This window comes from Pocillopora verrucosa, chromosome 10, assembly GCF_036669915.1.
Source record: "Pocillopora verrucosa isolate sample1 chromosome 10, ASM3666991v2, whole genome shotgun sequence".
NCBI lineage: Eukaryota > Metazoa > Cnidaria > Anthozoa > Scleractinia > Pocilloporidae > Pocillopora > Pocillopora verrucosa.
This window is the reverse complement of record NC_089321.1, coordinates 12,865,320-12,937,408: the sequence shown is the minus strand read 5'-3', so window position 1 is coordinate 12,937,408 and position 72,089 is coordinate 12,865,320. Positions and strand designations below refer to the sequence as shown.

General features: G+C 37.6%; 3 protein-coding genes and 1 long non-coding RNA gene across 10 annotated transcripts in view; 3 read left to right on the top strand and 1 right to left on the bottom strand.

Moving 5' to 3' along the window:
* Positions 1 to 42,891: 42,891 nt before the first annotated feature.
* On the top strand, positions 42,892 to 53,774 carry LOC131788996 (uncharacterized). Its single transcript, XM_066173826.1, has 7 exons — positions 42,892 to 42,908; positions 45,985 to 46,008; positions 46,643 to 48,843; positions 50,443 to 50,512; positions 50,816 to 51,070; positions 51,330 to 51,407; positions 51,811 to 53,774. Exons 2-7 carry the CDS (start codon positions 45,990 to 45,992, stop codon positions 52,002 to 52,004), a joined length of 2,817 nt encoding a protein of 938 aa, XP_066029923.1. The 5' UTR covers positions 42,892 to 42,908; positions 45,985 to 45,989; the 3' UTR covers positions 52,005 to 53,774.
* Positions 53,775 to 60,265: 6,491 nt separating this feature from the next.
* On the top strand, positions 60,266 to 61,102 carry LOC131776245 (spondin-1-like). The gene has a single exon (XM_066172859.1). It carries the CDS (start codon positions 60,266 to 60,268, stop codon positions 61,100 to 61,102), a length of 837 nt encoding a protein of 278 aa, XP_066028956.1.
* Positions 61,103 to 66,469: 5,367 nt separating this feature from the next.
* Positions 66,470 to 69,903, bottom strand: LOC131792918 (uncharacterized). Of its 2 annotated transcripts, none has more exons than XR_010718976.1 (3): positions 69,803 to 69,903; positions 69,362 to 69,442; positions 66,470 to 67,910 (listed from the first exon to the last, which is right to left on the bottom strand). It is a non-coding gene; the product is annotated as an uncharacterized lncRNA (long non-coding RNA). The 2 variants fall into 2 exon arrangements; XR_010718977.1 differs by lacking the exon at positions 66,470 to 67,910 and adding an exon at positions 68,169 to 69,198.
* A 1,482-nt stretch (positions 69,904 to 71,385) lies between these two features.
* Positions 71,386 to 72,089, top strand: part of LOC131769281 (uncharacterized) — a 126,423-nt gene continuing 125,719 nt past the window's right edge. For all 6 annotated transcript variants that reach the window (XR_010718938.1, XR_010718937.1, XM_066173195.1 and 3 more), the window contains exons 1-2: positions 71,386 to 71,816; positions 72,078 to 72,089. The exon at positions 72,078 to 72,089 is cut by the window's right edge. Coding sequence is in view for 4 of the 6 variants with exons in the window: in XM_066173195.1 (XP_066029292.1) it covers positions 71,706 to 71,816; positions 72,078 to 72,089 (123 nt within the window). In the remaining 2 variants the exon portion in view is untranslated. The remainder of the gene's footprint in view (positions 71,817 to 72,077) is intronic.

Genomic DNA, 72,089 nt, shown 5'->3' with positions numbered 1-72,089 from the left:
TGTCTTCATATCTTCTCCCTGCCGTGAGGGGAGTAAATGAATAGATAAATAAATAAATGAAAAAAGAAAGCTCATCATTTTCCACTTATAGTCACATGGTACATGAACTGATTACCGAGGTGGAGTGAAGCCACAGAGGGATAGAAATGCAATATCCCAGGTTCAAAACTGAATATATCAAGAAAGCCATTCTTAAAAATGGACTCAAATATTTCATTAAAACCAATTGACATTAAATAACTTAAATTTGCAAAATTTCAGTAACATTACTAATAATAATAGTTTTCTTTTGGATTAACAAGTGACAGCTAGCGAAATCATTCAAACTGTTTTAAAATGGTGCATCACTACTAACGACTATAACACGAACGATAACATCAACAGTGGCATGCCAGTTTATCATCAGTTGTTGTCGAATTTTTTTCAAAAAAATCCGAATGATTATGTACCAGTCGAGTCCATCCACTCGAACTCTCAGCCAAGCATTAGCCCACTTTAGACTGGAGATGATTATCCTCAACTCGATCAATAAGCCGCATAAAGGACCATACTTTTTTCAAAGGCTTCGAGCGCTGATTAAATAACACTTCAACCCTCCAGAAAGATGAAGCCCTGGCAGAAATCGTTTCAGACGTTGCACCAGCGCCTTGAATCGTGTATCAACTTTACGTGATGTTTGGTATGTTCCACGCATTGCTAGCAAATAGGAAGGCCGATGATGCTTACATTATTTCTAAGAGTTTTTCTAAAACTTCATTGAAAAGATTTCCAATGTGACATTCGTCATCTCCTCTCGTCGCAAATAAGTCGATTTCTACATCTGAGACAAACTGAACTTCCATCAACTTATTACCATCATTTGCTATGCTATTGTTGACTTCATTTTCTAATTCAGACTCCGTCTCTTTTGTTCGGCTACCACGAGTAAGTCCCTTAGCTATATCTACAGCAATGTCCGTGCGCTTAAAACAAGATATTCCAACGAGGCCGCTGTTCGCGTCAGTGTCACTCATTTCAAAATTAACGACTTCCTGCTCTATATGCATTTTATTTGCACAATCCGCGGAAATTTCTCCTTCTCCTGGGTCATTTACATCAAATTATTTTTCACTACCGTCGCTGTGATCGGCAACTTGTTCCAAGCTTACATATCATTCGCCTTGGTTTTCAGCAAAATGTCCAAGGTACACGGTAGCTGCTGAAACACTTGCGGACGGATTGAACGCATGCTGCACACCAATTCTTAGAGAGGAAACTATTTGGATGTCGATGTTATACAAGTTTGCTGTTGCATACAGCGTAATCTGATCCCATCGCGCGCCATACGAGTTATATAGTCAGCGAGCGACCTCATCATTTGCCAAATGCTCCAAAAGAGGGAAGCCATCGCTATCGAACGGATTACTTTTTAAGTACTCTACTATTTTATATTAAAGTTCACACGGCAACCAGGTGGACAATCAGACATAGTTTGATGCTACTCTGGTTTGCAGATTTAATGAATGTAACCGAAGAAGTTCCAATTCATTGACCCCATTACATTCATTAAATCTGCAAACCAGAGTAGCATCAAACTATGTCCGACTCTACTATTTCTTTCCTCATGGTTTCGGGAGATCTTAAGATGCCCATTCTCTTTGCCTGGTGCAATAGTGGCAATTGCCACCTCCAGGAGAATTGTAAAGCAATTTAAAACCCTGCTCTTCAATGGCCTTTGCATGATCATCTCTTCTTATAGGCATGTAATACTTTTTTAAGTGGTCAATTTTTTTCTTTTTAGACAGCTTGGCGCAGTTTTGTTTCTGTTTTTCTCGCTCTAGTGTAAGGCTTGTGATATCGTTCACAGAGACCCATTTCCTCTCTTCCTTTCCTGAAAGCGGTTAGGCGTATGACACCTTATAGGTGTGCAACTTGATCTTTCGTTTCTCGATACGACCCTCCGTCACATGCCGTTGGTTTCCCTCTCTAACGTATATACATTTTTCTCCGCTGCTGTAAACCGAGGGAGGATTTAAGCGAAGTTGTGTTCGCTGCATCCGCTTGTCACATCTGCTCGTAGCTTTTTTAGCTCAGTTTCGTAATTTCAAAGCTTGCCGCGAACGCCGGTAACGGTCATTCTTGGTTGGAGGAGCCCTCCCAGCACTAGGTAGGATTTCGTCTTGTGATCTGTTCTCTCTGAAGGCGTTACAACTTCGTGCAAAGTATATTTGGAATGATGTTTTGTAAGCTATCACCTCCTTGGGGTCATTATTTAGAATTCTTTGATAAAGAGGGAGCTGTTTCGCCCTCTTTACACCGTCTTAACCTATCTTTTGAAGGTCATATTCCATCTTTGATCTTAGTGCCCTATAATAACGTTCTACCTTGCCTTGTGATTGGTTATGGTGCGGGCGACTGTAAATCAATTTTATATTCATGTGATCGCAAAGTAATTTCAAGGCTTTCTTGAACTCCCCTCCTTGGTCGCACTGGATTATTTCAGGCGATCCATACTCCATATAAATACATACCAGTTCATTTGCAATTACCTGGCTTGATTTGCTTTCCAAAGGACGAAGCCAAAGGAAACGGCTGAAAACATCAATCACTAATAGAACGTATCTACACAAATATCCATTCATCTTCACGGATCCTTTTCTGCACATATCCATCAAATCTATTTGGTGCCTGACATGAACGTCTCTGGCTCTGATAGGTGTCAGTTTCGCCTTATTAAGAAACTTAGCGTTTCGGCGATGATTACTTTTGTCGATGTTTAGAATAGTTCGTATTGTAGCTCGACTTACTCCTAAAAGTTTGCTGGGCAAATCTTTGTGTTACTGCCACCTTTTTTGAAACTGGAAAGTTATGTTCTTTACGCGCATGTCATTCTCATAGTGCCGATTCAGTAGAAGAAAAGTCCGTTTCAGAGTCAGTTGATGCTACTTTATCTAATTTCTGATCGTTAAGGAGATCAGTGCATCGAGCAATCCCTGTTTCCTTAATTTTATTTTTTTCAAATTCTTTGACTGATCAATTAGCATATCCGTTGAAAAACGGCTCTTAGTTGTACTCACATCTCAGAGAGAGCAAGGGCACAAATTTTTGCATGAGGTTTTGGGGACCGGGGCATCATTTACAGCCTTCAACATATACAGCCATTTTTAATGTTCATCATATCTCATCGTGTGACCTATTGCTTATTTCGAATTACAGTACGACCTCATCAGTAGGAGCTTTTTCAGAAACAAGTGCCTTTTAATCTGAAGCCCAAAAAATTTGCGTCGGTGAGCTCGTCATCACATGCTCCAGATTTTTGTCAAATGTCTGTCATCATTATAACGGTTTACAGCCGATGATTTGTGATGACATGCTGATCAGCAGCTTCTTTGCATTTACACCTGAGTATATAATTTGATGCAGAAACACGGAATACCTTATCCGTTTGTCGGATTTGTTACATGCATTTCAAGATCAAGAGAACGTAATTGTCCCAGTTATGTTCTCTTGGGGAGAAAAATTATTTTGTCCATATCCATATACTCATGAAGATATTCGAGAATTTGTGTGTAATAATTCTTTAGAGGCCCGAATTGGGAAAGAAAATGTGCATGGTAACAAGGTCTATTCAGGCATGGAAAGAAAAAAAAATGTATATCCGAGCCTGCAAATTGTCCTACCTACAAGTCAACAGACTCCCTTATCCAAGTTTGTAATTTGGTTTATGACTTGTTAACTCCATCACTAATCACGCAAGAATAACGTTATCACTTTTTTCCAAAATCTATTGTACTTAAGAGTCTCAGTTAGTGATATATGGAGAGGTTTTTGTCAGCGTACTTGTTGTTTTGCCAGCTGTCATTGATTCCATTTGTTCATCATTATAACGGTTAACAGCCAATGCCTCTCGACTAATAGCAAATAAAAGGACGCTGATTGATATTAGCGAGCCCGTAATGTGACATGCATATTGGTGTGCGGATTTTTTGGTGCAACAGCTGTCACTTCAACATCTCAATGCGGATGTCCGCTATAACAACAACGCACTGAAGGAGTATAACGATTGCATTGGAGGCTTATTACATTTAGGACTAAATGTTTTTACATTAACGACTTTATTGCATTTAGGACTATAGGTTATTACATTTAGGACTTTATTACATTTGGTACGAAATATTATTACATTTAGGACCGTTATTACATTTAGGCCTTCAACAATGTGCACATCAAGTCCATTCTGTTCGCCTATCGAGCCAATAACAATGACTCCACCAAATTCACACCGCTCGAGTTGAGGTTTGGAATCACAAAACATTTTAAAGAAGCAATTTCCGATCATTGGTGGCTGGAAAGATACGCTGCTCTGCCAAACATTGTTTTCTACTGTTTCTGAAGAATCTGTCCAAATTCACCACACTAGGAAAAATCATTGGGTTTGTTCAACGTCGATCAACTAACATTTGCGGGTTTACGACAGTCGTCCAGCGAGGAATGGTCGGACTTGAGCCGCGAGGTACTTGAGACTGCCCCGGAGGGCGATTGGCTTTGCGCTGTCTGCTGACCGCTTATTTACTTAGGGTTATTTCGGATCCCTCAACACTTAATAATCGTTAAAATTTGAAAATAAAACTGAGTTCGATGTAGTAGTCTCCACTACTGTTAAGACATAACGTCACGCGTAACATCCTAACGTGACACATAGGCTTTACGAACGACTTGTAGTAAGAGCAGCTACTTCGTTCTTGTTCAGCAATTGTTTAATGTTACTTAATTAGAAAATCAGACTGAGTTATTCTTGTGACTGGACGCAATAGTCTCCACTATTGTTATAACGTTTTGTACCAACGTTGATTCGCATTAGAAGAAGCAAGGATTTATTATAGCAATTTCAATAGTTCGAATATTGTAGTTTGTTCGTATTTAATTCCTGCGTATACGGTACGACCCGCTATAATAAATGCGACAGAAATGGAACGAAATGGCTGTTTTCCTTTATCTTTTTTGAAGAATGTTGTGTTGTCACTGAAAAGAACATCGACAAAAAGCTTGCAAATAGAATTAGTTACCAAATATGATATAAACGATGCTTAAAAGGAAAGTTTGGTAAGGGGTCCAAATCTGCAAAGGGGAGTCCACATCCGCTAGCGGATTTTGACCGAGGGGTGTCCATATTCGGAATGTTGAAGTCGTGCCGGAAAGTTGAAGTCGTGCCAGAAAGTTAAAGTCGTGTTAAAGTTATGAACTCTTTTTAACTAATTTTTTTATTGTTTTTAACTGACCTAAGTATCTTAGTATAGATGTACAATTGGCCTTCAGCTATTGTATTTCTTTCGCAGATCTATGGCATCGTTCAGGAACGTAAATAATTTTCTATTTTCTTTCCATTTCCCAACGATACCGTAGATCGGCGAAAACTTGGAATGAGGTAGAAATACAGTTGCACAAGGCCTTTATTGAATCGTTACCTTGCCAGGTTTCTAAGGCCTGACAATATATTCATAAATCACTGTTTCGCGGTGTGACCATGTGAGCTAGGATTGGTCCCGGGTTTTTGCGAATAAATAATCTTTGTGTTTTTTTTTTTTTCCGTTGAATTTTATTTACGTGTAGAATACACGGTATTGGTATTAGGAGAATACTCTCGTTTTCTTGGTAAATAAGTGTTTCATTATAACAACACCTTGCGGGGGTCAATGTTTGGAAAACATAATGCACCCTTCAGCCACCAGATCTGTAAGTTCTCTACATTGTTTCATTATGGGACTGAGATGATTTTGCAAACTTATATACATTTTGTTTTCATTCTAGAACGGTTGAAAGAGATTGAAGGTAATTTATTAGTTACCAATGGTAATGAATCTTAGTAACTTTTAAAAAGACAGTATCTCAATATTCACTCTTTGGAGTACACATTGATTTTTTATGTATGTTTGTTTCATTTTCTTTATCTTATCATCGCACATTCTATTGACTAAAACTGATTTAAGAATCGTATTATAGATTTACAACCATGACAATAAACAAAACACGTTGGAATAGCGCAGCTCAATGCCTAGAATTAAAGCTGGATCGTTCCCTGGCTGCAGGGTGTGTATCTCTGTGAAGGAAAGTGGAAATATCACCCAGTTTACTTCGTGCTCTTTGAATACAATCAAAGAGCACGAAGCTGAGTGCAAATTTTAAAAAATCAGCTAAAGGTGTTTATTTACAGTATATTTATCGTGTTTATGGATAATGACTAAATTGGAGTAAATCCAAAACAACAATAGAAATTATTTTATAAATCACTTGTTGAAATAATTACGAATCGCCCTTTGAGCGAGAACGGTTTCAAAAGAGCAGCACTGCAACTTGGTATACCGAATTCTAAGCAAGAAGCTGTAAATTGAACCCCTGTGACTGAGAGAGAAATCTCGCCGCATTACTCATGCCAGAATGCAGTCTCGGAATTTTATACTTTACTAAAAAATACATATGGTCATGGCCCGTATTTTTCGGGAATACCGGAATACGGTAGTTGAATATAAGCAATTTCCTTCGCATCTCAGGAAAAAAAATGATTTTCCGTGTGACCGCAATGTTTTAGTTTTCTCGGAAAACAAAAAAAAAAGCTTTGCAGTTTACATTTTTATCCGGCAGCGAGTATGTACATTATTCTAACTTTTTTCACTCATAGGCTTTGAGAACATAGACTTATTTCAATTGTCTCCCAAATTTTAATTGCTCGAGTCTTTCATCCCCTGTGTGTAGCAGCTCAAGAAATAACATGATGCAGCTACCTGTTTTCTTTTTTTTTTTTTACCTCGTACCTTTTTAACTCAATAAAGTGAAATTCAAGTGAGCCACTCCCCATCTCCTCACTATATGTGCATTTTTCCTCTGTGTGATATGCCTTCAGAACTTTATGAAAGTAGATCTTCATTGCCTGTGTCTTCATGCATGTTCTGCATCTCGCAAATAGATATCTAGCGATAGATATATATTCAGCTTGGTTTTTTGTGCGCGAGTGGTCTCCGTAAAATCAATAGACATAAAAACATAGACATAAACACTTATTTATGCTTTTTTTTTTTATTTTTTTATCAGCAAGTTTCATATATTGGCGATGTAACATAATTTACAGCGACGTTGAAAATGGCGATTTATACGACAACGGCGAACGGCAAATGAATAAGTAAATGCTGCTCAAAACTAGCGATAAGGATTGTGTTTGAGATCATATAAATATTATATATATCCAAAAATACGTGTTAGGATGTACAAACACGTGTGTTTGGAAATCAATTAGCAAAGGAATGCGACACTTGAACAAATGCTCCTTCGATTGTTCGGACGAACTTTGTAAGGCAGAGGTTTAGGGAGAGGCTATGCTGGTCCTCCAACCTTTTTTCAAGACTTTGCACACTTTGAACACACTCCCCTGCCAGAGTAAAAGGATATGATTTTTTTCGCGTGCGGCTTGCCAATTTAGGAAAACATCAACAGCCCACTTAAGAAAGAAAAACTAAATACACGCATGATCTTTGTTTTGCTTTTGTGTTTATTGTTAATAAATTAGACCCTTTGGAGAAGCCATTCTATAAACTCGGGCTTCGTGTTTCATCAGGGTTTCTAAACACTCCAATACAATAAAAGCACTCGGCCACTGCCTCGTTCCTTCATCAGTTTCCTTGTGTTTAGAAACCCTGATGAAACAGTCGCCTTCGTGTATGAAGCGTAAGTTTTGCCTTATAAAGGATGTTGATGAAAGCAATCAGTCATCATATCAGTCCTTTTTTCTCCACTAAATCAGACTGTGCATAGCCATTAAAATTTACATCGATCTGGTTTGCTTAGTTTCTCCCAAATGTGATCGAAATTCATCTGAACTTTTCATCGCTAAGTCGACAACCAATTTAATTGCAACGGTACCTCAAACTTATTGACGGTTATTTCTATAGGATTTTGAAGCGAAATAAGAAAGGTTTGCGAGGCAAGTGTCGACAAGTTTTTGCGCGGAAGTTACCCTTAATTCTTACTTGAGATTTTTAGATTTTTCCGAGTGAAAGCTTTTGATTGAAAAATCTCCTATTGGAGGTTTTGTTGTACTGTATCGGTGAGCATTCTTAGTTGTTTGTTTGATTCTCGTCGCCGGTGTGACAAAATATAGGGCTTCTTTGAATATTCAGCAACACTTCACTTCAAGACATGACATGATTTATTGAGAGTAAACCTTCATTTCTTTGAGAGACACGACCAGAGCCAAAAGCTGTTTCCACAATCTCTCCTCTTTTAAACGTAAGTAATCAGTGAGGTTTTCTCATCCACGGGTATATTTTCATCAAAATCAAAAGGGAACTGAGATTATTCATGTCTTACTTCGTAGTACTTCTCAGTTTGCTTGCCCTCCTCCGTCGAAACAAAGTAAATGTAGTTGGCTGTGTTACTAAATCTCTGTAGTTCTCAAGTTAATTCCACATAGTCTTACAAGTTGCACACTGTGAAGTATAAAAGGGAGAAAACAAACAAGAATACATAAAGAAACAAGTAACAGATACTAGCCTGTTAACAGCAATTGTTTTGCTTTGTCTTGTTTTGTTATTCGAGGCTCGCATTTCCTTGCACTTTAGACTATAATTTGAGAAGATAAAGAAAATTCGTGAGCGAGTGACTTCATAAAGAACAGCAACAGGGGTAACAGCGCTGCTTAATTAAGCATTTCTGCGATAAATAATCCTTGTATTTGTTTCTGTTAACTTTTATTTATGTATTGAATGTATGTAAATGCGTTTTTCAAACTGAATACCAAAAATTCAATTTTTTTTGTAAGATAATATCTAGAATGAAAGTGAGAAGGGTAAATCGTGGCTTGTAAGAGGCGTAAAATCGACCATGAAAACTAACATTCCCTTAGCCATTTGTTTGATTGATTATTCTTTTGAGTGTATGCGCAATTTTTACCTAATTTAATATGCAAATATTCATGTTTCTTTTGAGGGTTTACCGGAAACGTGTGAGGAGGGGCTGAAGCTTGAGTTATCAGCCTTTGAAACTCGTTACGGTGACCAATTCGAAATATCAACTTATTTGATTAAAAGGAAAATGTATATATATATATATGTATCTTTATATCTTCCACCGACGAAGCACCACATTAGTTTTTGGAAACTTGCCCCTCTTTATTTTAACACTTAGTTCAGTTAATAAATATTGCCTCTAAGTATTACACTGCTTTCAATGAGATATGGAGTACGGGGCTACCTTGGTAAAGCACCCGTCGGAGGATAATATGAAAAACGATTTCTTTCTGGTTGGCCCATTGGTCCCAATGAGAATAAACTGGCTTTCAAGAAAGTTTTCGGTGTTAAACTTCGGCAAACAATCAGTCAAATTAATAATAGTCTTCTTTGTGTTACAATTGTATATCTGTTCGTTTTATTTCTGATCAAAATCTTTCATTCGCTGGCATGGAAACCTGCTGCCTGATTTTCACATAAAGGTCCTCTGAAAGGACATAGAGTTACTGGTTACCGAAATTTAAGTCAGTATGTTCTCGGAAACTCAAAATCTTTTTCGCTTTTTGCCGGAAATGAGTAAAATTAGCCCAAAAGCACTCTTTAAGATCGCGAGTTGTTTTAGGTTTTATTATGTAGGTTTGTTTGAAAGCTTCCAAAAAGTCACAGAAAGATCCAGAATGATGGTAACCATCCAAACCCGTATACAGTAATACCAAACACTTTCGGCACGCAGGGTATAAAAATAATACAGGGTAATATCACGTGTGTATCAAATTTCCTCATGTACATGTTCGGAAACGTTTTCAAATTTTGATGCTACGATCCAAACCTTCATTCTTCTGGCCAAGGCGGATTCTATTGTTTTCCCTTCGTACATCACTTTTTGACTCACAGTTGCTCAATGTTTACAGAGTTTTCTTCTGCTTGCAATTGGAAACAAGCCTCTCAGTCTCCGGTCCTGCCTCGAAGCGCAGAACACATTTTTTGTGATCCAAGTTTTTCTTTTCTTTCACTTAACTTAACTTTAGGACTAATCTGTCACTTGTCTAGAGAAGTTTGTATTATTACTAATGCAGTCCACTAATAATGTTTACATAAGGTAATTTGATAAATCAGTCAGCCAACGAATTCTAACTGTTCCCACGATTCGTGTTTCTTATCAGATCGTAAACATTCGTCGAGCCGTCGATTTCTTCTAAGTCATCTGCTAATGTTCTGGTTTTCTCAGCAATTGCAATTTCATTTATTTTCAATAAACAGTTAGATGCGTAAGTGTTCAATGGCTATATGTTTGTTTCTTTCTTTGTAGTCCTCGGTTAAGCGTTTCCATGTTCACGTAAGGATTTTGATTTACGTCAGTCTGTTTATTGACAAGCACCCTATTTTAACAATCTCGATTTTTTGGGCGCTAAACGAGAAACAAAAGAAGGGATCGTTTTATATAGAAACATGACGTAGTTAATGATGCTCTGTTTGTACAACGACCTCCCCATTTGTGTAATTTTGTCTCCGGCTTGTGGCTTTATATCATCATCATCATCATCATCTTTTATTTGCCATATTTACACAATACAAAAAATTTATTCACAGTGGTTATAGCTAGAAGGCGAGGAGACCCAGGAAGCCACCGGGCTTATGGGAGAGGCACCTCACTTACATTAATAAATGAAGTAAAGAAAAAGCGCTGCAATGTGCGGCTTGGCCAATTCAATGATTATTTAAGTAAAAACTCTTGCATTTTTGTCCTAAAACTAAGAAGGTTTGACGAAAGAGTGACGGAAACAGGAAGAGAGTTCCAAATTTTAGGACCTTGGCAGTGAACTGAAAATTGCTTGAGATTTGTACGTCACAAATGTGTTCGATAATTACTGGCTGTTCTGGTACCATAGTTGTGAGTTTGGCTATTCGTTACGAAAAAATTGAAAAGCAATGGATGCAGTAAGTTATTTCTATAATAAAACATGAATTTGGCAATTTCAAAGGTATTGACTTTGAAAATATATAAAATTCCTAGTTTGGAGAATAAAGGAGCGGAATGGGCTCGATAGTCTGATCATGAGTTGGTGATAGTCCGCACAGCTCGCTTTGGTAAATAATAAATTATATTTAAGTTAGATACGTATGTGGACGACCAGGCGCAGTTACAATAGACGATATAAGGATAAATTAAGGTGTAGTACAAAGTGAATCTGGTTGTAGAGGATAGGAAAAAGCGAGACCTGAATAGGAGGGGAGGGGAGGGGCTAACGCTCGAGTTGTAGGTCTTTGAATCTCTTTTACGGTGGCCAATTCGAATTATCAACAAAGTTGACTAAAAGGAAATCATTTTGTTATACTCTACATTGAAGCAGCACCATAGTAGTTTTTAGAAACTTGCCCCCCTTCACTTTGACATTGCCTCTAAGTAACAGTGCTTTTTTGGCTCACCAGTAACCGTAAGAACACGGTCTTCGCTTTTTACGGCAACTGCAGGTTTTTGTTTTGTAAATAAACAGTTCGATGTATCTGGCTGTTTTTGTTTCTGTCTTTGTGGTCCTCGGTTAAGCGTTTCATAAAAACTTAACATCTATGCAAAAATGTTCCGGCTTTAATTTACGTGACGTGTTATGGCGCGATATTTTAACAATTTTTATTCCAGGTTTGTTTTCTCACCAGAAGTCGAGAAGAACTGCTGATGTTTTATTTGTCCAAAAATTATTTGAAGTCTTAGGTTAGCACAGAGTTGCTTGAAGATTATTCTAAGTAAGCGACAATGTGTACTCCTACTTCACGCATGATGAATTTACGTAAAATATTCAAAACGTGCTGAACATACAGAAACTTCCAGAGAAACAACAAATCTAACAATCAAAGACTACTCCAATATTGAATTGACCATGATTTTCTGTGTTATTTATTTCTCATTCGACTTGGACGCGTCAAAGTCCGGTGAAGTATACCCCGCGATTCATAGAAGCGGGTGCCGGGTCTTACTGAAAGCACTGCATGTGCAGTAGTTAAACAACTAATAAACGAATGCAGTACCAGTAGACTGAAAGATTAATTCGAAACTTTCAAGAAGAGATCTTACCCGAAAACAATGAGAAAAAAAATATAATTCAGTTGAAATCCAGGAAACGCTTCCTGTAGTTTAGTTTGTCGATTGAAGGTTGAACGCTCTAGTGATAGCGCCGCAAGGAAAATTTAAATTTGATTTATTTGGACTTGAACTGTGCATTGGGTGCGAGACAGTCGATGGGCCCTACTTCTATTTTTCCTTTTGAACTTGAAAATTAAGAATTGGCAAGGTTAGAAAGTAGTCGTGTTTCCTGTGATGCGATCGTATCTTACACTGAATGCATGTACTAGACATATGATGCAGTTTGACTTGAAAGTCTCATTGTATTATCTTATTAGTATATTGCCGCTTCTATGCTTTGTGCAAGCGTACACTGGGACAACATTGATGCACTCTCCGACTGCTTTAACAAGATCGTTACTGACATACTGGATAAGTTTGCCCCGCTTAAAACAAGGACTATGATTAATCGTCCAAAGGTCCCATGGTTTAATGATGACATTAAACAACTCAAGCGTCAACATCGTCGCCTTGAAAAGAGAGCCGTGAAAACTGACCTCCCTGGTGACTGGAATAATTATCATAAAGTTCGTAATCAGTACTCTGCATTTCTTAAATCTGCACGTGTGAATTATTATTCAAACCTAATTGATCAGTGTGCGGGTGACTCTCGCAAGTTATTTCGTGTGATTAATTCTTTATGTAGGGAACCACTTGAGACGGCTCTTCCAGAGCACACTTACCCCACAAAGCTAGCTAACGAATTTGGTCCCTTCTTCCTCAAAAAAAATTGAAATCATAAAGAAAAATCTTGACAAGTTTCAAGTTCAAGAACCTCGACTCGTTCCTGTTACTCTTAAGGAGAATCTGGAGAGTTTTTCCGCGCTATCCATCGAAGAAGTGTCTAAGATTGTTCAAGAATCCTCCAATGCCTCTTGTCGGCTGGATCCTATTCCTACATAGCTTCTGAAGTCCTGTCTTGATGTATTAGCTTGCTTATACATTAGCTTGATTATATTGCTTATAGTTTTAGCGCTATATAAATTCCTTATCATTATCATTATCATTATTTTCGCCATTATCACGTGGATAAGTATAAAATGAAATTTTGAACATTTTTGAAGGTAGCAAAACACAATATGAATTTACTGAAAAGCTCGATTTGCTTTTTCTCAGGCAAAGCGCCTGGCCATATGCAGCTTGCATAGTGATATATTTTTCTCAAAGGACACACAACACATAGAAGCTGCCGGAACAGTTATAAATGGTGGAAAATTTGCCAGAATTTGCTGAACATAGGAATGGAGAAGAGCAGAATATCCAAGATTGAAAGCATTGGAAACAAGACATCATCCCGTACCCATTAGGGGAATACAAAAGGCATCGGTCATTTGGGCGATAAAATCAATTTTTCATAGCAACTGAGATTTATCTAGTTAATTTGTTTCAAGCCCTCTCTGCTATGAATTACACTACATGCGAGTCCCTCTTTACTTGCGCTGTCCGTGGGGCGTTCCAATTAAAACTGGCGGCATCTCTTGAACCCTGGAAAGCGACGTAAACTTCCTGGAGTTCGTGCATCGCTAAGAGACATCTTCTTTTCTGAGTTTAATTCCGTTTAATGTGCATAACTAACCTCTCTCATTGGGAGAATCTTGTAGATTAAATTGGCTGATTAAAAAAAAAAACGTAGATTGCACTCTTATCTGATGAAGTCTGCAACCCACCTTTTCCTTGCACCAGTTTTCTGGACGATGAATACTAAAACTTTGTATCCTGCGGAAGTGTGTGCCAGCCTGGTCCATCCAAGAGGTTTCTGTTCGTATTTCGGATTTCATCTTTGAAACCACATTTTTCAATCTACCTTTTCGGCGTAGCTACGCTCTTGATAATGCTATGATATTTGACCAAAAGTTTAAGTAATTTATCGTTAGGAAATCGTTCGTTCAAATAATCACGAATCGCCCACTGAGCGCGAAGGGTTTCAAAAGATCAGCACTGTAGCTTAGTATACTAAATTCTAAGCGAGAAGCAATAAATTGAATCTCAGTGATTGAGAGAGAAATCTCGCCGCATTACTCACGCCAGAATGGACTGGTGTAAACTGAATTTCGCAAATGACCAAGGTATTCCATCTCAACTGATCCGTTTAAAGCGCTACCTTCTCTGACGGTTACTATAGCTCAGTATTTCGAGCGTCTGAGCGCTTTGTTTTCACGTTGTCTAAATTAGTTTTTGCTACGAATGTTTTTTCTACCTCCTGAGGTAAATAAATCTAACGATGGACATGTCATATCTCACAACTTTACATCGAATCGTGTATTGAATATGATTGGTTAATGGAAACTCCCCATTACTTGAGAGAGATAACAAGGGCAAAAATCGTTTATCTTTTTCTTCGCCTTTCTTCACGCATTAAATTTCATAATATTTTTCATATCATTTGTTTAAATTAAAGCGGGGGGGGGGGGGGGTCTTGGGAATGGCGATTGACTTTTCAGAGTTGAAAGTAAGACAGAGATAATAGGCTACGATTGTGAAGGTGAATTAGTTTAATTTTTTTCACTTTTCAACTTTTATCACTCTTAGCCTTTGAGAATATGGATTTATTTCTGGTGTCTCCCAAATTTTATTTGCTCGAGCCTTTCATCTCCAGTTTGTAGCAGTTCACTGAATAATAGGATGCTGCTACCTGTTTTCACAAAGTAAATTGACTTTTAAGTGAGCCCCCATCCCTTCCCTTTCTGTGCGTCTTTCCAACGTGTGCATGTTCTCAGGAATCTAAAAGAGACAAGGGGACTCTGTGGGCTTTAGAAAAGTCCGTCTTAAATATTTTTCTTTCTATACGTGTTCTACATCTTGCAAAAAGATGTTTAGCGATAGATATATATTCAGCCTGGTTTTTGCGTACATGAGTGGTCTCCATAAAATCAATAGATTAGTGCGATGATTTATCACTCTTATTCATAACTTCTAATTTCTGTTTGTTTGTTTGTTTTTTTTTTGTTTTTCTTTTTTTAATCAGCAAGTTTCGTGTATTGACAATGTAACATAATTTACAGGGACGTTGAGAATGGCGTTTTATAGGACAACGGTTAACGGCAAATGAATAAGTAAATGCTGCTCAGATATTAAAATAGCAACATGGCTTGTGTTTTATGTAACCGGAAATGCGTGGATATCCAAACACGTGCGTTTAGAAATCAATTAGCAAAGGAATGCGATACTTGAACAAATGCTCGTTCGATTGTTCGGACGAACTTTGTAAGGCAGAACTTTAGGGAGAGGCTATGCAGGTCCTCGAACCTTTTTTTCGAGCCTTTGCACACTTTGAACACGCTTCCCGGCTGGAGTAGAGTGTATGATTCTTTTCACGTGCAGCTTGCCAATTTCTGAAAACATCAACAGCCCACTTCTCTTTGTACTGTACTTTTGGACTTCGAAAGTTCGAACAAAGAAACTTCTTTTTGGCTTCTTTTGGTGGTCGAAACCGGCAAGACTTGTCCCGGCGTAGCTTCTGCCACTATTCAAAATTGTAACAGAGGAGGGCAATGCAAAGTGCGACTGCCTCTCATAGAAAAGCTGCACTAGTAAAAATCACAGAAACATCTTCCATCACACTGACCAGCAGATCTGTTCATGTTTCAACAGTTTAAGGAAACAAAAGAAAGGAAAAAATAAACACAAGCATGATCTTTGTTTTGCTTTTGTGTTTAATGCTAATTAATTAGACCCTTTGGAGAAGCCATTTCATAAGCTCGGGCTTCGTGTTTCATCAGGGTTTCTAAACACTCGAATACAATAAAAGCACTCGGCCTGCTGCTGCGTTCATTCATCAGTTTCCTCGTGTTTAGAAACCCTGATGAAACAGTCGCCTTCGAGTAACCTTTAAAATGGACATCGATCTAGTTTGTTTCGTTTCTTCCAAATGTAATCAATATTCGTCCAAACTTTTCATCGCTAAGTCTTCAACCAATTTTAATTTGGAACTGTACCTCAAAGTTATTGACGGTTATTTATATAGGTTTTTGAAGCAAAATAAGAAAGGTTTGTGAGGCAAGTGTCGACAAGTTTTTGCGCCGAAGTTACCCTTAATTCTTACTTGAGACTTTTAGATGTTTTCTAAGAGAAAGCTTTTGATTGGAAAAACTCTTATTGGACATTTTGGTGTACTGTATCGGAGAGCATTCTTAGTTGTTAATTTGATTCTCGTCGCCGGTGCGACAAAATATAGCTCTTTGAATATTCAGCAACAGTTCACTTCAAGACATGTCAAAATATAGGTCTTTGAATATTCAGCAACACTTCACTTCAAGACATGTCATAATTTATTCAGAGTAAACCTACATTTCTTTGAGAGACACAACCAGAGCGAAAAGCCGTTTCCACAATCCCTCCCCTTTAAACATTGTTAATCAGTGAAGTTTACTTATCCACGAAAATATTCTCATCAAAATCAAAAGGGGACTGAGATGATTCATATCTTACTTTGTAGTAATCCTCATTTTGCATGCCTGGCAGCGTCGCAAAAAAAGTAAAAGTAGTTGGCCGTGTTACTAAATCTTTGTAGTTCTCAATTTCCACATATTCTTACAAGTTGCACACTCTAGGCAAAGTATGAAAGCCAGAAAACAAACAAAAATACTAAGAGAAAAACATAAAGAAATAAGTAACAAATACTAGCCTGTTAACAGCAATTTGATTGTTTTGTAGTAGTTTTGTTTTTTCTTGTTTTGGTATTGAAGGCTCGCATTTCGCTTGCTCTTTGGGCTGAATTCAGAAGAAAAAGGAAATTCGTGAACAAGCGACCTCCTAAAGAAAAGCAACAGCGACAACAGCGCTGCTTCATCAGACATTTTCTACGATAAATAACCCTTGTATTTGTTTCTGTTAACTTTTATTTATGTATCGAATACACACTTGAAGTAAGAAAATTCATGCATTCTTAAGCCACCAGATCTGTCGGTTCTCTAAATCATTTAATTCAGGGATTGGGATGACTTGGTAAACCTTATCGTAATTCGTCATTTTGTTTTCATTTTAGAGTGGCGGAAGAAGGAAGAAGGTAATTTATTAGCTACCTACGATAATGAATCTTAGTTACTTTTATTTTGACAGTGTTTCAATATTCACGCTTTGAAGATATTAGATATATTAAATGTGTATGTATGTTTAATAAAGGCAAATATACTTAGTTAAACTCTCCGTATTTTTTACTTCATTTTCTTAGAGCACATTCTGTTGTGTTAGACTGATTGAAGCATCTTAGTGTAAATGTATAACAGGCCTTGAGCTGTTGTATTTCTTTTTTTTTTATTGCATGCTATCGTAGATCTACGGCATCGTTCAGGAATGTAAACAATTTTCTATTTTCTTAACATTCCCAGACGATACGGTAGATCGGCGAAAGCTTGGAATAAAAGAGAAATTCAGTTGCGCAATGTCTCAATCGAATCGTCCGCTTGCCTGGTTTCTAAGGCCTATAAAATATAGACATAAATTACTGTTTCGCTGTGTGCCCATTTGAGCTGTAACTGGACCCGGATTTTCACTAACCATAGAATTGTTTTGTTTTGTTGTTGCAAGGAAGATGAGCCTGCTGCTCTATCAGACATTTCTACGATAACTAACCCTTGCATTTGTTTCCGTTAACTTTCATTTATGTATACAATGCACTCTTGGAGTTAGGAAAATACTTTAATTTTTTAATTAGGTAAATTAGTCTTGCAATAGAGCAACACCTCGCGGGGGTTAATGCTTGGAAAAAATTATGCACTCTTTAAGCTACCAGATGTGTAGGTTCTCTACATAATTGTATTTAGGGATTGGGATGATTTTGCAAACCATATCGTAATTAGTCCTTTTGTTTTCATTTTAGAGAAGAGGAAGAGGCGAGAAGGTAATTTGTTTGTTATCTATTTATTTTGACCGTGTTTCAATATTTACTTTATACAGTACACGTTGGATATGTATGTACGTTTGATAATAGAAAATATACTCAAGGATACATTGAGTTTCAATTCCTTTATTTAATAATAGCACATTCTATTGATTTAATCTTAATTAAGCATCGTATTATAAATTTACAACAATGGCAACAACAAAAAGAAAACACATTTGAATAACGCAGCTTAACGCTAAGAAATAAAGCTGTATCGTTCCCCGACTGCAAGGTGTGCATCTCTGTAATACCCTCTATAGATAGAACAAAACTGATTAGGCTTTAACGGCTCATATCTGTGTGAACCAGCTATTAACAGTAACGGTAATGGGAAATAATGCTGAGACTGATTAAATAGTATTGTTAGCGCAATTAGGTCGTTTCTTGACTTCGGCAGAATCTGACTTAAAAGTAAACTCATTTTTAATTATACATCGAAAGCGCCCGCAGTCGAAAGCCATATCAAACTCTTTCCCCAGTGCGACGAACATTTGTTTTTCTCGGTTCCAGGTGTACGCAACCACTAACCCCACGTAATGCGCATGCTCTCCGTTAAAAAAGGCGGACAGGCCAAAGAGGGAAATAAAAAAAACAAAGTGATTTTCCAATGAATACTCAACATACACCCTCGTTAGAAAGGCGAATTTACGGAAGAAAGATACCAGACTATATGGTATTGAGATCGATATGATATTAAATCGATACCGAGGGCCCGTTTCTAACTTGCTAAGAAGTGCATTTAATTGCCTTCCGACACGATTACTAGCTTTCTTGACAGCTTTCTGAAGACAGAATACTTTCTTTCTGAAGAATTCTGATATACGGCTATTGATTATTACACCTTTTATACCTGATTGCTCAAACACTTTGTTTACGATTGTTGAAAGGACCGACTCATGGTTCTCCGTCTTAGTCTTTACATTGCTTTGAAATAGTATAGATTAGTAAGCTGAAACGAAAAATTAATAGGGAAGTTTACGAAAAAACCAGCAAACAAGCTTAAAAAAGGCATTTATTTAGACTTCATACTTCAACGAACTTCACAAATCTTACTTGTTTATCTTGTAAGTAAACGATGGCAGATTAATTGCCGAAGCGCTTTCTGAGTTTCCCGATCCCTCTCCTGCTGCTTTCACGCTTAAAAAAAAGGAAAAAATCAAAAGGAGTAAGATACAGCTGTTTTGAAACGCCATTTGACAAAGGTAAATCTGCTTTTTGTTCGACACTTAACAAATCAAAACAAATTTGTTCCTCTTTTTGATTCTGGCGGTACATTTTTAATGTGCGCCTGCGTAAAAGAGATATCGCCTGAGACCCTTCGCTCGATCGTGCTTTGATCAAAAACGCCTTGTTAATTGCAGGCAACCGCTCGTAGAAAAGGTAAAAATGACGAGGGAAAGACTTTACTTTCAAGTTAGCGAAATAGAAAGCCAAAATATCATAGTTTAATATTTCAGAGGTACATTGAGTGCTTTTTCCGTAAAGAATCCACACGATGGTAAAACATTCGAAAATTACACTCGATTTGAGTGGAGTGTGCGCTGCTCAATGCTTAGAATTAAAGCTGAATCGTTCCCCGGCTGCAGGGTGTGCATCTCTGTAAAGTAAACTGGAAATATCATCCAGTTTACTTCGTGCTCTTGGAATACAATCAAAGAGCACGAAGCTGAGTGCAAATTGAAAAAAAAAAAAAAAAAAAAAAAACTAAAGGCGTCTATTTAAAATGTATCTATGGTGTTTATGGGTAGTGACTAAATTGGAGTAAATCCATAACAACAATAGAAATTATTTTATTTGATGCAATTGCATGAGCTTCTTAAGAACGAGAATAATAAGTCGAACAACTTTACTTTACTCTCCTCTCTACTCTAGATGCAATACATATAATTTTCTCGTCAGTATTCATGTACAGTACTTTAACCCACCTTTTCTTCGCACCGGTTTTGTAGACGATGAATACTAAAACTCTGTATCCTTCCGGAGTGTGTGCCAGCCTCAGTTGCAGACTGGTTCATCTAAAAGGTTTCTGTCCGTATCTCGGATTTCATCGTTGAAACCGCATTTTTCAAAGCGCCTTTTCAGCGTAGCTATGCTTTTGCTGATGCTGTTAATTTATCACTAATAAATCACTTGTTCAAATAATTACGAATCGCCCTTTGAGCACGGACGGTTTCAAAAGAGCAGCACTGCAACTTGGTATACCGTATTCTAAGCAAGAAGCTGTAAATTGAACCCCTGTGACTGAGAGAGAAATCTGGCCGCATTACTCATGCCAGAATACAGTCTCGAAATTTTATACTTTACTGAAATATACATATGGTCATGGCCCGTATTTTTCGGGAATACCGAAATACGGTAGTTAATTATAAGCAATTTCCTTCGCATCTCAGGAAAAAAAAATTATTTTCTGTGTGACCGCAATGTTTTTCTTTGTATTGTACTCACTTTTGGTCTTCGAAAGTTCGAGCAAAGAAACTTCTTTTTGGCTTCCTTTGGTGATCGAAACTGGCAAGACTTATCCTGGCATAGCTGCTTATTCCACTTTTCAAAATCGCAACAGACGAGGTCAATGCAAAGTGCTACTGCCTCTCATTAAAAAAAGCGGCACTTGGAAAAAACACAAAAACATATTCCATCACACTGCCTAACAAATCTGTTCATGTTTAGTGCAACATAACAAAGCAAAAACTAAATGCAAGCATGATCTCTGTTTTGCTTTTGTGTTTATTGCAAATAAATCAGACCCTTTGGAGAAGCCATTCTATAAACTCGGGCTTCGTGTTTCATCAGGGTTTCTAAACACTCAAATACAATAAAAGCACTCGTCTCGCTGCCTCGTTCATTCATCGGTTTCCTCGTGTTTAGAAACCCCGATGAAACTGTCACCTTTGTATATGAAGCATAAGTTTTGTTTTGTTTTCGATCTAGTTTGTTTAGTTACTCTCAAATGTGATCGAAATTCATCTGAACTTTTCATCGCTAAGTCTTCAACCAATTTAATTGGAACGGTACCTCAAACTTATCGACGGTTATTTACATAGATTTTTGAAGCGAAATAAGAAAAGTTTGCGAGGCAAGTGTCGACAAGTTTTTGTGCGGAAGTTACCCTTACTTCTTACTTGAGATTTTTAGAGTTTTTCCGAGTGAAAGCTTTTGATTGAAAAATCTCCAATTGGACGTTTTGTTGTACTGTTTCGGTGAGCATTCTTAGTTGTTTGTTTGATTCTCGTCGCCGGTGCGACAAAATAAAGGGGTTCTTTGAATATTCAGCAACACTTCACTTCAAGACATGTCATGATTTATTCAGAGTAAACTTTCATTTCTTTGAGAGACACGACCAGAGCCAAAAGCTGTTTCCACAATCCCTCCTCTTTTAACCATAAGTAATCAGTGAGGTTTCTCATCCACGGGTATATTCTCATCAAAATCAAAAGGAAACTAAGATTATTTATATCTTACTTCGTAGTAATTCTCAGTTTGCTTGCCTTCCTCCGTCTGAAAAAAAAGTGAATGTAGTTGGCTGTGTTACTAAATATCTGTAGTTCTCAAGTTAATTCAACATAGTCTTACAAGTTGCACACTGTACGCGAAGTATAAAAGGGAGAAAACAAACAAGAATGCATAAAGCAACAAGTAACAGATACTAGCCTGTTAACAGCAACTGTTTTGTTTTCTCTTGTTTTGGTATTAGAGGCTCGCATTTCGCTTGCACTTTAGACTATAATTTGAGAAGATAAAGAAAATTCGTGAGCAAGCGACTTCATAAAGAACAGCAACAGGGGCAACAGCGCTGCTTAATTAGACATTTCTGCGATAAATAATCCTTATATTTGTTTCTGTTAACTTTTATTTATGTATTGAATGTATGTAAATGCGTTTTTCAAACTGAATACCAACAATTCAATTTTTTTTGCAAAATAATATCTAGAATGAAAGTGAGAAAGGTAAATCGTGGCTTGTAAGAGATGTAAAATCGACCATGAAACTAACATTCCCATAGCCATTTGTTTGATTGATTATTCTTTTGAGTGTATGCGCGGTTTTTACCTAATTTAATATGCAAATATTCATGTTTCTTTTGAGGGTTTACCGGAAACGTGTGAGGAGGGGCTGACGCTTGAGTTATCAGCCTTTGAAACTCTTTACGGTGACCAATTCGAAATATCAATTTATTTGATTAAAAGGAAAATGTATATATATATATATATATATATATATATATATATATATATATATATATATATATATGTATCTTTATATCTTCCACCGACGAAGCACCACATTAGTTTTTGGAAACTTGCCCCTCTTTATTTTAACACTTAGTTCAGTTAATAAATATTGCCTCTAAGTATTACAGTGCTTTCAATGAGATATGGAGTACGGGGCTACCTTGGTAAAGCACCCGTCGGAGGATAATATGAAAAACGATTTCTTTCTGGTTGGCCCATTGGTCCCAATGAGAATAAACTGGCTTTCAAGAAAGTTTTCGGTGTTAAACTTCGGCAAACAATCAGTCAAATTAATAATAGTCTTCTTTGTGTTACAATTGTATATCTGTTCGTTTTATTTCTGATCAAAATCTTTCATTCGCTGGCATGGAAACCTGCTGCCTGATTTTCACATAAAGGTCCTCTGAAAGGACATAGAGTTACTGGTTACCGAAATTTAAGTCAGTATGTTCTCGGAAACTCAAAATCTTTTTCGCTTTTTGCCGGAAATGAGTAAAATTAGCCCAAAAGCACTCTTTAAGATCGCGAGTTGTTTTAGGTTTTATTATGTAGGTTTGTTTGAAAGCTTCCAAAAAGTCACAGAAAGATCCAGAATGATGGTAACCATCCAAACCCGTATACAGTAATACCAAACACTTTCGGCACGCAGGGTATAAAAATAATACAGGGTAATATCACGTGTGTATCAAATTTCCTCATGTACATGTTCGGAAACGTTTTCAAATTTTGATGCTACGATCCAAACCTTCATTCTTCTGGCCAAGGCGGATTCTATTGTTTTCCCTTCGTACATCACTTTTTGACTCACAGTTGCTCAATGTTTACAGAGTTTTCTTCTGCTTGCAATTGGAAACAAGCCTCTCAGTCTCCGGTCCTGCCTCGAAGCGCAGAACACATTTTTTGTGATCCAAGTTTTTCTTTTCTTTCACTTAACTTAACTTTAGGACTAATCTGTCACTTGTCTAGAGAAGTTTGTATTATTACTAATGCAGTCCACTAATAATGTTTACATAAGGTAATTTGATAAATCAGTCAGCCAACGAATTCTAACTGTTCCCACGATTCGTGTTTCTTATCAGATCGTAAACATTCGTCGAGCCGTCGATTTCTTCTAAGTCATCTGCTAATGTTCTGGTTTTCTCAGCAATTGCAATTTCATTTATTTTCAATAAACAGTTAGATGCGTAAGTGTTCAATGGCTATATGTTTGTTTCTTTCTTTGTAGTCCTCGGTTAAGCGTTTCCATGTTCACGTAAGGATTTTGATTTACGTCAGTCTGTTTATTGACAAGCACCCTATTTTAACAATCTCGATTTTTTGGGCGCTAAACGAGAAACAAAAGAAGGGATCGTTTTATATAGAAACATGACGTAGTTAATGATGCTCTGTTTGTACAACGACCTCCCCATTTGTGTAATTTTGTCTCCGGCTTGTGGCTTTATATCATCATCATCATCATCATCTTTTATTTGCCATATTTACACAATACAAAAAATTTATTCACAGTGGTTATAGCTAGAAGGCGAGGAGACCCAGGAAGCCACCGGGCTTATGGGAGAGGCACCTCACTTACATTAATAAATGAAGTAAAGAAAAAGCGCTGCAATGTGCGGCTTGGCCAATTCAATGATTATTTAAGTAAAAACTCTTGCATTTTTGTCCTAAAACTAAGAAGGTTTGACGAAAGAGTGACGGAAACAGGAAGAGAGTTCCAAATTTTAGGACCTTGGCAGTGAACTGAAAATTGCTTGAGATTTGTACGTCACAAATGTGTTCGATAATTACTGGCTGTTCTGGTACCATAGTTGTGAGTTTGGCTATTCGTTACGAAAAAATTGAAAAGCAATGGATGCAGTAAGTTATTTCTATAATAAAACATGAATTTGGCAATTTCAAAGGTATTGACTTTGAAAATATATAAAATTCCTAGTTTGGAGAATAAAGGAGCGGAATGGGCTCGATGGTCTGAGTTGGTGATAGTCCGCACAGCTCGCTTTTGCAAGTAATAAATTCTATTTAAGTTAGATACGTATGTGGACGACCAGGCGCAGTTACAATAGACGATATAAGGATAAATTAAGGTGTAGTACAAAGTGAATCTGGTTGTAGAGGATAGGAAAAAGTGAGACCTGAATAGGAGGGGAGGGGAGGGGCTAACGCTCGAGTTGTAGGTCTTTGAATCTCTTTACGGTGGCCAATTCGAATTATCAACAAAGTTGATTAAAAGGAAATCATTTTGTTATATGCTCCATTGAAGCAGCTCCATAGTAGTTTTAAGAAACTTGCCCCCTTCTCTTTGACATTGCCTCTAAGTAACAGTGCTTTTTGGCTAACCAGTAACCGTAAGAACACAATCTTCTTCGCTTTTTACGGCAGCTGCAGGTTTTTTGTTTCGTAAATAAACATTACGTTAGACGCCAAAGTGTTCAATGGCTGTTTTTGTTTCTGTCTTTGTGGTCCTCGGTTAAGCGTTTCATAAAAACTTAACATCTGTGCAAAAAAGTTCCGACTTTGATTTACGTGACGTGTTATGGCGCGATATTTTTACAATTTTTGGTTTCAAGTTTGTTTTCTCACCAGAAGTCGACAAGAACTGCTGATGTTTTATGTGTCCAAAAATTATTTGAAGTCTTAGGTTAGCACAAAGTTACTTGAAGATTATTCTAAGTAAGCGACAATGTGTACTCCTACTTCACGCATGATGAATTTACGTAAAACATTTGAAACGTGCAGAACATACAGAAATAGGAAACTTCCAGAGAAAGAACAAATCTAACAATCAAAGACTACTCCAATATTAAATTGACTATAATTTTCTGTGCTATATATTTCTCATTCGACTTGGACGCGTCAAAGTCCGGTGAAGTATACCCAGCGATTCACAGAAGCGGGTGCTGGGTCTTACTGAAAGCACTGCATGCGCAGTAGTTAAACAGCTAACAAACGAATGCAGTACCAGTAGATTGAAATGTTAATTCGAAACTTTCAAGAAGAGTACTTACCCGAATGCAATGAGAAAAAAATTATAATTTAGTTGAAATCCAGGAAACACTTCCTGTAGTTTAGTTTGTCGATCGAAGGTTGAACGCTCTAGTGATAGCGCCGCAAGGAAAATTTAAATTTAATTTATTTGGACTTGAACTGTGCATTGGGTGCGGGACAGTCGATCGGCCCCGCTTCTATTTTTCCTTTTGAACTTGAAAATTAAGAATTGGCAGGGTTAGAAAGAAGTCGTGTTTCCTGTGATGCGATCGTATCATACACTGAATGCATGTACTAGACATATGATGCCCGTTGACTTGAAAGTCTCATTGTATTATCTTATTATGATATTGCCGCTTCTATGCTTTGTGCAAGCGTACATTGGGAAAACATTGATGCACTCTCCGACTGCTTTAACAAGACCCTTACTTACATACTGGATAAGTTTGCCCCGCTTAAAACAAGGATTATGATTAATCGTCCAAAGGTTCCATGCTTTAATGATGACATTAAGCAACTCAAGCGTCAACATCGTCGCCTCGAAAAGAGAGCCGTGAAAACTGACCTCCCTGGTGACTGGAATAATTATCATAAAGTTCGTAATCAGCACTCTGCATTTCTTAAATCTGCACGTGTGAATTATTATTCAAACCTAATTGATCAGTGTGCGGGTGACTCTCGCAAGTCATTTCGTGTGGTTAATTCTTTATGTAGGGACCACTTGAGACGGCTCTTCCAGAGCACACTGACCCCACAAAGCTAGCTAACGAATTTGTTACCTTTTTCCTAAAAAAAATTGAAATCATAAAGGAAAATCTTGGCAAGTTTCAAGTTCAAGAACCTCGACTCGTTCCTGTTACTCTTAAGGAGAATCTGGAGAGTTTTTCCGCGCTATCCATCGAAGAAGTGTCTAAGATTGTTCAAAAATCCTCCAATGCCTCTTGTCGGCTGGATCCTATTCCTATATGGCTTCTGAAGTCCTGTCTTGATGTATTAGCTTGCTTATACATTAGCTCGATTATATTGCTTACAGTTTTAGCGCTATATAAATTCCTTATCATTATCATTATCATTATTTTCGCCATTATCAGGTGGATAAGTATAAAATGAAATTTTGAACATTTTTGAAGGTAGCAAAACACAATATGAATTTACTGAAAAGCTCAGAAAGTACGATTTGCTTTTTCTCAGGCAAAGTGCCTGGCCATATGCAGCTTGCATGGCGATATATTTTTCTCAAAGGACACACAACACCTAGAAGCTGCCGGAACAGTTATAAATGGCGGAAAATTTGCTAGAATTTGCTGAATATAGGAATGGAGAAGAGCAGAATATCCAAGATTGAAAGCATTGGAAACAAGACATCATCCCGTACCCACTAGGGGAATACGAAAGGCATCGGTCATTTGGGTGATAAAATCAATTTTTCATAGCAACTGAGATTTGTCTAGTTAACTGGTTTCAAGTCCTCTCTGCCATGAATTACACTACATGCAAGTCCCTCTTTACTTGCATGCTAGGAGACATCTTCTGTTTTTTCTCCTCACAGATTTCTATTGACCTTTATAATATTGACGTTTTTTGGAGCATTTTCTTACAGTTCACGGCAAATAAACGCATGGACCAGAAGTCAAATAAACGGGAAATTACAACAACTTCTGAAGAGCATGAGGTGGAAGGTAGCTAGGAAAAGAAAAGTTCAATGAATTTAAAAGACTTAAAGCGTTTTACTTTCTAACTCGTGGACTTGGTCTCTAACAAGTTGACGATTCCCATGTCCTTCCAATTACAGTGCCAAGTAACTAAAAATTTGATAGGCCAACATGACTACATTGATTATATGCCTTTAACGAAGGTATAGTCTAAATAACTACAGATATCTGATATCTTGTACTTTTTTGCATGCTCTCGTGTTATTATGCTTTATTTATTCGTATGACTCAGGAATGCTATGGTAGGATGAACCATTCTAAATTGAAAAGTTTAAAACAAACTTGAGCTTAAAAATGAAACCGACGCAATATGGGCAATCAGGACATTCGCAAAGAAATTAGGATCTAGTCAGCAAAGTCCGATAGTTTTGTGACTTGAGGCAATTTTTTTATTCAAGCAATGTGTTGGCTATAACTCGGTGCCATTTCAATAGAGGCTGGCCAATTCCTTCTCTATTTGTATCTAAAACAATCATAATGTTATCATTCATATTTGGCCGGTTTTAGGGCTACGCACAGGTGAACCGATAGTAAGTGTGGTTTATTGCTTAAGTAAACGGTGATTCTTATGCGCGACCGTTAATACGCTTTATCTTCTTTCCGTTACTTTCAGTTGGTATACAAGTTGAATATTGACAGTTATCACGGACTGAAAGCTATGGCGGTTCATGTTATGGCAGTTTATGCCATGGTACTTTCCCCAGAGCTCGCTGTCTGAAAAAGAAAATGAAATTTAGGATAAAAGTCTGATACATTTTTTTAAAAATGTAGTCTTTTTCGGCAGGACCGTGGTACATCAAAATTTGTAATGTATATTTTCCCGTACATCACGAACTTCAAAATATTGGAGTCGCCTTTTTTCGTGACTAGAAAAAATGCGGTCATACTGAAATTAGGGCATAAAACAGGTACTGTGACAATATATAAACGCTTAAAAAATGAGGCGCATCCAACCCTAAGCACTGATGTCTGTTGACTTTTTAGTGCTGACACTGTAGTTTATCTGGGTGGAGCATTTTTTCTGAGTTTAATCCCATTTAGTGTTCATAACTGACCTCTCTCATTGGAAGAATCTTGTAGATAGAATTGGCTCATTAAAAAAAACCTAGATTTGCACTCTTATCTGGTGAAATCTGCAACCCACCTTTTCCTTCCACCAGTTTTCTGGACGTTCTTTTCTTTCTGGTCCATCCAAGAGGTTTCTGTTCGTATTTCGGATTTCATCTTTGAGACGACATTTTTCAATCTGCCTTTTCGGCGTAGCTACGCTCTTGATAATGCTATGATATTTGACCAAAAGTTTAAGTAATTTATCGTTTGGAAATAATCAAATAATCACGAATCGCCCATTGAGCGCGAAGGGTTTCAAAAGAACAGCACTGTAGCTTAGTATACTAAATTCTAAGCGAGAAGCAATAAATTGAATCTCAGTGATTGAAAGAGAAATCTCGCCGCATTACTCATGCCAGAATGGACCGATGTAAACTGAATTTCGAAAATGACCAAGGTATTCCATCTCATCTGATCCGTTTAAAGCGCTACCTTCTCTGACGGTTTCTATCGCTCGGTATTTCGAGCGTCTGAGCGCTTTGTTTTCACGTTGTATAAATTAGTTTTTGCTACGAATGTTTTTCCTACCTCCTGAGGTAAATAAATCTAAAGATGGACATGTCACATCTCACAACTTTACATCGAATCGTGTATTGAATATGATTGGTTAATGGAAACTCCCCATTACTTGAGAGAGATAACAAGGGCAAAAATCGTTTATCTTTTTCTTCGCCTTTTTTCACAAAATTTTCATATTATTTTTTATATCATTTGTTTAAATTAAAGCGGGGGGGGGGAGTCTTCGGAATGGCGATTGACTTTTCAGAGTTGGAAGTAACACAGAGATAATAGGCTGCGATTGTGAAGGTGAATTAGTTTAACTTTTTTCACTTTTTAACTTTTATCACTCTTAGCCTTTGAGAATATAGATTTATTTCTGGTGTCTCCCAAATTTTATTTGCTCGAGCCTTTCATCTCCAGTGTGTAGCAGCTCACCGAATAATAGGATGCTGCTAGCTGTTTTTTTCTTTTTTTTTACCTTTTATCTTATTCACAAAGTAAATTGAATTTTAAGTGAGCCCCCATCCCTTCCCTTTCTGTGCGTCTTTCCAACGTGTGCATGTTCTCAGGAATCTAAAAGAGACAAGGGGACTCTGTGGACTTTAGAAAAGTCCGTCTTAAATATCTTTCTTTCTATACGTGTTCTACATCTTGCAAAAAGATATTTAGCGATAGATATATATTCAGTCTGGTTTTTGCGTACATGAGTGGACTCCGTAAAATCATTAGATTAGTGCGATGATTTATCACTCTTATTCATAACTACTAATTTCTGTTTTTTTTTTTTCTGATTTTCTTTTTTCATCAGCATGTTTCGTGTATTGACAATGTAACATAATTTACGGGACGTTGAGAATGGCGTTTTATACGACAACGGTGAACGGTAAATGAATAAGTAAATGCTGCTCAAAAAAAGCGACAGGGCTTGTGTTTTATGTATCCGAAAATGCGTGTTAGGATATCCAAACACGTGCGTTTAGAAATCAATTAGCAAAGGAATGCGATACTTGAACAAATGCTCGCACGATTGTTCGGACGAGCTTTGTAAGGCAGAAGTTTAGGGAGAGGCTATGCAGGTCCTCCAACCTTTCTTCAAGACTTTGCACACTTTGAACACACTCCCTGGCTGGCATAAAGAATATGATTTTTTTCGCGTGTAGCTTTCCAATTTCGGAAAACATCAACAGCCCACCTCTCTTTGTACTGAACTTTTAGACTTCGAGCACAGAAACTTCTTTTTAGCTACTTTTGGTGATCGAAACTGGCAAGACTTGTCCCGGCGTAGCAGCTTCTTCCACTTTCCAAAATTGCGACAGAGGAGGTCAATGCAAAGTGAGACTGCCTTTAATTAAACAGCCGCAGTTGCAAAAACCACAAAAAACATCTTTCGTAACACTGACTTGCAAATCTGTTCATGTTTTAACCGTTTCACGAAAGAAGAAAAAGCAAAAACTAAATACACTCATGATCTTTGTTTTGCTTTGTGTTTATTGCTAATTAATTAGATCCTTTTGAGAAGCCATTTCATAAACTCGAGCTTCGTGTTTCATCAGGGTTTCTAAACACTCGAATACAATAGGAGCACGCGGCCGCTTTCATCAGCTTCCTCGTGTTTAGAGACCCTGATGAAACAAAATGCCCGAGTTTATGAAACATATCTTCTGAAGTTTTGCTTTAAAAGGGCGTCGATGAAAGCTATCAGTAGTCATATCAGTCCATTTTTCCTCCATTAAATTAGGTTGTGCGTAACAATTGAAATCGACATCGATTTAGTGTTCTCAGTTTCTCCAGAATGTGATCGAAATTTATCTGAACTTTTCATTATTAAGTCGTCAACCAATTTTAATTGCAACGGTACCTCAATTTTATTGACGGTTGTTTATAAAGAATTTTAAAGGAAATGAGAAAGGTTTGCGAGGCAAGTGTCGAAATTTTTTTCGCGTAAGTTACACTTAATTCTTAAGAAAGACTTCCGAAGTTTTTTCCGAGTGAAAGCTTTTGATTGGAAAAACTCCTATTAGACGGTTTGGTGTGCAATATCGGTGAGCATTCTTAGTTGTTACTTTGATTATGGTCGCCGGCGCGACAAAATTAGCCCTTTTTGTACTTTTAGCAATACCTCAATCCTAGATATGTCATGATTTATTTATAGTAATCCATCATTTCTGCGAGAGACCCAACAATAGCGAAAAGCTATTTCCACGATCCATCCCCTTTCAAACATGAATAATCAATGAACGACTAGATTCTGTATTTGAACTGAGTTTGATGTTGTTTCTCTCTTATTCAAGTAGCTTCTTCATAAATTTTCTTTAACCTCTGAAAGCTCAATCTTTATAACCAGCGTTACAATTTTCGTTGCATATTTGAATTTATAGTGACGTTGAGAATGGCGTTTTATACGGCAACGGTGAACGGCAAATGAATAACTAAATGCTGCTAAAAAATAGCAATAGAGCTTGTGTTTAGGCTCATATAATATTTTATATATACAAAAATACGTGTTAGGATATCCAAACACGTGTGTTTGGAAATCAATTAGCAAAGGAATGCAATACTTAAACAAATGCTCGTTCGTTTGTTGGGACAAACTTTGTAAGGCAGAAGTTTAGGGAGAGGCTATGCAGGTCCTTCAGCCTTTCTTCAAGACTTTGCACAATTTGAACACACTCCCCGGCTGGAGTAAAGGATATGATATTTTTTGCGCGAAGCTTGCCAATTTCGGAAAACATCAACAGCCCGCCTCTCTTTGTACTGTACTTCTGGACTTCGAAAGTTCGAGCACAGAAACTTCCTTTTGGTTACATTTTGGTGGTTGAAACTGGTAAGACTTATCCCGGCGTAGATGCTTCATTCCACTTTTCAAAATTGAGACAGGAGGTCAATGCACAGTGACGCTGCCTCTGATTAAAAAGCTGCTGTTGCAAAAATCACAAAAACATCTTTCATGACACTGACTAGCAAATCTGTTCATGTTTTAACAGTTCGATGAAACAAGAGAAAGCAAGAACTAACTAGAAGAAGGATCTTTGTTTTGCTTTAATTTTGTGTTATTGCTAATAAATCAGACTCTTTGGAGAAGCCATTTCATAAGCTCGGGCTTCGTGTTTCATCAGGGTTTCTAAACACTCGAATACAATAAAAGCACTCGGCCTGCTGCTGCGTTCATTCATCAGTTTCCTCATGTTTAGAAACCCTGATGAAACAGTCGCCTTCGTGTTACCTTTAAAATGGACATCGATCTAGTTTGTTTCGTTTCTCCCAAATGTAATCAATATTCGTCCAAACTTTTCATCGCTAAGTCTTCAACCAATTTTTATTTGGAACGGTACCTCAAAGTTATTGACGGTTATTTATATAGGTTTTTGAAGCAAAATAAGAAAGGTTTGTGAGGCAAGTGTCGACAAGTTTTTGCGCCGAAGTTACCCTTAATTCTTACTTGAGACTTTTAGATGTTTTCTAAGTGAAAGCTTTTGATTGGAAAAACTCTTATTGGACATTTTGGTGTACCGTATCGGAGAGCATTCTTAGTTGTTAATTTGATTCTCGTCGCCGGTGCGACAAAATATAGCTCTTCTTTGAATATTCAGCAACACTTCACTTCAAGACATGTCATAATTTATTCAGAGTAAACCTATATTCTTTGAGAGACTCAACCAGAGCGAAAAGCCGTTTCCACAATCCCTCCTCTTTAAACATTGTTAATCAGTGAGGTTTACTTATCCACGAGTATAATCTCATCAAAATCAAAAGGGGACTGAGATGATTCATATCTTACTTTGTAGTAATTCTCATTTTGCGTGCCTGGCAGCGTCGCAAAAAAAGTAAAAGTAGTTGGCCGTGTTACTAAATCTTTGTAGTTCTCAATTTCCACATATCCTTACAAGTTGCACACTGTAGGCGAAGTATAAAAGCGAGAAAACAAACAAAAATACTAAGAGAAAAACATAAAGAAATAAGTAACAAATACTAGCCTGTTACTAGCCTAGCCTAGCCAGTTTCTTGTTTTGGTATTCGAGGCTCGCATTTCGCTTGCTCTTTGGACTGAATTCAGAAGAAAAAGGAAATTCGTGAACAAGCGACCTCCTAAAGAAAAGCAACAGCGACAACAGCGCTGCTTCATCAGACATTTTCTACGATAAGTAACCCTTGTACTTGTTTTTGTTAACTTTTACTTATGTATTGAATACACACTTGGAGTAAAGAAAATATTTTTGTTTTTTAGGTAGATTAGTCTTGCATTATAGCAACACCTTGCGGGGGTCAATGCTTGGAAAAAAATATGCATTCAGATCTGTAGGTTCTCTAAATCATTTAATTCAGGGATTGGGATGACTTTGTAAACCTTATCGTAATTCGTCATTTTGTTTTCATTTTAGAGCGGCGGAAGAGGCGAGAAGGTAATTTATTAGCTACCTACGATAATGAATCTTACTTTTATTTTGACTGTGTTTCAATTTTCACGCTTTGCAGATATTAGATATATTAGATATACATGTATGTTTAATAAAGGCAATATACTTAGTTAAACTCTCCGTAGTTTTTACTTCATTTTCTTAGAGCACATTCTATTGTGTTAGACTGATTTAAGCATCTTATTATAAATGTAGAACAGGCCTTGAGCTGTTGTATTTCTTTTTTTTATTTCATGCTATCGTAGATCTACGGCATCGTTCAGGAATGTAAACAATTTTCTATTTTCTTAACATTCCCAGACGATACGGTAGATCGGCGGAAGCTTAGAATAAAAGAGAAATACAGTTGCGGAATATCTCATTCGAATCGTCCCGGCTTGCCTGGTTTCTAAGGCCTATAAAATTTAGAAATAAATTACTGTTTCGCTGTGTGCCCATTTGAGCTGTAATTGGACCCTGATTTCCACTAATCATAGCATTTATTAGTTTTGTTGTTGCAAGGAAGATGAGCCTGCTGCTTTATCAGACATTTCTGCGATAACTAACCCTTGCATTTGTTTCTGTTAACTTTTATTTATGTCTACAATACACTCTTGGAGTTAGGAAAATACTTTATTTTTTTTAATTAGGTAAATTAGTCTTGCAATATAGCAACACCTCGCGGGGGTCAATGCTTGGAAAAAATCATGTACTCTTAAGCCACCAGATCTGTAGGTTGTCTACATAACTGAATTGAGGGATTGGGATGATTTTGCAAACCATATCGTAATTAGTCCTTTTGTTTTCATTTTAGATTTTCTATACCCTTCATAGACAGAACTAAACTGGTTACTTTTTAACGGCTGATATCTGTGTGATCCAACCAGCTATTTACGGTCAAATGTTACCCGATAACAGTCACGAGAAATAATTCTGAGACTGATCAAATAGTATTGTTTGCGCAATCAGGTTGTTTCTTAACCTCAACAAAATCTGACTTAAAAGTAAACCAATTTCATGCACGAATTCAACTTTCCTGCACGGCTTCAACTACCCTGGACGACTGAGAAATTTCGGCACGACTTTAAGAACTAGTCTTTGTAAGAATCAAACATCTTGGGAAATCAAAATTTTCAACCCCCCTTCAAATTTTGCAAGCAGTTAGGCACTCAGGGGAGATGCACAAAAATGCCCTTTTTAAAGGTTGCAACACTCTTGTTGCCATGGTAACAATGGCTGCTTGTTTGAGGTCTGAAGCCTCATTTTTATACAAAAATGTCGCAAAAAAAGTGAAATGTTTATTTCTCTATCTTAAGCTAAATAAAACATTACAAATTGGCACTTCTACCATAAATAGTGACATCATTCGTCTTCACATTCAATTTTCCCTGGGAGTGAATGTGAACACACCAATAGATTATTTATCTCGGTACAGTTTCGGTCATTTTTGTTGAAGGGTAAAAGAGGGGAAACGTTTATCTGAATTTCTCCAAAAGTACACCGATTCTGGAGCTGAAACTACCCACCTAGCTGGTGATAATATTCCAGTCTTTGAATATGTAAAAATCTCTGCGGTCCTGCCTCTACTTTTTATAGGGGCAATTCGCGAAAAAAGCTCAAAATCAGATATTGCATAATTTGTTTACATTAAATGTTCTCAACAACAAATGTTTCAGAAACATGAAAGGCTTTGAAAGAATGTTATCTCATAAGCAATATCGCGAAGAGGAATCTCGCCTCTGGTTGTCATCTTTAAAAAAAAAATTGATCAACCTTCATGGAGGACTACCTGACGTAACTACAAACATATACCTCAAATCGTGTGCATATCATCCAGATTCCGAGTGCTGCACCTTCTTTCATGGGAATTTGAGCGATCCGAGGCCCTCTGAAGATACACTGTTATACTTGTATGTCATTTAAAACATGTTGAAGTCGGCTGATCTACACGAAACTATCCTCACACCGGTCATTTGTCATAAAAACATGTACGTTATCACGATAGCGTGACGGTGTATTTCTCCATGAGGTTTTCCATCGGTCACCCCAAAGAAGACGAGAAATGGACATTTCTCGATAAATTAGCAGGTTTCCGCTTTCTGAAGTAAAAACAACCAAAACAAAAACAAAAAAAGAGAGGAAAACCTCGATGGAACGCTCGTAAACACTGAGAATCTAAGAGTATAAATCGTAACTTGTCAACGGAAAATTAAATTTATCAAAGTGAAGACGAATTTGTAATATTGTATTTAGCCTGAGATAGAGAAATAAACATTTCATTCTTTTTTGCGACGTTTTTGTATGAAAATAAGGCCCAGGCCTCGAAGAGGCAGCCGTTGTTACCATGGCAACAAGAGTGCTACAACCTTTTAAAGGGGCATTTTTGAAGGGGGCTTGAAAATTTTCATTTCCCAAGATGTTTGATTCTTACAGAGACTTGTTCTTAACATTCCGGCACGACTTTTTCTGGTTCTGTTTTGTTATCTAACAGTACCTACAAACATTGTTTTGTGTCGATGTCGAAAATGGCGTTTTATACGACAACGGCGAACGGCAAATGAATAAGTAAATTCTGTTCGAAATAGCAATAGGGATTGTGTTTAGGCTCATATAAATATTTTATATATCCAAAAATACGTGTTAGGATATCCGAACACGTGTGTTTGGAAAGAAATTAGTAAAGGAGTGCAATACTTAAACAAATGCTCGTTCGATTGTTCGCAAGAAATTTGTAAGGCTGAAGTTTAGGGAAAGGCTATGCAGGCCCTCCAACCTTTCTTTAAGACTTTCACACACTTTGAACACACTCCCCGGCTGGCGTAGAGTGTATGATTTTTTTCGCGTATAGCTTGCCAAAAAACATCAACAGCCCACTTCTCTTTGTCCTGTACTTTTGAACTTTGAAAGTTCGAGCACAAAAACTTGTTTTTGGCTACTTTTGGTGATCGTAGCAGCTTCTTCCACTTTTCAAAATTACGACAGAGGAGGCCACTTCAAAGTGAGACTGCCTTTAATTAAACAGCCGCAGTTGCAAAAATCACAAAAAAACATCTTTCGTAACACTGACTTGCAATTCTGTTTATGTTTTAACGGTTTAATGAATCAAGAGAAAGCAAAAACTAAATACACGCATGATCTTTGTTTTGCTTTTGTGTTTATTGCTAATTTATTAGACCCTTTTGAGAAACCATTTCATAAATTCGAGCTTCGCGTTTCATCAGGGTTTCTAAACACTCGAATACAATAAAAGCACTCGGCCACTTTCATCAGTTTCCTCGTGTTTAGAAACCTTGATGAAACACAAAGCCTGAGTTTATGACACATATCTTCTGAAGTTTTGCTTTAAAAAGGATGTCAATGAAAGCTATCAGTTATCATATCAGTCCATTTTTCCTCCACTAAATCAGGTTGTGCGTAGCCATTAAAAGTGTTCTCAGTTTCTCCCAAATGCGATCGAAATTCATCTGAACTTTTCATCATTAAGTTGTCAACCAATTTTAATTGCAACGGTACCTCAAACTTACTGACGGTTGTTTAGAAAGGATTTTAAAGGAAATAAGAAAGGTTTGCAAGGCAAGTGTCGAAATTTTTTTGCGCGTAAGTTACCCTTAATCCTTAAGAAAGACTTTCAAAGTTTTTTTTGGTGTGCAATATCGGTGAGCATTCTTAGTTGTTACTTTGATTATGGTCGCCGGCGCCACAAAATTAGCCCTTTTCGAATTTTTAGCAATACCTCACTTCTAGACATGTCATGATTTATTCATAGTAATCCATCATTTCTGCGAGAGACCCAACAAGAGCGAAAAGCTATTTCCACGATCCATCCTCTTTCAAACATGAATAATCAGTGAGGTTTTCTTATCCACGAGTTTATTCTCATCAAAATCAGTAAGGAACTGCGATGATTTATATCTTACTTTAGTGTAATCCTTATTTTGCTTGCCTTGCAGCTTCTGAAGAAAAAGCGTCAGCAATTGGCTTTTACTAAATCTTTGTAGTTTTCAATTTCCACTTAGTTTAACAAGTTGCACACTGTAAACTAAGTATCATAGAGGTAAGTTTCTTGGAGAACTGAAGTGCTACCTGGATGGGCGGTGGGTTTTACATGAAAATTTGGTTTTATCAACTAAGTTGATGATGCTAACCCTTATCCTAAGCAAACTTGGCCACCGTAAAGGATTGCTAAAGCAAAGGATTTGTCTTTAATCTGTTGGGATATTTGTTTAAACGGATAAAACTTCTATCAACGATACATGCGTTTTCATCTTATTCCTCCTTTCTCAGAAATTTTTTTCGCAAATCATCGCACTCTCCCTGTTATTTATTCCGGAAAAAAAAAACAAACTCGTTCCATTAATGCTCGTTCTTACTCTAAACGTATATATCATGCGAAAATCTAGGTTTTCCTCTGCATGAGTATTTCAGCGATATCGGTTTAGAAGTGATACGATTTTGCATACCTAACCTGAGTAAGTTGTTTATCATCGGTTTAGTAATTTTTCTTCTGGCGGTGTTTCAATATTCACAACATGAACTACACCGCTAGGTGGATATGTGTGTTTGTTTAGATAGAGCCTATGTATCCAGTAAATAAAAACAGGAGCACAGTTGTTGAATTTGTAACCATCTGGTTGGCTAAACGGAGCTAGGTTAGCAGCTTGTAATCTAGTTCCGATCTCTAGCTCCGACAAATAAGGTCTATAAATTCGTCAGAGAAGTGAGAAAAATATTTCTTCGAGCGGGCCGTGAAGCAATTGCGGGGAAAATCGGTTTGCCTCAGAGGTCACAACTTCGGAAATAACAGAACTGACATAAAATACTTGTTATTTCCTTATTTATCTTTTATTTCGAAGAGCAGAAGGACATTTTCACATTGAACGCGACTGTCAAAAAATTCGTGGCTGGTATGACGCGGCGTTTCGTCTCGGCTAAGAGACATGTCAGATACTTTTACGAAATCGTCGAGCATCGCGCTCTAAGTCCCGTTCGCCAAGTCAAAATGTTAGCAGGCTGACCCTTTACCGATTATCATTTATTCTGTTCAACAACTTCAACAACAATTCATGCAACAATTCAGGCAAAATTATATCACTTCTAAACCGATATCGCTGAAAATACTCATGCAAAGGAAAACTTGGATTTTCGCATGATGTGTACGTTTAGAGTAAGGCACCACCAACCCTTTATAAAAAAACGAGCATTAATGGCGGCAGGTTTGATTTTTCCGGAGAAATAGCAGCGAGAGTGCGATAAATAATACTATTTTTTAAGCGAAAACGAAATATCTACCGATACTGAACCGCATCATTTCAATAATTTATCAGATGCATAAATCTACAAGCCTACAAAACCCCTCAAGGGCAAATGAACGACTAAGATTTTGTATTTGAACTGAGTTTGATGTTGTTGCTCTCTTATTCAAGTAGCTTCTTCACAAATTTTCTTTAACCGCTGAAAGCTCAATCTTTATAACCAGCGTTACAATTTTCGTTGCATATTAGAATTTATAGTGACGTTGAGAATGGCGTTTTATACGACAACGGTGAACGGCAAATGAATAGCTAAATGCTGCTCAAAAATAGCAATAGAGCTTGTGTTTAGGCTCATATAAATATTTTATATATACAAAAATACGTGTTAGGATATCCAAACACGTGTGTTTGGAAATCAATTAGCAAAGGAATGCAATACTTAAACAAATGCTCGTTTGTTTGTTGGGACGAACTTTGTAAGGCAGAATTTTAGGGAGAGGCTATGCAGGTCCTTCAGCCTTTCTTCAAGACTTTGCACAATTTGAACACACTCCCCGGCTGGCGTAAAGGATATGATATTTTTTATGCGAAGCTTGCCAATTTCGGAAACCATCAACAGCCCACCTCTCTTTGTATTGTACTTTTGGACCTCGAAAGTTCGAGCACAAAAACTTCCTTTTGGCTACAATTTGGTGGTTGAAACTGATAAGACTTATTCCGGCGTAGATGCTTCATTCCACTTTTCAAAATTGAGACAGGGGGTCAATGCACAGTGACGCTGCCTCTGATTAAAAAGCTGCTGTTGCAAAAATCACAAAAACATCTTTCATAACACTGGCTAAAAAATCTGTTCATTTTTTAACAGTTCAATGAAACAAGAGAAAGCAAGAACTAACTAGAAGCATGATCTTTGTTTCGCTTTAATTTTGTGTTTATTGGTAATAAATTAGACCCTTTGGAGAAGCCATTTCATAAGCTCGGGCTTCGTGTTTCATCAGGGTTTCTAAACACTCGAATACAATAAAAGCACTCGGCCTGCTGCTGCGTTCATTCATCAGTTTCCTCGTGTTTAGAAACCCTGATGAAACAGTCGCCTTCGTGTTACCTTTAAAATGGACATCGATCTAGTTTGTTTCGTTTCTCCCAAATGTAATCAATATTCGTCCAAACTTTTCATCGCTAAGTCTTCAACCAATTTTAATTTGGAACGGTACCTCAAAGTTATTGACGGTTATTTATATAGGTTTTTGAAGCAAAATAAGAAAGGTTTGCGAGGCAAGTGTCGACAAGTTTTTGCGCCGAAGTTACCCTTAATTCTTACTTGAGACTTTTAGATGTTTTCTAAGCGAAAGCTTTTGATTGGAAAAACTCTTATTGGACATTTTGGGGTACTGTATCGGAGAGCATTCTTAGTTGTTAATTTGATTCTCGTCGCCGGTGCGACAAAATATAGCTCTCTTTGAAAATTCAGCAACACTTCACTTCAAGACATGCCATAATTTATTCAGAATAAACCTACATTTCTTTAAGAGAAACAACCAGAGCGAAAAGCCGTTTCCACAATCCCTCCTTTTTAAACATTGTTAATCAGTGAGGTTTACTTATCCACGAGTATACTCTCATCAAAATCAAAAGGGGACTGAGATGATTCATATCTTATTTTGTAGTAATCCTCATTTTGCTTGCCTGGCAGCGTCGCAAAAAATGTAAAAGTAGTTGGCCGTGTTACTAAATCTTTTGTAGTTCTCAATTTCCACATATTCTTACAAGTTGCACACTGTAGGCGAAGTATAAAAGCGAGAAAACAAACAAAAATACTAAGAGAAAAACATAAAGAAATAAGTAACAAATACTAGCTGTTAACAGCAATTTGATCGTTTTGTAGTAGTTTTGTTTTTTCTTGTGTTGGTATTCGAGGCTCGCATTTCGCTTGCTCTTTGGACTGAATTCAGAAGAAAAAGGAAATTCGTGAAAAAGCGACCTCCTCAAGAAAAGCAACAGCGACAACAGCGCTGCTTCATCAGACATTTTCTACAATAAATAATGTACTTGTTTCTGTTAACTTTATTTATGTATCGAATACACACTTGGAGTAAAGAAAAAATTTTTGTTTTTTAAGTAGATTAGTCTTGCATTATAGCAACACCTTGCGGGGGTCAATGCTTGGAAAAAAATATGCATTCTTAAGCCACCAGATCTGTTGGTTCTCTAAATAATTTAATTCAGGGATTGGGATGACTTTGTAAACCTTATCGTAATTCGTCATTTTGTTTTCATTTTAGCGCTGCGGAAGAGGCAAGAAGCTAATTTATTATTTTTTACTTCATTTTCTTAGAGCACATTCTATTGTGTTAGACTGATTGAAGCATCTTAGCATAAATGTATAACAGGCCTTGAGCTGTTGTATTTCTTTTTTTTATTTCATGCTATCGTAGATCTACGGCATCGTTCAAGAATATAAACAATTTTCTATTTTCTTAACATTCCCAGACGATACGGTAGATCGGCGAGAGCTTGGAATGAAAGAGAAATTCAGTTGTGCAATGTCTCAATCGAATTGTCCGCTTGCCTGGTTTCTAAGGCCTATAAAATAAGACATAAATTACTGTTTCGCTGTGTGCCAATGTGAGCTGTAATTGGACCCGGATTTCCACTAACCATAGCATTTTTTAGTTTCGTTGTTGCAAGGAAGATGAGCCTGCTGCTTTATCAGGCATTTCTGCGATAACTAACCTTGCATTTGTTTCTGTTAGCTTTTATTTATGTCTACAATACACTCTTGGAGTTAGGATAATACTTTATTTTTTTTTAATTAGGTAAATTAGTCTTGCAACATAGCAACAACTCGCGGGGGTCAATGCTTGGAAAAAATCATGTACTCTTAAGCCACCAGATCTGTAGGTTCTCTACATAATTGTATTGAGGGATTGGGGTGATTTTGCAAACCATATCGTAATTAGTCCTTTTGTTTTCATTTTAGGGATATGGAACTGGCCTGAAGGTAATCTATTTTTTATCTATTTATTTTGACCGTGTTTCAATATTTACTCGATACAGTACACGTTGGATATGCATGTCTGTTTGATAATGGCAAATATATTTAATAATACATTGAGTTTCAATTCCTTTATTTGATAATAGCTCATTCTATTGACTTAACTTGATTTAAGCATCGTATTATAAATTTACAGCAACGGCAACAACAAAAAGAAAACACATTGGAACAAAGCAGCTTAATGCTTAGAAATAAAGCTGAATCGTTCTTCGGCTACAGGGTGTGCATCTCTGTAATACCTTCCATAGACAGACTGAGCTGATTACTTTTTAACGGCTGATATCTGTGTGATCCAACCAGCTATTGACGGTCAAACTTTACCCGATAACAATTATGGGAAATAATGCTGAGACTGATTAAATAGTATTGTTAGTGCAATCAGGTCGTTTCTTAACTTCAGCAGAATCTGACTTAAAAGTAAACTCATTTTTAATTATACGCTGGAAGCGCACGTAGTCAATATGAAGCTAATTCTTCATTCTGATTGGCTATCTGAGCGGGATCACCCGCTTTGATCCGACTCAATTAAAAAATTGCGTGGAGCGGAATGAACAAAGATCGTTATTTTCGGACAATGTCGGCGATCTATGAACAGGATGGCTAAGATGCCTGAAATGCTGGAGCCCATTGGTAGGCCTTCGGTCTGGCGGAAAATGCGGTCTTCAAAGGTGAAGTACATGTTGTTGAGCGTGACGTTTACCCTTAATTCTTACTTGAGACTTTTAGATGTTTTCTAAGTGAAAGCTTTTGATTGGAAAAACTCTTATTGGACATTTTGGTGCACTGTATCGGAGAGCATTCTTAGTTGTTAATTTGATTCTCGTCGCCGGTGTGACAAAATATAGCTCCTCTTTGAATATTCAGCAACACTTCACTTCAAGACATGTCATAATTTATTCAGAGCCAACCTTCATTTCTTTGAGAGACACAACCAGAGCGAAAAGCCGTTTCCACAATCCCTCCTCTTTAAACATTATTAATCAGTGAGGTTTACTTATTCACAAGTTTATTTCATCAAAATCAAGAGGGGACTGAGATGATTCATATCTTACCTTGTAGTAATCCTCATTTTGCTTGCCTGGCAGCGTCTCAAAAAAAGTAAAAGTAGTTGGCCGTGTTACTAAATCTTTGTAGTTCTCAATTTCCATATATTCTTACAAGTTGCACACTGTAGGCGAAGTATAAAAGCGAGACAACGAACAAAAATACTAAGAGAAAAACATAAAGAAATAAGTAACAAATACTAGTCTGTTAACAGCAATTTGATTGTTTTGTAGTAGTTTTGTTTTTTCTTGTTTTGGTATTCGAGGCTCGCATTTCGCTTGCTCTTTGGACTGAATTCAGAAGAAAAAGGAAATTCGTGAACAAGCGACCTCCTAAAAAAAAGCAACAGCGACAACAGCGCTGCTTCATCAGACATTTTCTACGATAAATAACCCTTGTATTTGTTTCTGTTAACTTTTATTTATTGAATACACTTGGAGTTAGGAAAATACTTTATTTTTTTTAATTAGGTAAATTAGTCTTGCAATATAGCAACACCTCGCGGGGGTCAATGCTTGGAAAAAATTATGCACTCTTAAGCCACCAGATCTGTAGGTTCTCTATATAACTGAATTGAGGGATTGGGATGATTTTGCAAACCATATCGTAATTAGTCCTTTTGTTTTCATTTTAGAGAGGTTCAAGAGGATAGAAGGTAATTTATTTGTTATCTATTTATTTTGACCGTGTTTCAATATTTACTCTATACAATACTCGTTGGATATGCGTGTATATTTGATTATAGCAAATATACTCAATAATACATTGAGTTTCAATTCCTTTATTTGATAATAGCTCATTCTATTGACTTAACTTGATTTAAGCATCGTATTAAAAATTTTCAACAATGGCAACAACAAAAAGAAAACACATTGGAACAAAGCAGGTTAATTCTTAGAAGTAAAGCTGAATTGTTCTTCGGCTGCAAGGTGTGCATCTCTGTAATACCTTCCATAGACAGACTTAGCTGATTACTTTTTAACGGCTGATATCTGTGTGATCCAGCCAGCTATTTACTGTCAAATGTTACCCGATAACAGTCATGAGAAATAATTCTGAGACTGATCAAATAGTATTGTTAGCGCAATCAGGTTGTTTCTTAACCTCAGCAAAATCTGACTTAAAAGTAAACCAATTTCATGCACGAATTCAACTTTCCTGCACGGCTTCAACTACCCTGGACGACTGAGAAATTTCGGCACGACTTTAAGAACAAGTCTCTGTAAGAATCAAACATCTTGGGAAATCAAAATTTTCAACCCCCCTTCAAATTTTGCAAGCAGTTAGTCACTCAGGGGGGATGCACAAAAATGCCCTTTTTAAAGGTTGCAACACTCTTGTTGCCATGGTAACAACGGCTGCTTGTTTGAGGTCTGGGGCCTCATTTTCATACAAAAACGTCGCAAAAAAAAGAGTGAAATGTTTATTTCTCTATCTAAAGCCAAATACAACATTACAAATTGGCACTTCTACCATACATAGTGACATCATTCGTCTTCACATTCAATTTTCCCTGGGAGTGAATGTGAACACACCAATAGATTATTTATATCGGTACAGTTAAAATCAGATATTGCATAATTTGGCGATGTTTACATGAAATATTCTCAACAACAAATATTTCAGAAAAATGAAACATGAAAGGCTTTGAAAGAATATTATCTCATGAGCAACATCGCGAAGAGGAATCTCGCCTTTAGTCGTCATCTTTAAAAAAAAAAAATCGATCAACCTTCATGGAGGACTACCTGACGTAACTACAAACATATACCTCAAATCGTGTGCATATCATCCAGATTCCGAGTGCTGCACCTTCTTTCATGGGAATTTGAGCGATCCGAAGCCCTCTGAAGATACACTGTTATACTTGTATGTCATTTAAAACATGTTGAAGTCGGCTGATCTACACGAAACTATCCTCAGCAGATTTCCGCTTTCAGAAGTAAAAACAACCAAAACAAAAAAAAAAAAAGAGGAAAACCTCGATTGAACGCTCGTAAACACTGAGAATCGTAACTTGTGAACGGAAAATTAAATTTATCAAAGTGAAGACGAATTTGTAATATTGAATTTAGCCTGAGATAGAGAAATAAACATTTCATTTTTTTTTTTTTTGCGGCGTTTTTGTATGAAAATAAGGCCCAGGCCTCGAAGAAGCAGCCGTTGTTACCATGGCAACAAGAGTGCTACAACCTTTTAAAGGGCATTTTTGTGCACCCCCCTGAGTGCCTAACTGTATGCAAAATTTGAAGGGGGCTTGAAAATTTCCATTTTCCAAGATGTTTGATTATTACAGAGACTTGTTCTTAACATTCCGGCACGACTTTTTCTGGTTCTGTTCTTTTATCTAACAGTACCTACAGATGTTTACCTTAGGATTGAATGTCGTCTTGTCCAAATTTTGTGGGGAATAGGCTTTGGTGGAATGATAACAATCAAATTGTTTTGTGTCAACACGCAGGGCCATAAGTAAAGCAGTTTTGTGACGGTTCAAAATGAAACGAAGCCAAAGCGATTATTCTAGTCAGTAGTAACAGGTTTAAACAAGGCAATGAGCCAATCATGCAGATGTTGACGAGCGGGTTGGCCACGTCTGAATTTACTTCTTCTCAGTACATAGAGACAGATACAGATACAGAGAACCAGTCTAACTTAAGTCCTCGCAAATATTTTATCCTCAATTGTAAACTGATTTATATTCTAGCAACTGACACAAGCACATTAAGCATAATTTGATGGAGGAAACTTATCCAATCTAGAAACTTATCCAATTTAGCTTGGAAAGTTGCAAATTTATTCATAGCTCTTACCAAACAGTGTTAGCTAGAACAGGTGCACTGCGATCGGCCGGCGGTGATGATGACCTGATGCGTTGATTCTTGTGTTGAGTCTTTCGATGGAAAAAGTTAAATGTCGTGCCATGAAAGAGTCGTGCCAGACAAAGTCGCGTCAGAAAATTAAAATCGTGCCAGAAAATTCATGTCATGCCGGAATGTTGAAGTCGTGCCGGAGTCACCGCAGATTTGGACGCTCCGCGGATTTGGACCCCTCCCCAGTCCAAATTCGTTAGCGGATATGGATCCCACTTCGCAAATTTGGACCCCCCTACCGAACTTTCCTTTTAAGCATCCTTTGTATCATATTTGGTAACTAATTCTATTTGCAAGCTTTTGGTCGATGTTCTTTTCAATCACAACACAATTACCTAATTTTCTATTGTGTTAAACTAATTTAAGTATCTTAGCATAAGTGTTCAATTGGCCTTGAGTTACTGTATTTCTTTTTTTTATATTCCATGCTTTCGCAGATCTTTGGCACCATTCAGGAACGTAAATAATTTTCTATTTTCTTTCCATTTCCTAACGATACCGTAGATCGGTGAAAGCTTGGAATAAGGGAGAAATGCAGTTGCGCAAGGTGTCAATTGAATCGTCCACTTGCCCGGTTTCTGATATAAGACCTGTCAATGTATATATAAATCACTGTTTCGCTGTGTGTCCATGTGAGCTAGGTTTGCTCCCGGATTTCCGTTTACCTTGAACATTTTCAGCTTTGTGGTTGCAGCGAAGATAAAGCTGTTGCTTTATCAGACATTTCTGCGATAAATAACCCTTGTATTTGTTTCAGTTATCTTTTGTTTATGTATCGAATACGCACTTAGAGTTTGGAAAATAATTTTGTTTTTAAGTAAATCAGTCTTGCATTTATCAGTAATTTTCTTTTCATTTTAGAGGAGATGCGGAGGAGGAAGGAAGGTAAGTTATATGTTACCTATGATGATTAACCTTAGTAAGTTTTATTTTGACAGTGTTTCAATATTCACTCTATGTAGTACAAATTGGATGTGTAGGTATGTTTGATAATAGCAAATGCAATCGATGATACATTAAAGTTCATTTTCTTTAGTTTATCATGGAACATTCTATTGACTTAAACTAATTTAAGCATCGTATTATAAATTTGTAACCATGGCCACAGCAAAAAACAAAAACAAAAACAATGATATAACGCAGCTCAATGCTTAGAGATGAACCTGAATCGTTCTCCAGTTGCGGAGTGTGTATCTCTATAATACCCTCCACAGACAGAACTTAAGCAATTAGGCTTTAACGATTAGGTTTTAACGGCTGTGTGATCCAACCAGGTATTTACGGTCAAACGTTACCCGATAAAAGTCACTGGAAATAATACTGAGACTGATTAAATCGAATTGTCAGTGCAATCGGGTCGTTTCTTAACTTATGTTGAATCTGACCGAAGATGAACTCATTTTTAATTAGTAGCCCGTAGTCAGTATGAAGCGAATTCTGTGCTCTGATTGGCTATCTGAGCGGGATTGCCTGCTCTGATCCCATCGCTGCTAACATGTCGTCCAATTCACGCCCCTAGTCCCTTTAGAAATCCATGCTAGAGGTCCTGTGGCGGTTAAGGCCTATAACGACGCCCTCAAAGACGGAGAGGCATCTGTAAACAGAATACCAGTAATCTTGGTCGGACAAGAGCGAACAGGAAAAACTAGTCTAAAGAGATCTTTAAAAGGAGAGCTTTTCGACAAATTTGAAGAAAGTACGGATGGAATTCAGGCAGATACTGGATATTTCAAAGTCTCTAAAGAAATCTGGAAGACCGGAAAAAAAATTGAAGATGCGGGTCCTGAATCAAGTATCTCGTTTGAAAACCTTGCAGCAGCTAAGTTGATTCTTGAACAGTTAAGGCGAGAAAATTTGAGTTCACAGGATGTTCCACAACAAAGTAAAAACGCCACTCATCTCGATACCGAAAAAACCAGCAGAGATACGGCATCATCTACTTCGAGTCAGCCAAATGGAAACGATGACAGTTCCTTCGACATGCCAGAAATACCTGAAGAAGTACTTCATGAGCTAACCAAACTGCTACAGAGGGAGGGAGATGATTCCGACATTAATGATGTCTATTCAATCTTGTGGGACTTTGCTGGGCAATCAGTCTACTACGACACCCATCCAATTTTCCTGATTGAAAATGCTATCTATCTTTTGGTAGCCAATCTGAGCCATAATCCTGAAGAGAAGGCAACTCCACCTGTGAAGAAGGGATTGTACAGTAATATCGTAGACTCTCATAGCAACAAAACAAACCTTGACTTCCTTGACTTTTGGATGTCATCAATTTTTTCACTGGCTAGCCCAGAATCCAGCTGCTCAGATTCAGCCACAAATGGTCAAGAAAATTTACCCGGAAGACTTCCCCCAGTGTTTTTGGTTTGCACCCATGCCGACAAGCCCTTCTACAGGACTAAGGCTAGAGATCAAGCGCTTGAAATGTATGGGTTTTTACGAAGCAAAGCATACAGGGAGCACCTTTCCAAGGACGTTTTCGCCGTGGATAATACCAAATCAGGAGGTGACCACGAGTGCCTAGAGGTCGTGCGCCTGAGAGAGAAAGTACTTGCTGTAGCAAAGGAGTTCCCACTGATGAAAACAAAAATACCATTGAGGTGGTTGAAGTATGAAAACTTGCTTCACATCCGTATGGAGCATGAGAAGTGGATACCGCTGAATGAAGCCAGGCGCATTGCATTTGACGAGTGCATTATTCATAACGAGGCCGAATTCTCGACCTTGTTGAATTTCCTGCATGATCAGAGAATTGTTGTTCATTTCAGTGGCTCCCCAGAGCTGGAGAGGATGGTGATCTTAGATCCCCAGTGGCTTGTCGACGTTCTCAAGAAGATTATCACTGTAAAGCGGTATGAACACTCTGAAAAACAAGTAGAGTCCATGTGGTTAAAGCTTGAAGACACAGGGGTCTTAGATGAAAGGCTTATCGACCATGCATGGAGAGACTTGTTTGACAACCAAGAATCCCGCGACAGCCTCATTGCAATCTTGGAAAGATTGAGTCTTCTTTGTACTTGGCCGTCCGCTGATTCTAACAAGCAATATCTTGTGCCATCCATGTTGATGTCACCCCCAACGAAGGATGTCCTGAGGCTTCTCGCCTCCGCAAAAATGCCATCACTTTTTATCACATTCGCGTCAGGTCGAGTGCCGCCTGGTCTCTTCTCCCGACTTATCCTTCTTTTCCTCCAATGGTGCAAAGAAGAATGGAAGAGCGAAGTGAGCCCACGGTTGTTTCATAATTTTGCCTTGTTTTATATTCTTCCAGGCCAAGGTGTGTCCTTGATTTTTCGGTGCCATTCCTCGTCGATCGAAATCATCGTTTACAGTGGAGACATCGACAACGAGACAGGAGCAAAGTCTTCTTATGAAACCTATGATCAAACTCTAGGCCGTGCTATTCACTGGAAATTGAGATTGGTAATGGAATGCATGCGCAAAGAGTTCCACTGGCTCAAGTACGTGAATTACGATATGTGTGTCTGCTGCCCAGTATGTTCTCAAGCAGGCTCTATCACATGTCGCGCTCACGACGTGTATGGATGTGAGTGTCTACACTTCTTGTCAGAATCTGATTTGAGACAGCGTCAATATTGTGACAGACCAGGACGCAGCCTTCTCGGGGATTGCAGGATTCGGGTCAACCAGTTTGAATGTTGGTTCTCATTCGAAGACGTAGAGAAAAGTGCTGGACTTTCAACGAATCGGGTAAGTTAAGTTAATAATCTAGCGGCATTTTCATATAAGGTCGGTGTTTACATAATCAGAATGAACTTGACAAGTACATGTGTAGTATAAAACAGTACAGTGGATAGCGTTGAAGGCGGACTCTGAATAGCTAATCAAACTCCGCATATCCTTTGTCATTTACCTTCGAGCAACTCGCACGGGATTTTCGCCCGAAATTTGGGTAATCGTTGCAGGAATAAATGATTTAAAATCATAGTTTTTTGCTTTGTTATCTCAGAGTTTAAGTATATACTAAAACGTTCACTCACCTCCATTTCGTTGAATAGTTTATTAATAATAATAATAATGATGATCATCGAAATATTTGACCAGGATAATCCTTCAATACAAAAGTACTGTTATCAACGGGATCCTGCTAATTGAGAATTAAAAACAAAGAAATAAGAAATATTAAAATATGTATAAGATAGTACCTATAATACAAAAGACACGTCGTTAAAAACTGCTGAAACTACAATAGAAATCACAAGTAATAATTGTCCAAGGCTTTCCTAAATAAAACTTTAGAGTTAATGTTCCTCAAACCCAAAGGTGATTAATTAAAAATCGAGGGACCCAATAAATAAAAACTACGGCGCGCAAAATCCAGTTTGACCCTTGGTATCTTTGTTGATTGCCCATTGTTTCTAGTGTTTAACGCGTTATGATGTAATCGTTGGAAGTAGTCTTTAAATGGGAGACATATGGTTCCATTAAGGCAGTCAAATACAGAGCAGCATGCTCTCTCCTGTTAAAAGTTGTCAATTGTTAAAAATCGAAGATCATAGTTCTATGGACTGCATTTAGGGGAAATGGTTTGGTGGCTTCTGGCCTCAGTGGAGCGGATCAAGTGTTTGCGGGACTCTGACCATCAAAGACTATTATACCCGCAATACGTAAATATTAGCTTAATCATCGATTTGTAAATTCTTTGGGCGCTGAAGGTATCAATGCTAGAGCGGATACGCCGTAAGAGGTTCATTCTTGCTGCTGCCTTCTTGTATATTTTATGAAAATGCGTGTCAAGGTTATGTGTGGGGTCCAACTGAACACCGAAGTACTTCTAAGATGTAGTGGTATTGATGTGAGAACCATTGACCGAGATCTTGACTTGACAACCAAGTATAAAAGTATATAAGTATATATTGGATATAAGTTCTGCATACTGACTTTCAATACATCGTGGTGAATTTTAAATGAATATGAAATAAGTTAACATTAATAACAGGCAAGAAGTCACTAACCCAAGGTTGAATAAAGTATTGGATCTGTGTCTCCACTTGAAGATGTTCAGGATTGATTCATAAAATCTGCACCATACGAGCAATTATAATGTTCATCATATCTATCCTTCAAATCAAGGAAAAACTTCTCTCCTAGAAATAATATAGTTGTGGCGTACTCGTTACTAAATTGAAATAACAAATTCAATTTAAAGAGTTAACATTGTTGCCTGCAACGTGTAGCTGTCCGTTTAGTAAGCCAGCCAGTCTCATCCCCTTCCTAGGGGCAAGTGCGAATACATTTTGTTCTTTTAAGGCCAATCTAATGTTGATTTAATCTGATTTGTTTATTTAGCAGCCCCAAGCTTTTAATGCCTCGGGTCCTGAAAGTTCTCTCGATGAAGAAGGCATATTTCTCTTGGAAGGTGAGAGGCCCTTTCTTTTCATGTCATCATCGCATAATGAAAGTGTCGTACTAAAAAGAATAAATCCAAGGTACATAAAAAACAAAACAAAAACAAAAACAGTTAAGAGTACTTTAGGATTCTATCAAGATCCATTTCCATAAATTGTGATACGAGAGCATTTAGAACAAGGTTCTCTCTCCCGGAACTGGCATAATTATCAGTTCATGATGTTGAGCGTCAACAAATAACTTTCCTTCATCGTAAGTTTGTCATCTCAATGAAGCTCTTTGTTTTTTCAATTATTTCTATATCATTTCCAAGGAACGACGCGGAAAGAACTTGCGCTGCCAGAGAATGTCAAAAGTTCCATTCAGTCCATTTCATTCCGTTCAACAAGTGATGTTGAGGATATTGTGATTCAGTTTCAAGAAGCTCTGCAGTTGGAACCAGCATCTTTAGAAAGTCCAGAGCCTGAGACGAAAAGTATGATTCGTGGCCTTGCCTTGAGAGCTAAATCTGAGAAACGGGATGATTTGGTGAGACACTTGCGAGAGATTACACCTGCTGGTACTACTGGTGAGTTTAAGGAAGATGAGATTTTTTATTCGCACGAGGAAGGAGGTAATAGGTTTCTAAGATATAAAGAAGTACTCACACAAGCGTTCTCTCAATGCAACAAAAATAATGTCGACGCGTTCTTGATTTTATTGTGTAGCCGTATTTGTTGTTGATGCCCTTTTGATCTGCTTTATTGTATTTTTTAATTTTGGTTTTAAGTTTTATAAAATAAATTCTGCTATATTTATCTCCCTTTTCTGTTCCTTTGTCTTTAAAGGGCCGTTGTTGAATGAGGATATGTCAGTTGGTTGTATGCCACATAAACAATACAAGGATTTGACGTTCAGCCTTTCGGGTAAGGAATTAAGTCGGCGTCTGCGCACCCATTTATTCATAAACTATTTGTATACTAATCTTTGATTGAACTCATAGGTTGTCGTCTCTCAACTCTGAAAAGGACCCTCGAAAAAAGTCGGGCCTTAATAAGATTTGATTTTGCAGATGCGTTTTCAGATCATATTCCAGCTAGATTAGTTCATAGCGAACTAAATTTCGTCAGCTTCCGTCAATACCCTTTCCAGAAGGATGAGATAACGATAACTTAGACGAATTTGGAGGATATCGGGTTCCAAGAAAAGTTCAGCAATTTATGCCATTTGACCATGCAGTCTACAATAGAGTTTAGTTTGAGGTCAAAATCTGTTTTTTTTATTTGAAACACAATTTATAAAAGACCATAATATGTTTTTTATACGTAGTTCAAGGGAGGTGGAAACCGCTGGCAGAAAGGCTGGGTTTCTCCCAAATCGAGATGTGCTTTTTAGATGAGAGAGTTGTGAATCCTTCTGACGTTGTTCTTGGCGCTGTGGCAAAGCATCGCCACCTGAGTGTTGGAGAAATCTATGACACATTGGTCGACTGCGAGCTACCAGTTATTGCAGATCTAATGTAAATGAATTAGAATATTATGAACACCGGACAAAGGTGAGCGACACAGCAAGAAGCAGACGCGAAAAACAAGTTGACAGCCGACGACTTATTAGCAAAGCATATATGGAATATTGTATTTCCTGAATTTTTCATCGAAGTATGAGAGCCCTAATCTGTGTTAAGCAGCATTCTAGCAGTTTTAGAGTCACTTACAATCGCACTTGTATAAGGTAAAAAGAAAAAATGATAGATCGAATTTGAAATTAAGCCTTCGTTCATCTAGTGGTCAGATAACAAGCGTTCTTTTATAAGTTTTCCATTTGGATGCTATACTAATTCTTTTTTTCTAATATTTGAACAGTTCTTTTATTGATTTCCATATAAAAGGTTTGTTAGATGACAAAAAGTAGTATCACGATTTAATCAAGCCTAAAAGCAGAGCTCCAGTTTTTTTTTTGTTAGTTTGTTGCTTTTTTTTGCCTTCATTTAATATTTACGTAGAGGGTTTGGTTGGGGTAGTTTGTGGAGAAAAAATTGATAATCCAGGGTATTTTGTAGCAGTTAGAGGGTGGGAATTGTTTCTTTCCTCAATGTATAAGGGATTTTGTACAATAATTCATCGTAAAATGAACTTATAGGCCGTATAATGACGACTGGATCAAAACATAAATAAAAACCCCGAGAGGAGGGCACTTTCATTTTTCAACAAGTTCTGAAGCCCAAGTCTTAGTAATTATCATTCAAATACAAAATCATTTTGCATTGTGGCAACAAAGAATATGTTTAAAATAACTGAGATCCCCAGAGCATCTTGATCTGATTGGTCAAAAACCTATTGTTTATTGTAAAACCATAAAAAAGTTGAATCTTGTTTAGCTTGTTTTACAAAAGGAATAGTATAGACCGCACTTTCTATCGGTTCACCGGCGTTGGGATGTTGGTACGTCGAGGAAACAAGGAATGTTGGGAGAACACTCGAATAGGTTGTTATACTCACACGCCTCCGGATCGTGATGCACAAACTTATTTATCATTCTCTCAAATTCCGCCAGAGCTATGACGCCGATAAACTGATAGAAAGTGTGTGGTCTACTCTCATAAACATGAAGCCAGTATGGTTTGATTTAGAGCAATTATTGTATTTGAAACATAAGAACTACGGCGAAGGACTAAGCCGGGTTAATTTATCTCAACTAACAGTGGTGGCCTTGGTTAGGGTACGGCAGTCTTCCAAACTTTGGAGTCATGACCTTTAATCCAGTTTCAAAAAAAGTATATTTTCTTTGTTTTATAGCTAGTTTAATGAAATTTTTAGATGCACCAGTAATTCTAATTTGCCATTTGTAGCGAAAAACGAATTTTCACATGGTGGGCACATGATGAAATAATCCCGTTTTGCATTACATTTACCTCTTCATGGCTATGGTTTTGGTGCTAATTTCTTTATTTTTGAGTGTTTCGTGCAAGTAAGTTGTTACAACATAATAGCAGGGACTTACGGTGCAGGGAAGGGATAGGATCTTTTGCTTAAGAGTTCGAATAAGTAACATACAAGACTCGTTTAAAATATAGTCGTAACCAGTAAGTTTTTCCTTCTATTCAGCATCGAAAAACTTTCTTGAGGCGCGGAGCTCGAATGAAGTGACAAGGTATCCTTAAACATGTAACGTCTCTGTATTGGTATTCAGTTTTTATATTATCTTGACAGTTAGAAAACAATGATTTCGTAGTTAGTAACACATGTACACTCTGAAACTCGCTTCTCGGGTTGATGGAAGAATAAGACGGATTTTGTTTTTGTTTGGAACATCAGATTAACCTTTCAGATTGCAGTTACCCATTTATACCCATAGGTAGAGAAGGACGTTTTTAGAGTGAACTGCACAATTGAAAAACAATGATTGTTGTAGTTAGTAATACACACTGAAATATATTAAATCATCGGTTGTGCACGAATCAGTTTTGAGTGTAACTACTGTAGCAACACATTTTATCTTCCCCTTGACCTATATGTATGCCTTGCATGCCAATGTAAAGCCAAAATAAAATCGTGTGTTTTAGCTTGACATGTGATTGAATGAGAAAATTAGTAAATCTTAGTTCGCTGGACGAAATTGAAAGATATAGTTGTGCATTTTTCCTAATCCATTTTTTCAGATTTCCCTTTTATCCGCGGTCAACCATTCATACTCCTGAGTAAAGAAAGACGTGATGAGAGAAACGTGTCTCCCATAAAAACAGAACACAATGAACTGAACAGGGCAACTGAAGCTCTTCACCGCTACCCCCCGTCCCCCTTCCACATCTCCCCCCGGTGCCAAGGTCAGTTAAGGCCTTTCTTGACCTCTCATTCCAGCGTTTAGCCATTGCTGATCATAAACAAAATTCAAGATGATTGTTTTGTTTGTTTTTTTTTTTATCACCTTTTTATGTAAATTGTTACAAGTGTTAACTTCATCTTTCCCTTTTTCCTAAACTAGACTTTTTTCTAAATGGGTGTACATAGTTTTTCACGATAACTTAATGAATCTATTTATTCTCGATGTTTGAAAACCTACCGTTCCCCCAGCTGAGACTATCCAGTGAATTCAACGATTAAACGAACGATAAAAGTAAAATTAAAAAAAAACTGCCCAAGCATTGCATCTAGAACTTAATTGGTTTTTGTAATTTTATATCAATAACTACGAAATGCGATTCGACGGGGAGTTGGACAATCAAACTAAAGTAACCTAAATGAACGATACGACAAAAAGAAAAAATACCAATGGCATGCGTTTGTTATTCTTCACAACCCTGTCGATAAACTTCAACTCGTACTAAAGACAGCGCTGACTTAATTCAAAAGCTCTGGTCTGAGTAATTCATGAAAACATAACTTTTTTAAAATTGTGTGATCCAACGTAATAAACAACTCCTAGTTGGCTTGTTAGCTCAGTTGGTAGAGCACTGCACCGGTATCGCAGAGGTCAATTGAGCTGAATATTTTTCAGACCTTATTTCAACTATTAGTTCAGTAGTGTTGATGGCTGCGAGGATCCCTTCTATATCCGTTTCTTCAACCGCAGTGCACATATATGATTTTCATTAATTATACAGATACTGATGAAATACCAGGATTTTTCCTTCTACTAAAAAATCATATCTTCATCGCGCGCAGTGAAGATGTTATTTTTATCTTTCACGTGTGAGGATATTGGTGTCGCCATGGTTACTAACATGATTAGCCAATTACAAGAGAGCCTCCCGCTCAGGCGCGCGGCTGGTTCTTCTGAAATTTAATTCACAAAATGGCTTCGAGGTGCGAAGACGTCACAGTTACAGGTGACGTTCTCGATGAGCTGCCAAATTTTCATATTGATACTTTTTCCGAGCTTGAAGAACATTCAGGAAGATTTGCCGAAGTCTCGGAAAGTGATGTTGAAAACTTAATTGAGGGGGAAGAAAATGCAAACACCGAAAACAAAGACCTTCTACGATTGGTATTTCATCAGTATCTATAAAATAAACAGAACATTACATTACTTCGCTCACTCGTGAGAGATACTTTCAGCACGAGAAGATAAAATTCGTATCCACAAGCGGCCATGTACTGTCCTCTATATGTTTACACCCCATGATGACTGAGCCATCATTCGAGTAGGAACTCTAAGCAGCTCAGCATAATATTGATGGTGCACTCGAGTTTTATCATTAATAACATTTCATTCTAATTCACAGCACACCGCAATCAAACAACATTTACATGTAAAATGGGCAGAATTCTTAAAAATTAAGGCTACGATTTTCTCTTTTTAAGTTTTTATACTTTACATTTGTGCATTAGCGTCGATAGAGTTTTTGGAGATTCAATAAACTTGTCGATTGCGTATCCCTACTGCGCATAATGCTTTGCTCCTTGAGAAAATGGCAGCTGTTATTAGTGCCTGAACTCGCGCTTAGTTGATTTGTCATTTGCTTACGAACGAGCTCGGGGATCCCTTTTTGAAGAGAAAGAAAGCTATGGTTGTATGACTCATGATAAAAGATGTGAAACTCTGCGTTTATGGGGTGATAACTGAAGGCTCCATCTATTAGTAGTTTTAACAAGGCAGAGGATGGAAAAATAAGCATACTCCTTTAACTGATTATAATTATAGTTCGGACGTAAATTGATTGCTAGCTAGAATCCCGGTTCGAGTTGTTGTATAACATGTAACAGGCTATCACTCGCAACAATTTTCGGGCGCCCACTTTTTCACTTTTCCTTTAAAATAAGTATCAAGGCAAAGGCTAGTCCTTACACAAATTTAAATTAAAGAATCTCTACAAACATGTGACTCCTGTTCCAATTCATTTCGCTTGTTGCGTTTTAAGCTTAACACTACGTATGTTGTGTAAAAAGGTAAAAAAGGAAACTTTGGATAGATCCATATCGACTTTCGAGGCCTGGATTCATTTCTTACAACAACGCTAGCACACAAATATGACAAAGATAAAACTACGCCTCCCGAAACCGAAATCCCGACTTCGATTTTGAATGAGCCTGTGTCAGTATCTGCATCTTTAAAGGAAAAGAAATAAGAGAAGCAATCAAAACATTTGATTTCGATCAATAAAAAAGTCATTTGATTGATCGGTTAGCGGCTTTTCAAGCAATGAGATAAAATTTTTAAAACATCTTTAGAGTTTAGTTTAAAATGTTAAATTCAGTGAGAAGCACTGAAAACTTGGAGTTGTAGAGATAAATTTGCTAACGCGTTTAACCGGCAACGCGTTTCGTTGTACCTAATTAATAGGACAGCTCAAACCAGTTCTCTGAAGCTCACTGCTTGAGCATCCAGCCTTAAAATCCGTGCAATCAAAAACACCAAGCAGCTTTTTAAAGAACAATCTTGCCTACATGATACTAGAAGGTAATGGAGATTGCACCTATGGCAGCTGTGATCTGAGCATAGTAAACAAGCAAGATATAGATCTAAAATATTATGCTACGAAGGGGAGGAGATAGCAGTTTTAGCGCTGAACTGTTTTATTTTCTCACAATGCAGATTTTGCAGAATTAGTTCTTCGTGATAAACTGTCTTTCCGAAAATAAACTGTCAACCGTCATATGCCCCCCACCCCCCATCCCCCTGCACAATTTAAACCGTCTTCTGTTGAGGCAAACTATGTTGCTATGTTGTCAACAGCCATGCCTACCCATTAAGATCCTCTTCTAAGAAAAGTTGGATTCGATGCTGCTATTTTCTTTTGCCAGGCCATCTTTGAAGTAGCTTTCAAGCCTTATAAGAAACGCGTTGTTTATAACCATACAAACATATGTAGTTATGGATATTTCTGAGAGGACTTAACCTTTCTTGGTGTTCTCAGCGTCCTCACAGCAATCACCAGATAACCCACATTTCATTTACATGCTCCATTCATTAATCTTCCTTCATTTAAGGCGACGGGTGCTGGTCTGCTCACCCCCTACACCACACATTGTCGTAAAAGGACCCCACTCCTTCCAGGAACTAAGTTGGCAGTCAACTGGCCCGAGTCCACCGCAAGGCCAAGTTCCCCCTACATACGACATATATATTTAGTTTGAAAGGAAGATATGCCAGTTTTTAGAGTGATTTCCGTAAACTCCGGTAACAGCAGTGAATAAATCATTCGTCTTTAATTTCTAATATTTATTATTGCCGTAGGCGGAATAGGTAGTAAAAATAAACCCCACAATTTCACCAAAGCAAGTACAAGTGCCGTGTTAAACGCTTCCACCACAAAGGTAAGTACTGTATTTCACAGCCCAACCATTGATTACCTTTACTTAACCGCGAGGTCGCGTAAAATCACATGTACCTAATGTAACTAATTCAATGGCACGCAATGCGTGCAACAAGACAAAGTATTGAAAAACAAAAACAAACAAACAAACAAAATATCAATGTTCAGTGGCGACAACAAGATTTAATTAATTTGATACCCTTGTCTTCTTTGGCAGTTCAGTTCCTCATTTGAAAGTATGGGACACTTTTAAGTCTCATTAAGCTCAAATACGCCACAGTCTCTAAACTTCACTACCGTTTCAATTGTAGGGGCGCTTAGAAAACTTAATGATTAGATCCACGCTGGTCTTGACTGATTTTCACAGTCTTTTTTTGTAACATTTCGCAGACTTCACAAACATTTGCACTACGCAGTTACCCAAGCATTCTAGGCAGAAAAAAACGTCGTCTGTCGGCATGAGCCCTAATAGCAGTTTGAATTGTGTGAATTGGCCTTTGGGTGGTAGGATACAACATCACATGTGTTAGAGAAATGATTTGTCGTTCGAAGGTAAGAGCAAACATGATAAACTGTTTATTCGTTTGTCTTACAATGTAGTCACTAGAGATGTAGATCGCGACGTTTCGACTGCTTACTGCCAGTCTTCATCAAGCGATGGGGTCGACTCCTTACCATTTGTATCATGGTAATCTAATGCGATTGGCGGATTTCGATCCGCATTGATACAAATGGTAAAGATTGAGCAATCGACCCCATCGCCTGATGAAGATTAGCAGTAAGCAGTCGAAACGTCACGATCTACATCTCGTGTGACAACATCGTGAGACAAACGATTAAACAGTTTATTGTTACTTACCACCACGAAGAGCAATAACCTCTTTTACGATAACAACAAACATGTTAATGTGGGGTATGTCGGTACGATGTGCAGAGATTGGATGGTTTCTGTTCGTAGTGTCTTAAACACAGTCCTATTTCATTAATCATTCTCAGTCAGAGAGAGAGAGACAAACGTCGTGAGACAAACGATTAAACAGTTTATTGTTACTTACCACCACGATGAGCAATAACCTCTTTTACGATAAGAACAAACATGTTAATTTCGGGTATTTCGGTACGATGTGCAGAGATTGGATGGTGTCTGTTTGTACTGTCTTAAACACAGTCCTATTTCATTAATCATTCTCAGTCAGAGATTAAACAGAGCCACACCAGCAGTATTACAACAATAGAAGTCTTAGGCGAAAACATCTTTGACCACCAGTATACCACCAGTGGCATAATTCCTACTTAAAACAAACACATGTGCAGAAATTAAAATCTACGTCATTTGAAAGGAGTGAAAAAAAGTGTCTGTATCACTGTTTATCCCTTCAAAACTTACCTTGCGAATATGATATTTTCAGCGAATGACCTGACTGGCTTTTTCTTTTAAGCGTTAAATATTTTACCTCGCGCTTAGTGTCTTTTATTCTTACCTTATATTGAAGTAGAACCTTTTCACTTCAGTTGCAATAGTTATGTTATAATCTCCTGGCCAAGCAAACATTTTCAAGAGTTGTTCCAGCCGCCCTTCTTCACAAGCTGGTTAGTTTTCGCAAGGCACTTATTTTCCTTTTCATCAATCGCTGATGATGCTAGCCTCTCACTTGATGGACCATTTTTATAATAGTTATAATAGGTAACCGCTTATACTGTTGCAATAAAATTGTGAAAGTAAATTTGTTTCCATTATTATGGACATAAATATATACATATATATATATATATAGAGGAAGTCTGTGTTTCGATTTTTCCGAATTACAGTGCTCGATACGTAAAAGTAGAACGCGATATATATTGAGACAGGGAAAAAACAGAGATTACAGTTTCATCCTTACAAGTCTGTTTCGTGATTACTCACACATCAGGGCATTTTATTATAAAATCCTCCTATAAGCGAGATACTTTTGTTTTAATGACTGTGTAAACCGGCCATCGAAGAGAGTTTTTAAAGGCGATCGCGACGTAACGAGGGTTAGCCCGTAGCTCTGACGAACAAATTATCTCTTCCAACGATGACTACATAAAATAATTTAAAATTATGGCGGCTTCCACCAAACTTTGTCTCGACGACAAATCAACGAAAACCAGAGCACGTGAAGGGCACCATTCATAAATTTTACAGACCCAGTATTGGTTACTACGTATTGTGTGTCTCTGTTTTTGTCATGGTTTTCACGAGAGCGAGGTTGCATTGTTTCTCCGAAGCTTGTGTATAATCAACTTTGAGCTGATGGCCGCCGATAGCCAACGCCGTGCGCAATGAATACTGGTCAAAAATTGGGTCTTTAACACCGGCATTAAGGATATGAATAACGACAATACATAAACATGTTGGCCTTTTGCCATCAATATGATTTCAATTGCAAATTGCCATGTTGCGCTTAACCGGGATCGAGCCAGTCAAGATTTTTTTATAGGGCGTTCGATGTGTATCTCCTAAATGAAATCCCTGTCTTGATCCAGTTTCTGTAAGATTTCGGAAGTATGATCACGGTGGAAATTACAGCTGTGGTGATACTAGTTGCCACGCTCGCCTTCGCACCATCTTGTGACGCCCAGTCTCGAAGGCGTCGTAGATCATGCACTCCACGAAATTGCCAGGTCAGCCATTGGTCTTCATGGAATCCGTGCAGTACAAACCAGTGTGGTCAACAAGGGTCTCAGAGTCGATCAAGAACGGTGGTCTCCTCACCAGGTTGTGGAGGAGCACAGTGTCCTAATCTACATGAGACACAGCAATGTAACGGCAGTACACCGATTAACTGTCAAGTGAGTCTTTGGTCACTTTGGAGTGGGTGTAGTGCTGACAAATGCAGACAACAAGGGACCCAAAATCGATCAAGGACGGTGGTATCCTCCAAAAATTGTGGAGGAGCACAGTGTCCTGACCTCCACGAAGCGCGGCATTGCAACGGAATTGCGCCAGTTAGTTGCAAACTAAGTGCTTGGTCGGATTGGAGTACTTGCAACACAGCGTGTGGCGCATCAGGGACACAGACTCGCTCGCGTCATAAGAAAATCTCTGAGCAATGTGGTGGTACATGTACATCTAACTTCTCAATGACACGATCCTGCCCACAGATTAGCTGCTTGAACGGAGGGAGTTTGAAGGATGGTAAATGTTTCTGTAAAGAAGGTTACTCCGGATCTTGCTGTGAGCATCATGGTAAGAAGAGATTCAGTATAAAGCAATCGTTTGTAGAAAGTAAAAGTAGCAAATTCAATTTCACACTCTTAAGCAGATCATATGAAGTTATAAAAGGAGTGGGTTTCTATAACTTTGGTGCTGCGTCGGTGGGAGAGTATAACAGGGTAATTTAGCAATATCAAGAAGTTGATATCGTAAATTGGCCACCGTAAAGATTTTCAAAGTTTTCAAAGCTGACGTTTCGTCTTTCACCCTGACGAAAGGGCTAATGCTCAAAACGTCGGCTTTGAAACTCTTTACGGTGGCCAATTTACATCAACCGAATTCTTTGATTATGCTGAATTACCGTATGAAATTATACTGTTTCTTATCCTATCGATTGTTTCATTTGAGTAACAACTAGCCTGAGGAGTATAAGGTTTATTTCACGAGCACTTTAAATTACACAGCTGATTACGCAACACAAACTATTCGGCCATCAAAAGGAAGCTCGTTTTTTTTGTCTGTCCATCTGACTGTCTTTTTTTTTCTGCTTTGTCTTGGGTTTTTTTGAGGAAGAGATGGTGCTCTATTTTTTTTCCAGGCATGTTATTCATGGACGATAATATTATTTTGCTTGTTATTCTCTGTTTTGGTTGAAATATCAATTGGTTTGTTTCTTAATTATTCACACTTAATATGTAAATTTCGTGTCCTGGTTGTATTAAGCTCGTAATTCTTTAGGGAATTGTTCTTTCAACTTTGTTAAGTTAATCCTTTCATTCTTGTTATTTCCTTCACTCTTTATTATAGTAAAGGCAGTTACACCTCGCGAAATCTAGGTCGTCTGCCTCTAACTTCCCGAAAACTATATTCAACAACCGTCCCCTTTAGAAGCTTTTCCTTAGTCATCCCAGCGACATGAGCTTTTTTCAAACTCTTGTTTGTCGAGCTGCTTTTCGTTTCATTTTCCAGTTGAAAACCAACCCAACCCCCTTCCCCATGCGTCATATAATCAGATATAAAAAAAAATGAAGAAATTTTGTTTATCATGGAAATTTCCACGAGAGTCACCAAAATAGCCTAGGAGGTCTGGGTGCAGTGAAATTTACGACGTCGGTACATATTGTGTCGAGACTTGACATTGGTGTGAATCGGGTTTTAGAAAGGACAAATGATAGATTAAAAGTAAGTATGTTGAAAAGTTCACGACTTCTATATATTGCAGTCACGGTGTAGTTTAACCGATAAAAGAATATGGTTGCTAAAAATTATCTTAAGGAACAAACTGCAGTTATTTAACTGTACTTGATGAGATAATTGAATTACAAAGGAGCGATTTCTAAACCACACAAAGTACTATAATCTAATTCCAGTCCATTACTGACTTGAGAGGGTAATTTAATATTATTGATGATTGATAACGTTAATTGGCCAGCGTAAAGAGTTTAAAAGTGACGGTTCGAACGTTAGCCCTTACACTCTGACGAGTGACTAACGCTCGAAAAGTCGGGTTTAAACTCTTTACGGTGGCCAATTTACGTTATCAACTCGTTTGATAATAATAAATTACCCTGTTGTACTCTCCTACCGACATAGCACCACAGCTTCTTTAGAAACTTACCCCTTTACTACCGCCTTAAGCTTCAGTGATCATGCACTGACTCAAAGTTATAATAAACGCAGCTCTCCAAATCTGTTTTGAAAACCCGAAACACATCAGAATAGTTCTCTGTATCTTCTCCCTGCCTTGGCCGGCAAGCAGTAATCGCTATGGGATGACTGAGTATTTTTATACTTTCTCTGACGTATTGAACGCTTACAAATGTTTTTTTGGGCTTCTACATTTACGTCATAATTGCCTCAAGACAGTTCCACAGTGTAATATCAGAAAACACTGTTATCCACTTTACATGACCAAAGCTTTCTCAAAATTACCAGGTATTTCTTTTTATCAGTTACTCTCTATTACAGCGTCGCCTTCGATTTCTTTTGATTTTTCTTCCGTAAAATTGTCTTTTACAGATGCATCTAGATTGAATCATCTTGGGGTTATTGTTGGCACAACTTGTGGAGGATTTATTTTACTCTCTGTATTGTTTTGTATTGCATACATTATCCACGGTTGGACTGTATGGAGACCCCAGCGAAGGATCGAGCCGTTTACTATTGTTCACTTTCAGTCACAGTCAGAAGTTGTGGATTTTTACAATTTGCCAGGTAAACCAGGAGTATCAATGCAACATTGAAAATAGCTTTTTGGAAGTAGCATGGGAACAGCGGCAGAGCGACGTAAAATGAGGTCACGAAATAAAAAAGGACCCGGATGAAGTCGGGACGAATATCTTTCTCCAATCCTCATTTCATCACGGGGCACTTTCTTACCCTCTGAACGATTTAAAAATGCAAACCCATTCAAACCCACCCGTCTCCTTAAAACGGGAGGGAACATTTTTGATTAGCCGTTGATAATCGCCATATGGAGTAATTATAAATAAATCAAAATTTGCCTGGCACACCCTCGGTCAACACAAGTGACGTCCATCTTGCCTTAAAGAGCCTTCGACATTTTACCGAGTTTTACAGGGGCACGGTGGGGAAGACTGCTCTTAGGCCGGAACAAATAGGGATACGACTTGGTCTGGTCACTTGAAATCGCTCTCACTTAATTAATTTTTTTTTCATTTAAAATTGTGATAATAAGGAAAATGCCCTGCATCTTCAGACAAAGACTTGCACTAGATTTGAATTGGTCATGATCTTGTAAGTGAAAAGACTGTTCTTTTGAACGACAGCGGTGTTGTTTGAGTAAGAAATTTTATTTTGTATATTTGTTAATTACATTAATGATGTACTTGTGAAAATTGCAGCAAGCTCAATGGCTGAGAGAACGCAAATTAATTCCGAACAAATTATAAAGTTGTCATTGGGCGCAAAAACAACTTGAAACTGAGGGCTGAAAAGTTGAAATGAAATTAATTTTGTATAGAAAGAGATCAAATTAATTCTCACACAATTTGGAAAAGGTAAGCACTCGACTATGACCACGCTTATATCATACTTTTTAATCTTTGCCTAGTTTACTCGTGTTTGTTTGATCCCAATTGCTCTCGAAATCATTCGATTAACTGATAACTGAAAAATACAATCCCCCAACAAACATAAAACAACTCTTAACTAGCCTTTTATCACTGAGCTCATTGAGCACTGTGAATTCATATGAAACTTCTTTATGCCTAAGCAGATTCCTAAAGCACTTTCTTTGTACACGTAGGGTCAATACTAAGATGGTCTGTTCGAAAGTGACAGCATTTTCAGACTGCAAGCATATAAGCGCTTTCCAAGAGAAAAACCAGGGCAAGTAGCTCAGTTCTGAAGCAAAAATATTTTTCTTTGTCACTTTGTTGACACAAGATGTTTATGAATGTGGCAACAACCGACTGAAAAATAGAATCACCTGATACATTCATTGTTGTATGCAGTAAAAGTGACACCATTTTCCGTGGATGATATATAAAAGAAAAACCCTCCCAGTAAAAAAAATGTATAAATTAAAGTACGGGTTTGGAACTTAGAGCAAAGCATCCTAAAAGAAAATATTACGGAGTACCACGTGAAAGCTACGCTTCGACAATAAAAAGCAGCTCAAAAGGTTATGTGGTTTAAACTGATTTCAGGCGAAAATAAATTAACGCCTCGTGCGAACTCGAAAAATTATCCGATCGAGGTCCCTAACCAGCTTACCACTAAAGTGCGGTTGCATTTTGGTTTAGTCTTTGGTGGCATTTCATTACTTATTTCGTCGAAGAAATAAAGGCCCGGGCTCAGTTCTTGCAAAAACAACGATAACAACAATAACCGCACAAGCAAAAGAAGAGGAGGCTAAAACCACCAGACAGCGACACGCCAAGGGTGACTGAGAATGAGCCTGTGTCTGTTTCTTCATCTTCATCAGCATCTGTAAAGGAGAAGAAACATGATATGCAATGAATTCACCAAGATCAACAAGGAAGTCATTTGAATGATTAGTGACCTAATTCTGCGTTCAAGCAATAAGGTAAGATTAAAAAAAAACTTTGTAGAATTTTCTTTGAAATGCTGACGTAGGTGAGCAAGACTGAAAACTTGCAGTTGTTGAATAAATTACACAGAATTCGCTAACACACATCGCAAACACGTTTCATTGTACCCAACTCTCTCATTTTTTAATGCATGAAGTAAGTTACAGGTGTGTTTTGACAACCGTCACACCTATCTTATTAAGACCCACTAAGTAAAAGTTAAATTCAGTGTTACATTTGTTTTTTCTTTTTGGTTTTCACCACCTTATCTTTATCATCATAAATGCATGGATTACTAGACAGCCCCTGTGACAGTTTCTATCATTCTAAGCCTTTATAGGAAACATGCTTCTTTTAATTTCAACATAATTATGCCTTTTTTTGTCTATAATTCCTTTTCTCGCAGCAATAACCAGTATATCCCTCCTTGCAACTACACGCTCCACCCATTAAGCTTCCTCCATTAAAGCAAATCTTGCGAGGGCAGGATCGTTCCATCTTTAAGTCAGATCCTCCGGAACATGAACCTCTCAGGTTAATTAAGGCCTGGGTCACCCTGTCTTTAACCCATAATTTCACAAAATTGAGAATAACTTAGCTATTTTGCGAGGGATTTTTCTCATACTTGGCAGAAATGTGTATCACTACCATCTCTCTCGAACTGAATTGTGGCAGCGTAATATGATACTCTCAACAGCCAAAAACAGTTAATTCAGGCGTCAAATTCGTCGGTTGCTTTCTTGAGCAAATTCCCACCACTAAACACAAGGCAAATCAAAATGCAGTTATCGCTATGAATATTTGAGACGTTTTTCATTGTTTTCCCACTTGGAATGGCTGCCAAAAAAAAGAGAGATGTGCTAGGCAGATTAAATCAAGTTTTGTCTCTGCGAAGCTGCTTCCTCTATCATGGTTTTCGCCCGAAAACATCTTAGCCTTTACCTGGTTCCAACCGCTATCAACGAAAGTAATCCCACAGGTTCCTATTTATTTGGAAAAAAGACAAATTAAAACTGTTTAAGAGATGGGAATTTTGAAAACTCGCAGTCACGTAATTCAACTTAGTGTCCGCCATTTTGACACGCGAGTCACGCGAGTGTTCAGAAGCAATAATTTAACGGCTTATACACTACCAAATACTAATTGGAGCAATCTCAGAAGCAATACAGGCAAAATTTGTATACTTTTGATGGTATTTATTTCTTTTTCTCGTTTTCTGAGGTCGATTGCATCTCTGTAAATCCAGGGTTAGATTGCCTTTGACAGTTCTAATAAAACACAATAGCAAATTTGGGCGGTAAGAATAAAGAACGTTTGTAATTTTATCCCAAGTAGTATCATATAACGAGACTGAATTACAATTTTGGCGCAAAACTTGAAAGTTATCGCACTGATTCCTTGAAACTCTTCAAGGTTTTGTTCCCTAACAACGGTACTACTCGATAACGAGCTAAGTGTATTCGTGTGAAACGAAAATGTCTGTCATTTTTAATTGTGGATTTGCAAGAGTTGCTGTAAAGGAGAGCTTTCGTAAGGTTGGAAGTGCTTCGGTTGAAACTAACCCTGGTGAAGAGTGGAAGAACTATCTCGCAGCGTTCGAGGGTGACAGTCAGGAAGTCTTTGCGGTCGAACGTTCCACCTAAGTCAAGAATTCCAAAGCAATTTACAGCTCTTTCCGAAAGATGAACTCAAAAGCCAGGGCCCAGTACCAAGACACGTTTTCAATGGTAAACTGGAAAGCTCTTAATACACCGCAGAAGAAATAGCACACACTGTCAAATTGTGGAGGTTGTCAAGTGCACTATTATGCCATCCATAATTTTTTCCCTAAAGGAGAAACTTTCAAAACCCGAAAACTTTTAAAAGAAGCCCTTATTGAAAGTGGGGTGAAGACACAAAGTAAAGTGAAACCAACGCAAAAAGCCATTAAAACTGCTGTAAAACACATTTATTCAAAAGTGAATGGCCACTTTCAGAAAATATTTAAAATAAGCTTTGCTGAAGCACTAACAAAAGTGAAGGAACTTCAGCTCCAAAAAAAGAAAGACGCAATTGAGAAAAAGCGGCAGCGTCGAGGGAGAGCACGCCAAGAAAAAAATAAAATCCAATGCTAATGTCTAGTCCATCTGGAGGAGGAGTAATGTTTCTACTTACTTAGCAGTAATTTGCATGCCAAACAATGAGATCACCAATCTTCACCTTTACTTGTGTTGCAATCTAGCATTTATTTAAGCACACTCTCTATAATATATTTGCCTTCATTTTCCAGTTTTTTAAAAGGAATGCAAGTACCAAATAATCCACTGTAAACTTAATCAATCATACTGAACTTCTTCCAACCAATGGATAGAATATAATACTGGGAGAAGGATCCTATGGTTGATGCCTTCTGAGACAGTACACACGATTTGATATAAAGATTGTGGAAAAACAGTCTCTGATGCAGGACACCACAGAGATAATGAAGGAGGCTCACATTATGCAGGCACTCGCACATAAAAATATCCCAACCATAATAGGTGTGCAGCTTCAAAAGCAGCCCATTTCCTTAATAATGGAGTTTAAAGGGGAAGACAATACATCTGTAACAATAAGCAAACTATTGTCTTGTCAGAAAAACAGTGCAACAATACAGAATGTGCAAAGCTCACTCATAACAAATGACTAGTTAATTATTTCACATGATTTGACAGAAGCCCTTTCACATATTCACACAAAAGGCTTTCTTCACTGTGATTTGAAGGCTAATAATTTTCTTGTGAGTAACAAACATGGCTATATCATCGATTTTGGAAAAGCATGTGACAGCTCCTTTCCTCCTGCAAAGAATTAATGAAGCCAGTGATATTTTTTTCCCTTGGTAAAATTCTGTTCAAAGTAGGTGTTAAGCAAAACATTCCCCTTTTGGTTTCCATGGCTCAAGAATGTTTGGATGCCAGCCCTGTAAGAAGACCAACAACAACAGGCATTATGGCAACACTGGCTTCCATAATATCTCACTGAATACTATAAGCTTAAGCAGGGGTTTCACAGGCCTGACACTGGGCAAATTGACTGGCTGGGAACATAATTTTTCCTGCATGTTGTGACTGACATAAATCAGAATCAAAACATGTTTTGCCTGCTTCCTTGTACATTTCCCATCACCTCAAAATCTTAATGAAACCTCTGCTTAAGAAAGTAATAATTAACACTCTAATCAGGTAAAGTGACCCTAGCCATGTCACGGCAGGAGTCTTTTTATTGGGCTTTGCAAGGTTAAAATTACAATGTATGTGCATGTCTTTAGCAAGTTTATGTGCGCTCTTGGTCTAAACTAATTTTGTACTTCTGCTTTACGAATTGTGAATGAATGTTAGAGGGACATTTTTAATAATGCACAGATAAGGTGCTCTAGGGTCCATCAGGTACAAATTACTTCATAGGTCATACTCATGTCTATAATTTTACATCGCTGCTAGATAACATACATGTACCGATTTATTTCCCAATTCCTGCCAATTATTGATCTATGAAATTGAATTTAGGCAAGCAACTGGCAGATCAAACTTTAAATTATAAACCAGAGTTTTAACCAGTTAGGCCACCATAGCCTTCTAACAGGAATATTGACTTAGAAGAGCAACAAAAAAAGCAAGAAATACAATTTTAAAATTTTCCTTTCTGACTTTGTAACAAGGGCAACCTATCCTGCTCTTAAGATGGCACATCTTTTATGAGTAGGGCTGAGAAGATGACACATCTTATACCAGTTTGCGTTTGCTCTTGTCACAAAAAAAAACAGTGCCCCACTTGGGGCAACAGTAAGCACTGGTAATTAATCATGTCTTATCAACAAAGAGAGAAGGCTATGGTCAGAATCATATGCATGTATCAGAACTCTTGTGATGCATTTGAATTAAAAGATACTCCACTGGTGTAGTGGGTAGAATATTTACATTCAAATAGACACATATATCAATTACAAGTCCATCACTGACAATGATTGTTGCAATTATTACCGGTCAAAACTTAAAAACCAAACTGTTGACTATAATTAAAACTGATATAACATGATTTAAAAACCAAAAAAATGCCTCATAAATAACACCATTAACATGCTTGTAATAAATTAGTTGTGTGGAATAACTGGAAGGACCTCTTCAAGAAAACAAATAGGGATAACAGTAAATAAAACTGGTTTTAATCTAGTAGATTCCCTTCGAAATCTGCAAGGGCTGGCTGGTTTTCTGTGTGAGTAATTAAAATTGTTATTATTATATATTTATAGCAATTCAGTAAGGGACCTCGGAATAAACTAACACACATTAGTACAGCTTTTTTCCTCTTAGTTTTCAAGGGACAATTTATGACAAGACAATCTGCATCTTACATGTCAGCAATTAAACTTACCTAACAACTGCTTTGGGGGATTGCGTTTGTCAGTAAATTCATCTGCTTCTTGGAGAAATTGTTTCCAAAGCATTCAAAAGCCTAAATTTTGATAAACACCATAAGTTTACACATCATGATGTGATAGAGGATTTATCAAGCTAAATTTAATTTCAAAATTGAATGGTATATCCACAATGAAACTTTTTTCTAAGAATTTGTTACAAAATATAGTACTTTTTTCTATGCAAAAGTTACAAACATTGTAAAACGCTATTGAGCTCTAGAAATGAGCGCTATATTATAAATTCATGTTGCATTGTATTTGCAGTGAAATCAATGAACATGTTGAGAGCGGTGTTTAGAAGTCTTCGTAGGTTTAAAAGGGTTCTCTTTGGCTTTAAGATAGCGATATCATGCCATTTTTTGAGGAAATGAAGATAGAAAAGAAAATGTCATTACCTTCTTTTGATGCCTTCCTCTTGATTGTCGGATTCACCAGCGAAGATGGGAAAAACCAATGCAAAGCCGACACTTCAAAATGGCGGATGCCGTTCACGAATTACGCGATCTTGATTCCAAGTAACTATGGTTACTCGCGCAGTCCACGCGAATTCCGCGAACCTTGCTGGGGGGGGGGGGGGGGGGCCCTGGTGGCGAAAATCATTTTTAACCCAGGCCTTAATTACCTGAGTCGTCTCTAGCCGCACCTACTCAAAGATTTGCTTCGCAGGTCTATAAATTTAGGAAAATCTATTATACGATTAACTTAATCCAAGGTTGCACTTTACGCAAACACCATAAACAAGAAGCGCAAGGCTAACTCAATGAAATGATTGATTATATGGTCAATCGGTTTTGCATTGTTGAATGGTCCTTTCAAAATCTAATTGCCGCAATTGAAAACGATATACAGCAACGCGCGAAAATTTACGAGCAGAAAAAAAATGGGAATATCGGTATTTCCATAGCAACGCTATAGCGGCGATGTGGCGGCATTTTTAAATTTCATATTTTTTGTTTTTATTTCGCGGGGATAGGCCTTAGCATCAACAGATAGGGTTCCCATTTTCAAGAAAGTTTCTTTCTAACCTGCTCTGCAACGTATCTTCCCCCCCCCCCAAAAAAAAAAACTTGGCCACGGGTGTCAATTTTAGTCATTGAAGTTGAGCGTTCTTAACATGGCTACGAACTTCGTAAGCCCGTGTTATTGTTATGGCACTTGTTTGTGTCGTTTCTTCAGTAGGCAAACCGCCTGGCGAAAAAAGTTTGTTGTCTGAGAGAAAAAACACACCATAGCTCTGCTCGTAAAGGAAGAATAATTGCCTTAAACACTGAAATGGTAGAACGAGGAATTGTTGTGTGTGAATTTCATTATCAGCAGTTACGAAAAAGGACCAACATCTGATCGTGCCCGCTACCTTCGCCTTTTTCCACTCAGAGTGATACACCCTTTACCACGAGACTGAAAAAAGTAAGGCTTGTTATCAATCAGGGACACGGTGGTGCACAAGTTTTCGGAAAAACGTCAACAAAACACTTGCCACGAAGACCACCTATAAAAAGTCAGGAGAAAAAACGTTAGATATATTGAAAGGCTGTCATCTCCTACTGGATATTCTAGGTTTACAAACTTCATCCATTTACTTAATAAACAATAAAATAAATGATGACATAATTCTCACCCTGTGTGCACGAGAAGATCACTAACTTAAAGAAAAATAATCATGCAAAATGGAGATGGAGTGCTATGCAAAATTCAGTTGGATTGCAACCAGATTCCATGGATGGACAATGTGGTTAACAAGTTGTAGACAGTGCAGCTAGTTGAACCTATTGTAGACAGTGTAGGTAGTTGTACCTGCTGTAGACAGTGTAGCTAGTTGTACCTACTGTAGACGGTATAGATAGTGGTACCCGCTGTACAAAGTTGTAGCGACTGTTACACAACGATGTGTCTTACATAAAGGTTCTGCAGAATGGCTCTATGGTGACAGAATAATATAGCCTACATGAACAATCTTCAAAGAGACTATGTATTGTCCTACCATGCAGTTTAAACCGCGTCGCGGAAAGATTTAACAGATAGTTTATTGCGAATATCATACTGTGCAGTTCGCTAATGACAGTGATTTTTCTATGAAGGAGAGTCAAATTGTGGACACCCGATTCCCTCGTGTGGATCGTTTGCGCTGCTTGCCTTCTGAAAGGGACTTTGCATCGCTGTGTGGTTTATCCTGATTTAACTTAACATAAATCAGCTTACATTACATATTTACTACAAAGATTTTCTAGTTATGACCTTTATGATTTTCTATTTATAAACTAAGCCTCATAGCCAATCTTGTTATTTAAAAGCAATTTCATGCTTGCGCATTTACTTCAGGTGAGCCATTCCAATCATTTGAATTCCGGACCCAACCGTGAATTGACGAAGAAATGTACCCACGCTCGTGCTTCTGCCCGTGTATTAATGGTAAGCTATGAGGAAAAATTTGCTGAGCTTTAGCAAGTATGCACAAGAATTCATACTCATAAACACGTGATATCCGCACTTAATACTTTTAATTTATAGTCATAAAAAAATTGGTTTAATTAATCCTTTATAAGGCACGCACATTTTTAAGTTCAATGTTTGTGCATCGCAAAAGGCCAACTGCTGACCAAGACTAACACAGATCAATAAATCACTTACCAATAGTTGGAGTTGGATTAATCTTTTGTAGCTTTGTTATAGGATGAAGATGAA

Bases quoted from the DNA above. Each gene is read 5' to 3' on its own strand.
- LOC131788996 (XM_066173826.1), top strand. The intron at 48,844-50,442 runs GTAAGTTAAGTT...TTGTTTATTTAG, and splicing joins CTGGACTTTCAACGAATCGG to CAGCCCCAAGCTTTTAATGC. The intron at 50,513-50,815 runs GTGAGAGGCCCT...ATCATTTCCAAG, and splicing joins AGGCATATTTCTCTTGGAAG to GAACGACGCGGAAAGAACTT.
- LOC131776245 (XM_066172859.1), top strand. From the start codon at position 60,266: ATGATCACGGTGGAAATTACAGCTGTGGTGATACTAGTTGCCACGCTC.